The 70,342-nt window shown below is 37.5% G+C and overlaps 7 protein-coding genes across 9 annotated transcripts; 2 read left to right on the top strand and 5 right to left on the bottom strand.

Moving 5' to 3' along the window:
- Positions 1-17,130: 17,130 nt before the first annotated feature.
- LOC122016550 (cytochrome b561 and DOMON domain-containing protein At3g61750-like) lies at positions 17,131-24,556 on the bottom strand. Its single transcript, XM_042573891.1, has 4 exons — positions 24,317-24,556; positions 22,971-23,367; positions 18,437-18,720; positions 17,131-17,614 (listed from the first exon to the last, which is right to left on the bottom strand). The coding sequence occupies exons 1-4, from the start codon at positions 24,473-24,475 to the stop codon at positions 17,360-17,362; spliced, it is 1,095 nt and encodes a 364-aa protein (XP_042429825.1). The 5' UTR covers positions 24,476-24,556; the 3' UTR covers positions 17,131-17,359.
- A 2,331-nt stretch (positions 24,557-26,887) lies between these two features.
- LOC122016543 (UDP-glucose 4-epimerase GEPI48-like) lies at positions 26,888-34,939 on the top strand. Its single transcript, XM_042573880.1, has 9 exons — positions 26,888-27,278; positions 28,920-28,969; positions 29,890-30,025; positions 31,205-31,306; positions 31,389-31,616; positions 32,209-32,290; positions 33,483-33,565; positions 33,639-33,730; positions 33,838-34,939. The coding sequence occupies exons 1-9, from the start codon at positions 26,895-26,897 to the stop codon at positions 34,568-34,570; spliced, it is 1,890 nt and encodes a 629-aa protein (XP_042429814.1). The 5' UTR covers positions 26,888-26,894; the 3' UTR covers positions 34,571-34,939.
- An 878-nt stretch (positions 34,940-35,817) lies between these two features.
- LOC122016533 (E3 ubiquitin-protein ligase SINAT3-like) lies at positions 35,818-39,589 on the bottom strand. The gene is made up of 3 exons (XM_042573867.1): positions 39,214-39,589; positions 36,522-36,908; positions 35,818-36,308 (listed from the first exon to the last, which is right to left on the bottom strand). The coding sequence occupies exons 1-3, from the start codon at positions 39,397-39,399 to the stop codon at positions 35,946-35,948; spliced, it is 936 nt and encodes a 311-aa protein (XP_042429801.1). The 5' UTR covers positions 39,400-39,589; the 3' UTR covers positions 35,818-35,945.
- A 686-nt stretch (positions 39,590-40,275) lies between these two features.
- On the bottom strand, positions 40,276-42,053 carry LOC121999294. 2 transcript variants are annotated; one of them, XM_042553996.1, is made up of 3 exons: positions 41,910-42,053; positions 41,510-41,708; positions 40,276-40,552 (listed from the first exon to the last, which is right to left on the bottom strand). In XM_042553996.1, the coding sequence occupies exons 2-3, from the start codon at positions 41,689-41,691 to the stop codon at positions 40,366-40,368; spliced, it is 369 nt and encodes a 122-aa protein (XP_042409930.1). In that variant the 5' UTR covers positions 41,692-41,708; positions 41,910-42,053; the 3' UTR covers positions 40,276-40,365. The 2 variants fall into 2 exon arrangements, with proteins under 2 accessions (XP_042409930.1, XP_042409938.1); XM_042554004.1 differs by having other exon boundaries at positions 41,812-42,010.
- Positions 42,054-43,052: 999 nt separating this feature from the next.
- Positions 43,053-48,355, bottom strand: LOC122016525. The gene is made up of 7 exons (XM_042573855.1): positions 48,095-48,355; positions 47,884-47,994; positions 47,166-47,234; positions 44,977-45,108; positions 43,801-43,878; positions 43,599-43,718; positions 43,053-43,517 (listed from the first exon to the last, which is right to left on the bottom strand). The coding sequence occupies exons 1-7, from the start codon at positions 48,308-48,310 to the stop codon at positions 43,332-43,334; spliced, it is 912 nt and encodes a 303-aa protein (XP_042429789.1). The 5' UTR covers positions 48,311-48,355; the 3' UTR covers positions 43,053-43,331.
- A 188-nt stretch (positions 48,356-48,543) lies between these two features.
- Positions 48,544-51,732, top strand: LOC122016515. The gene is made up of 5 exons (XM_042573845.1): positions 48,544-49,490; positions 49,879-49,931; positions 50,633-50,799; positions 50,878-51,026; positions 51,105-51,732. The coding sequence occupies exons 1-5, from the start codon at positions 48,680-48,682 to the stop codon at positions 51,518-51,520; spliced, it is 1,596 nt and encodes a 531-aa protein (XP_042429779.1). The 5' UTR covers positions 48,544-48,679; the 3' UTR covers positions 51,521-51,732.
- Positions 51,733-51,919: 187 nt separating this feature from the next.
- LOC122016502 lies at positions 51,920-59,130 on the bottom strand. 2 transcript variants are annotated; one of them, XM_042573834.1, is made up of 9 exons: positions 59,028-59,130; positions 58,877-58,925; positions 58,103-58,794; positions 56,827-57,012; positions 56,633-56,712; positions 55,141-55,200; positions 54,976-55,045; positions 52,684-52,887; positions 51,920-52,561 (listed from the first exon to the last, which is right to left on the bottom strand). In XM_042573834.1, the coding sequence occupies exons 1-9, from the start codon at positions 59,097-59,099 to the stop codon at positions 52,178-52,180; spliced, it is 1,797 nt and encodes a 598-aa protein (XP_042429768.1). In that variant the 5' UTR covers positions 59,100-59,130; the 3' UTR covers positions 51,920-52,177. The 2 variants fall into 2 exon arrangements, with proteins under 2 accessions (XP_042429768.1, XP_042429759.1); XM_042573825.1 differs by having other exon boundaries at positions 56,621-56,712; positions 59,028-59,129.
- Positions 59,131-70,342: the final 11,212 nt, after the last annotated feature.

The following is a 70,342-nucleotide window of genomic DNA, read 5'->3' as shown; positions in this document are numbered from 1 at the left end:
GTTTTGTCCACTCATGAAAAATTGAATTGCGTGTAATTTGAATAGCACTCTGATTATCACAATATAACAGAGTAGGTTGATGAAGAGAGATACTCATATCCGTAAGAAACCAACGTAACCAAACTACCTCACAAGTAGTTGAGGTCATGACACGATACTCAGCTTATGTAGAAAATCTAGAAATAACATTTTATTTCTTACTCTTCCAAGAAATGAGGGAATCACCAAGGAAAACGCAGAAGCCAATGGTAGATTTATGATCTGTAGGATCACCAGCTCAATCCGTATCAGAGTATGCACGCAGTTCAAGAGATAAAGTAGAAGGAAATAAAAAGCTTTGAAATTAAATGCCCCGAAGATATCTGATAATATGAAAAACAGTGACCCAATGAACTGTAGTTGGTGCAAGGATAAATTGATCACATGAACAACATATACAATATCTGGACGAGTCACAGTGAGATAAACCAAGCTTCCAACAATAGTTCTGTACAAATTAGGATCTGACAAAGGTGAGTTATCAAATAGAGAATATCGAGCATTAGTCTCAATAGGAATATTAACGACTCTATTATCAATAAGACGAGCACGCTAGCTCAAACAGATCAGATATATACTTTGACTAGGATGAAAGATAACCTTTTAGGGAATAAGAAACCTCAATGTCCATAAAGTAGCGTAGTATACATAAGTCTTTCATAGCAAAACAACGAGCCAACTCAGATTTCAGGAAAATAATTCCATCAGAATCATTCCCAGTAATAATTATGTGATTAACATATAATGATAAAAGAATACGACCAACACTCGTACATCTAACAAACAATGCTGAATCATGATTACTAGGATGAAAACCAAGCGAAGTAATCACTATAGAGAATTTCTCAAACCAAGCACGAGGTGCTTGTTTGAGACCATAAAACGCTTTATGAAGCCAACAAACTTCACCAGGTTGGTGTGAAATACCAAGAGGAGATGTCATATAAACTTTTTCATGAAGATCACCATTTAGAAATGCATTCTTGACATTCATCTGAGATATTCTCCATCGACATACAGAAGCAATAGCAATCAGAATACAAACAGTCATCATTTTTGCAACAGGAGCAAATATTTTCTCATAATCCATGTCATACTCTTAAGAATAACCTTTAGTAACAAAACGAGTTTTGTATTATTCAATAGATCCATCCAATTTAATTTTGATCTTATATACCCAACGAGAGCCAATAATGTGTTTTCCTAGTGGTAACGGAACTAAATCCCATGTATGAGTTTGATGCAAAGCAGTTAGTTCCTCAGTTATAGCACTCTGCCAAAGTGGGTTACAAACAGCTTCTCTATAGGATATAGGCTCAGAAAGACAATGAATAGATGCAACAAATGAAGCAAAAGAATGAGACCAACAAGAGTAAGCAAAATCTGGTAGTTTAGTAGACTTACGAACACGAATGGATTGACGACGGTGGAGAGAAGGATCATCTGTAACCTCAGGAGATGATTGGGTAGTGGTAGAAGGAGGAGCATGTAAAACGGATATCTCAGGAACCAAAGTACCAGATTCAATTGAGCTACCAGTAGGAGCTGTGGGTGAAACTTCCTCAGTGTTGGTATTGAAAGGATCAATACAAAGCAGATCTAACTATATGAACTAGATAGAATAGAAAAGAATGGAATATGCTCAAGAAATACAACATGACGAGAGACATACAATTTTTTACTAACGGGATCAAAGCAACGATATCCTTTTTAGTAACACCATAGCCTAAAAAGACACAAAGAGCAAATCGAAAGGTTGACTTAGTACGCTTGACATGTGGACATAAGACAAAGCAAGTACAACCAAAAACATGTAAAGAGGAATAGAGAGGAGCATGCCCATGCAATTTTTCAAAAGGTGACAAGCCTAAATTGTGTGAGGTTAGAATTCTATTAATCACGTGGGCAGCGGTAAGGATTACTTTCCCCAAAAGGTAATAGGAACACTAGCAGACAATAAAAATGAATGGAATGTTTCAACAAGATGCCTATATTTTCATTCAACCACACCATTCTATTCAAGAGCATATGTACAAAAGGTTTGATGAATAGTACCATCAAAAACAAGTAATTGTGAAAAATGATTCAAAGTGTATTCACCTCCAAATCATAACAAAAACACTTTATGACACAAGAATGTTGAGTTTTCATAAGAGCTTTGAAGTTGTTGAAAATGGTAAGATAATCAGACATGTGTTTTATAAGATAGACCTAAGTATACCGAGTGCAATCATCAATAAACGAAATATAATACCTTAACCCCCCCTGTACGAATAGGAGAGGGTCTCCACATATCAAAATGGATAAGGTTAAATGGAGCAAAAGAAAAAGAAAGACTTTTAGAAAATGGTAAGGCAGAAAATTTAGCCAATTTACAATCACTTTAATAAGAAATATCGAAACTTTTTAAAGGTCATAATACTCCTGTAGAAGCTAAAAACTGCAAACTGTTGATACAGTCTGACCTGGCTGTTGTTTTGATGTTGACACTGATTTAAGTTTGTATCAGATGTTAATTGAACTGATTAAGGGTGATCAGGTGGAAGGAAAAAGTCCAAGTTGGAAACTTGGCACGCGGAGTCGGAGAGGGCTCGGTAGCTCGTTCTCCTGACTAGGTCAGAGAGGGCTAGGTAGCTCGCTCTCTGGACCTGACTAGGTCAGAGAGGGCTCGGTAGCTCGTTCTCTGGACCTGATAGAGTCGGAGAGGGCTCGGTAGCTCGTTCTCCTAACTAGGTCAGAGAGGGCTAGGTAGCTCGCTCTCTGGACCTGACTAGGTCAGAGAGGGCTCGTTAGCTCGTTCTCTAGACCTGATGGAGTCGGAGAGGGCTCGGTAGCTCGTTCTCCTGACTAGGTCAGAGAGGGCTAGGTAGCTCGCTCTCTGGACCTGACTAGGTCAGAGAGGGCTCGGTAGCTCGTTCTCTGGACCTGATAGAGTCGGAGAGGGCTCGGTAGCTCGTTCTCCTGACTAGGTCAGAGAGGGCTAGGTAGCTCGCTCTCTGGACCTGACTAGGTCAGAGAGGGCTCGTTAGCTCGTTCTCTAGACCTGATGGAGTCGGAGAGGGCTCGGTAGCTCGTTCTCCTGACTAGGTCAGAGAGGGCTAGGTAGCTCGCTCTCTGGACCTGACTAGGTCAGAGAGGGCTCGGTAGCTCGTTCTCTGGACCTGATGGAGTCAGAGAGGGCACGGTAGCTCGTTCTCCGGATTAGGTCAGAGAGGGACCTAAGTGAACATTCCATGGCACATTGGATCGGTCGGTAGACCGATCCAGTGACACATGAATTAGTGGATCGGTCGGCAGACCGATCCAGTGAAACTGAGTTCCATGGATCGGTCTGATGACCGATCAGATGACACTCAGTAGCACACTGAGTGAAATCTGATCGGTCTGCAGACCGATCAGAAAACACTCAGTAGCACACTGAGTGCAATCTGATCGGTCAGGGAGACCGATCAGGAGAAGAGCCTGCAGAAGAGAGAAAGGGGTGGATCGGTCAGGTGACCGATCCACACTCAATCTGATCGGTCTCTACGACCGATCAGAATGGCCTCAGACCGATCAGGATGTTACCTGATCGGTCCAAGGCACTATGATCGGTCTGGTGACCAATCCACACACTCTGATTTGTTCGCTGTATCAGCGATTCCTTCACTGCTTTTGATATACCTCATTCATTTATGTGATATAATCCTCTGTGTTGTTAGCTTTTGAGTTTGCAGGTTAATAGGTATCATTCCAAGCCTAATTTCAAATTAAGTTCATAAGAGGAATGCGACAAATGGTCTTTCTGCTGGTTTCAGCGGCGCATGGTGCATTCGGGCATCAACGGATCTTGTGATCCGCTGCGATCCGCTTGACTCACGGGATTGGTTCGAGCTCGAAGGACGCCGGATGATGACTGTGATATCATTGGTGTGAGTTCAGAGAATCAGGTAAGGAGGAAGAGGGATTGACTGCAGCGCTGATTCGCGCAGTTTTTGACCAGATCGGTGACAGTAGAGATCAGGTTTGAGAAGCAGTAAAAACAGCGAGAGGAGAGAATAGAACACAACAAGAGAAAGCTTGAAAGAAAAGTCTGTGCTGTGGTGCGAAGTTCTTGAGCTCTCGGGTCAACTGCGATCTCTGTTCTGCTACTGATCCTCGCGTGGTTGTAAGCATTTTTATTCTCCTTTGCCACCGAGCTTCTGTACGTCTCGTGCTTTAACTTAGATATTTCTTGAGACGTTGTGGGGAGGTTACTCCACCGAGAAGGAGGATTTGTAGCCGGAAGTTATCCGGGGTGCGATCTACCGAAGATCAAGGAGTCGTCCACCTTACGGACACGCCGAGGAGTAGGGGCAAGTTATCCCCGAACCTCGTAAATCCTAGTGTTAGTGTGTTTGTGTTTTTATTTTCCTTTAGTTGTCTAATTCCGCTGTGCTAACAATTATCTGTGTAGAAGTTTTGTTTAAGTTTTTAAAAGGGGCTATTCACCCCCCCTCTAGCCATCTAAGATCCCAACAAGTGGTATCAAAGCAAGGGGCTCTTTGATTCGGATTAACACCCAAAAGAGCAAACAAGGATGGCTATGAAGGAAGGCTTTAGCACAAATCGACCACCCTACTTTGAAGGAGCAGATTTTCAATATTGGAAGGGCCGCATGGAGTATTACCTCAAGACCGATATTGCCATGTGGTTCTCAGTCAAGAAGGTTTCACACCACCAAAGGATGAAGAAGGTAAGGAACTCGATTCGTTAAGGTGGTCTACCGAACAACTCCGCAAAGCACAAGTCGATGCCAAGGCTATGGTCACCTTGCAATGTGGAATCGCCAAGGACCAACTCGTCAAGGTAGGTCCGTTCTCGAGTGCCAAAGACCTATGGAACAAACTCATCGAGCTCCAAGAGGGAACTCGAGATTCTCGGATTGCCAAGAGGGACCTATTCTTGAATCAACTCCAAAATCTAACCATGAAGGACAATGAAACGGTAAGTGAGCTTCATGGGAGATTCAAGGAGATCATCAACGGTCTACACTCTGTGGACGAACGAGTGGAGAATCGCGATCTAGTAAGGTACGCTCTTAAATCTTTTCCTAGGAATGCCTTGTGGTCATTTATGGTAGATGCCTACAAGGTATCCAAGGATCTTTCCATTGTTAAACTAGATGAATTTTTCTGTGAGATGGAACTTCATGAGCTTGCTAACAAAGGTCAAAAAGAGAAGGGTATTGCTTTATTTGCAGGACCAAAGAGCAAGGAGGGAAGAAGGAAGAAGGAAAAGAAGAAGGAAAAGGATATTTCCTCATCCACCTCTTCCTCCGAATCCGATGATGAAAGTGGATCATCATCAAGTGAGATGGCGAACTTTGTAAGAAGGATTATGAGAAGAAGCCGAAGATACAAAGGAAAAGGTAAAACTAATGATCAAAATTTTGATAAATCTAATGTTATATGTTATGAGTGTAGCAAGAAAGGACACATTCAGAGCGAGTGTCCGAAGTTAAAGAGGAAGGAGGAACGAGCCAAAAAGAAGGAGGAAAGAGGCAAGAAGAAGAAGGCTCTCAAGGCCACTTGGGATGAGTCCTCATCAAGCTCATCGGAGGAAGAAGAGAAGATGGAAAAGAGCACACGACAATTAGCACTCATGGCAAGGGAGGTTTCGGACTCCGAAAGTGAGGGAGATTCGAGCGACGCTTCAACCGCAGCTTCATCATCGTCGGATGATGAAGAGGTAACCTCTTCTCATATAGAAAAGTGTTATAAGACTATCACTCACTTATCTACATTGCTTAAAAAGTCAAAAACAGAAAATAAAGTGTTAAAAGAAGAAGTAAAACCTTAAGGACCCTTAGGGAAGATGAGGTCGATGACCTACATCTAGAAGTCCTTGAGGATGAGAACAAGGCGTTAAAGGGTGAGGTTGAGAAACTCAAGAAAATGCTTGAGAAATTCTCAACTAGCTCTAAGACTCTAGACATGATTCTAAATGCCCAAAGGGCAGTCTACAACAAGGCCGGGCTAGGGTATCAACCCAAGGAGTCGAGTTTCATTTCTCTAATGTCTAGAACTCAAAATAGTAGATCACATGTTTCTAGGGCTCATGGAACTAGGAAAGGTATGATCAAGGCATGGGTTCCTAGGTCTTTTGTTGTAGAAGCATTAGGTCCCAAGATTTGGGTACCTAAAACCTCTATCTTCCGTGTCTTGTAGGCATTGGTCGAGGGGGAGCATCTATCAACTTGGTTTGTTGATAGTGGATGCTCCAAGCACATGACCGGGGACAGATCACTATTTACAACCATTCAAAACAAAAGTAGAGGTAATGTGTCTTTTGGTAATAATGGTAGCCTTAAGGTTGTAGGAGTTGGAGACATTCATATATCCGAATGTCTCCGTATCAAGAATGTCCTTCTAGTCAAGGGGATGACTTTTAATCTCCTAAGTGTCAGTCAATTGTGTGACACGGGTTACACAATTGAATTTCATTCAAGTCAATGTTTGGTTAAACACATTGACACACTTGACACGGTACTAGTAGGCACAAGGGTTGATAATATTTATCAAGTATCGTTTAAAAGTGCTACTAATGCTTTGATTAAGTGTTTCATGTCGAAAGAAGAAGAGTCTTGGCTATGGCATAGAAGGTTGGCACATGTAAACATGAAGAACATCCGGAAGTTGGCCAACCAAGGATTAGTACGAGACTTACCCAGCATCAAGTACCAAAAGAACAAACTATGTGATGCATGTCAAATGGGTAAGCAAACAAAAGCATCTCATAAAGGTAAAAGCACTGTGAGTACATCTACTGCCTTAGACTTATTACATATGGATTTGTTTGATTGTAACAATGTTATTTCATTGAATGGTAGTAGATATTGTTTAGTAATTATTGATGATTTTACTAGATATACATGGACTTTCTTTTTGAAAACTAAGGATCAAACCATAGATATTTTTATTTCCTTTTGTAGAAGAACTGAAAATGAAAAATCGACAACAATTAAAACCATTAGAAGTGATCATGGTGGTGAATTTCAAAATCATAGGTTGTTAGAATTTTGTCAAGCAAAAGCGTATAGACCTGAGTTCTTAACTCCAAGGACCCCACAGCAAAATGGGGTTGTGGAGAGAAAGAACCGAGTCTTACAAGAGGCTGCACGAAGCATGCTCAATGAGTACTCACTACCGAGTTACTTGTGGGCTGAAGCTGTGAATACAGCTTGCTATGTGCAAAACCGAATCCTGATACATAGGTTTTTAGGAAAGACTCCCCATGAACTTTGGTTTGGGAAACCACCTACAATTAAACATCTTAGGGTGTTTGGTTGTAAGGTGTTTATTTTGAACACCAAGGACCATCTTGGAAAATTTTCAGCCAAGGCTGATGAAGGGATACTGGTCGGGTACTCGCTCACCAACAAAGCCTATCGGGTCTACAACAATAGGACTAATTGATTGAGGAGTCCTCTGATGTAGCTTTTAAAGAAATCCCTAACTCAAATGATCAATCAAGGGACGTAGGAGAAATTCAATTTGAACTTAGAAGGCTAAGTTTGAATGATCAAAACATAGAAAGAGTCGAAATTGACTCTGATGGTGATGAGCAAAGGCAACAAAGAATTCAATCTGACTCTTTGCCTGATATCGAGTCCTTGCCTGTGCCTAGTGAGACCAGTCATGAGGCACCACCAACACCAAGACAATCTAGGATAGCCACTAGTCATCCCCAAGACCAAATTGTGGGAGACATCCACCAAGGGGTTAGGACTAGGTCATTCTTTAGAAATGAGTCTAATGAAGTCGCATTGATTTCAGAGATTGAACCAAAATTAATTGATGAGGCATTGCGCGATCCTGATTGGATCATAGCTATGCAAGATGAGTTAGGTCAATTTGAAAGGAGCCAAGTGTGGGACTTAGTTCCTAGACCTAAGAAGACCACCATTATTGGAACTAAATGGGTCTTCAAAAATAAGTTAAATCAAAAGGGAGAAGTTGTAAGAAACAAGGCAAGACTTGTAGCCAAGGGCTATAGTCAAGTCGAAGGTCTCGATTATGATGAGACTTATGCTCCCGTGGCCCGATTAGAGTCCATTCGTTTGATGCTAGCTTTTGCTGCACATAGAGGTTTCAAGCTCTATCAAATGGATGTTAAATCTGCCTTCTTAAATGGGTTCATTAAAGAAGAAGTCTATGTTGAACAACCACCGGGGTTTGTGAATACTGAAGCTCCAAACCACGTGTACAAGCTCAAGAAAGCACTTTATGGGCTTAAGCAAGCACCACGAGCTTGGTACGAAAGGTTGTCAACATATTTACTAGAAAAGGGTTTTGTAAGAGGCCAAATAGACCCAACACTATTTCTGCGTAGAGATGGTGAAAACATTTTTGTAGCCCAAGTGTATGTCGATGACATAATTTGTGGCTCAAATAACAAGGGCTATTTGAATGAATTTATTTCTCACATGGAAAGTGAGTTTGAGATGAGTCTAGTAGGAGAATTGACATTCTTCCTTGGACTTGAAATCAAACAAACTCGAGATGGAATTTATGTCCATCAGACGAAATACACTCAAGAGATGCTCAAAAAATTCAAAATGAGTGACTCTAAGGAAGTAACCACTCCAATGGCGACAAGCACTCGTCTTGACAATGATGAGAGTGGGAAACCAGTTGATCTAACGCAATATAGAAGCATGATCGGTAGTCTTCTATATCTCACAGCTAGTCGACCGGACATACTTTTTGCTGTGGGTATGTGCGCTAGATATCAAGTTTGTGCCAAGGAATCTCATTTAACTGCAGTTAAGAGAATTCTGAGATATCTCAAAGGCACAATGAGAGTAGGACTGTGGTACCCTCGTACGGAGTCTTTTGATTTGATAGGTTATACCGATTCCGATTATGCTGGATGCAAATTGGATCAGAAAAGTACTAGTGGGGGTTGTCAATTTTTAGGTTCATCATTGGTCAGTTGGTCAAGTCGGAAGCAACATTGTGTTGCTCTCTCCACGACCGAGGCTGAATACATTGCCATGGGAGAGAGTGTATCACAATTGTTGTGGATGATTCACACTCTAGAAGATTATGGACTCTCGTATAAAGAAGTGCAAGTGTTGTGTGACAACATTAGCACAATAAACCTAACGAAAAATCCAGTCCATCACTCAAGGACCAAACACATTGAAGTGCGTCATCACTTCATTAGAGATCACGTAGCTAGGGGAGACATTGCACTCACATATGTTGAGTCAAAGTCAAACCTAGCCAACATTTTCACCAAACCCCTCCCGGAAAATGAATTTAGTCACTTAAGGAGGGAGTTGGGGATGTGTTTGGCTCAATAAGTCCTTTTGACCACATCATGATCACTAAGGACCATTGAAATGACAAGAGAAATTGGGAAAATAATTTGGGTTACTTGGGAACATCTCACACAAACTATAAGGTTTAACAAAATATTTTTGTTTGCTAGAAATGGGGTGAGATGCTAGGATCAACTAAATTATTCAAAATGTATCATGCATCCCTTGAATAATTAGATTGAAGAGATATAGATTGAGTATGGGGAAGACCTTTACACAATTCATGTGTAATTGGTTCCTAGATCTTATTCATATATTCCAACCAAGGAATCTTGGTTGGACCTATGTCTAGAAATTCTCTAACCTTGTTGTGTTGATTGATACCATTGCTTGATACCTTCCTGTTTGAATTTAGGACAAGTTGGTGAAAAAAAAAAATATTTTGACAAACTTGGAACTATTCATTGCAAGGATATATTTAGGTCAAGTTGATTGAAAATTTCAATATATTTTGACAAACTTGGAACTACTCATAACAAGGGGATATTTTGAACCGATAGCCTGAGTATTTGTTTCACTATAAATCATGTTTTCAACAAACAAGCAAACAAAGTAAACTTATTCAGCACATCTGTTATGATGTGTCTGAAAAAGTTTCGCGCCCTAAATAATTCCAAACCATTAGAGCTCCTCATTAGAAAATATTCATTGGTATCACTGAATATATTCTGTGGGCTCTCCGGATCCTAGGTTCTGAACTTGGAAGCTGTTAAACCAAAATTTCAGAGCTTTTGATAAGAATTTCAGAGGCTGAAATCGCTGACTATCAGACACTGATCGGTCCAGGGACCGATCAGGATGATATCTGATCGGTCTCTACGACCGATCAGGGGCGTATGCTCAGTTACTGATCGACCTCTGATCGGTCCAGGGACCGATCAGGAGGTTCCCTGATCGATCTCCACGACCGATCAGGAGGATATGGCACGCGAGGCTCCCTGATCGGTCTCAACGACCGATCCGGGAATTCCCTGACCGATCAGGACGTTCCCTGATCGGTCAGGATTTCTCTTGATCGGACAGCCGTCCGATCTTCTGATCTTCTGACCCTCTTTTAACTTCTCCCCATCCCTCGCTCTCTCATTTCATGCCGAAACCCTAGCCGAACCCCTCCTCAGTCCCGACTCTCCTCTTCATCCTCTCCGAAAACCTCAGATGGTGCCCAGGTAACTCTCCTTCTTCCCGAGATTTGTTCATTCTTAGCATTTTGGCTTCTTTTCACAGTTTCTCTATGTGTGTTGTCTCGGTTCTCTCTGTGTGGCTCCCGTGGACTCCCATTTGCCCCGACCGTGTCCCAATCTTTATCTATTTAGGAAGAAAGCAGCCGGTGAAGGTTCTTCTAAGTCCCCAGCTGAGAAATCCAAGTCCCATGCACCCTCCCGACCTCAACCATCCTCCTCTTCAAGGTTTCCGAACCAACAATTTGAACAGGCCTTTCAACAGAGGACTTTCAAGCTGCTTCCATGTCGATCTGTAGATCGAAAATTCATGGATGAGTTTTGTCCCACTATAACCGAGACCCTAGCCTACTATAAACTTGATTCTTTAGTCTACTTAGAGAGGGATATCAACTATGACTTAGTTTCGGAATTTTACAACAATCTTCAGCAGATCGGTATTGGTGCTTATAGGACCAGAGTTGCCAAAAGGACTGTTGATTTCTCCATTGTAGAATTCTTTGAGTATCTGGGTTGTCGGAAATCTTCAGGAGATCCTTTTTCTCTGTATCCTGATTTACCGGACCCACTACCTCCTCCTTTTGATGTGTCACCTGATACCATTTATGAGTATTTCTTTGGACATCCTAGACAAGATGGACTGGATGAGTTGGATGTCGAGTTTCCCACTTTTGCGGCCCTGAGACTGTCTCCTCCTGACTATATCCTGTTTAAGATAGTCACCAATTGTCTTCTTCCGATCACATCCAAACCTCTGGCAGAGATCCGATCATACCACTGCCTGATGCTCTATGGCTTGCGTCGCCGTCTTGATTTTGATATCATGGCGAGCATCTATTGTTCGATCATCTCTTATTCTCAGCCTAGCAGCTCCACCATTTATATGCCTTATGGGCATATAATTACATATTGGCTCGAGACCCTTCAGATAGATGTGTCTAAGGGTAGGATAGTGAAGATGGTTAGACAGGACTGCATACTTGGGAAACGAGCATTTTCCAAGTCCGGTATCTTGGGGGAGAATGGGACGGTTCGGTGGAAGGATGGGAGAGTTCTGGGAGAGCTACCACGGGCACTTCCTCGACAAGCTGCTCCTCCTGTTGCTGGTGAGGCCGACCCTGACCTACGGTGGCAGATTGCGGAGCTGGAGAGCCGTTTCGATCAGCACGATGAGCTACTGGCAGCTGAGCTCCATGGACTGCGCGTACGCATCGACCAGCGCTATGATGATCTCCGCAGTCAGCAGCTGGTGATGCAGTAGCTGCTTCTGGGTTGGATGGCCAACTACCCACCTCCGCAGCGTTACTATGGTCATCCACCTTCGGGCTCCAGCATACCTCCTCAGGGTTACGAGCCTCCTGCAGATGATGATGATGCTCCTCATGTTGAGGACGTTGATTGATACAGTCTGTGTGTCACCTTGTCTGTCTATATTTTTGTATGCTATTTGATGGATATCTTTGTCTGACCTGATACTTATGCTACTCATATATTATGCTACTCTTATATTTTTGCTATTCATTTGTCCATTTCTTGCTTTTACTTATGCTTCAGTTCATATTAATATGCTGTTCCTATGCCATGATTTGATTGTATCTTATGTCTTTCTTATTGTCATATTGTGACCTTAGAGGGAACTCTAGGTACATTAAGAGAAGGCAGTATGGGTTAAGGGGAAGCCTTTTGAGTTTTTGTCACCTCATTTGCACCTTTTCGGTGTTTGACAAAGGGGGAGAGGATACCTAAGTTTAGAAATGTATGAAAGCTTGATTTTAGGGGAGAGGATAACGGGAAGGATCTTGATTCCCGTCATTGACTTGGTGGTGTATCCATCTTAAGGGGAGGATCTTAATTCCCCTAAAATTATGAAAATAAGAATATCTCTGATCTAAACTTAAATCGTGTTGTCAAACAACAAAAAGGGGGAGATTGTTGATACAGTCTGACCTGGCTGTTGTTTTGATGTTGACACTGATTTAAGTTTGTATCAGATGTTAATTGAACTGATCAAGGGTGATCAGGTGGAAGGAAAAAGTCCAAGTTGGAAACTTGGCACGCGGAGTCGGAGAGGGCTCGGTAGCTCGTTCTCCTGACTAGGTCAGAGAGGGCTAGGTAGCTCGCTCTCTGGACCTGACTAGGTCAGAGAGGGCTCGGTAGCTCGTTCTCTGGACCTGATAGAGTCGGAGAGGGCTCGGTAGCTCGTTCTCCTGACTAGGTCAGAGAGGGCTAGGTAGCTCGCTCTCTGGACCTGACTAGGTCAGAGAGGGCTCGTTAGCTCGTTCTCTAGACCTGATGGAGTCGGAGAGGGCTCGGTAGCTCGTTCTCCTGACTAGGTCAGAGAGGGCTAGGTAGCTCGCTCTCTGGACCTGACTAGGTCAGAGAGGGCTCGGTAGCTCGTTCTCTGGACCTGATGGAGTCGGAGAGGGCACGGTAGCTCGTTCTCCGGATTAGGTCAGAGAGGGACCTAAGTGAACATTCCATGGCACATTGGATCGGTCGGTAGACCGATCCAGTGACACATGAATTAGTGGATCGGTCGGCAGACCGATCCAGTGAAACTGAGTTCCATGGATCGGTCTGATGACCGATCAGATGACACTCAGTAGCACACTGAGTGAAATCTGATCGGTCTGCAGACCGATCAGAAAACACTCAGTAGCACACTGAGTGCAATCTGATCGGTCAGGGAGACCGATCAGGAGAAGAGCCTGCAGAAGAGAGAAAGGGGTGGATCGGTCTGGTGACCGATCCACACTCAATCTGATCGGTCCCTACGACCGATCAGAATGGCCTCAGACCGATCAGGATGTTGCCTGATCGGTCCAAGGCACTGTGATCGGTCTGGTGACCGATCCACACACTCTGATTTGTTCGCTGTATCAGCGATTCCTTCACTGCTTTTGATATACCTCATTCATTTATGTGATATAATCCTCTGTGCTGTTAGCTTTTGAGTTTGCAGGTTAACAGGTATCATTCCAAGCCTAATTTCAAATTAAGTTCATAAGAGGAATGCGACAAATGGTCTTTCTGCTGGTTTCAGCGGCGCATGGTGCATTTCAGGCATCAACGGATACTGCTGTGATCTGGCTGCGATCTGCTTGACTCCTGGGGATTGGTTCGAGCTCAGAAGACGCCAGTGATGACTGTGATATCATTGGTGTGAGTTCAGAGAACCAGGTAAGGAGGAAGAGGGATTGGCTGCAGCGCTGATTCGCGCAGTTTTTGACCAGATCGGTGACAGCAGAGATCAGGTTTGAGAAGCAGTAAAAACAGCGAGAGGGGAGAATAGAACACAACAAGAGAAAGCTTGAAAGAAAAGTCTATGCTGTGGTGCGAAGTTCTTGAGCTCTCGGGTCAACTGTGATCTCTGTTCTGCTACTGATCCTCGCGTGGTTGTAAGCATTTTTATTCTCCTTTGCCACCGAGCTTCTGTAAGTCTCGTGCTTTAACTTAGATATTTCTTGAGACGTTGTGGGGAGGTTACTCCACCGAGAAGGAGGATTTGTAGCCGAAAGTTATCCGGGGTGCGATCTACCGAAGATCAAGGAGTCGTCCACCTTACGGACACGCCGAGGAGTAGGGGCAAGTTATCCCCGAACCTCGTAAATCCTAGTGTTAGTGTGCTTGTGTTTTTGTTTTCCTTTAGTTGTCTAATTCCGTTGTGCTAACAATTATCTGTGTAGAAGTTTTGTTTAAGTTTTTAAAAGGGGCTATTCACCCCCCCTCTAGCCATCTAAGATCCCAACACAAACAAGATGCTAAAACATAATCTAAATGAGAGTGCCATAAATAAAAATCAGAAGATGAACAACTCAGATGAAAAAATGATAAATCTACACTCAAGTTACAACTTTTGGTACTTTAAGTTGATCTAAAACATAGAGTCCTCCTTGCCTGCGACTTATCCCAATTAGTCTCTGAGATTGCGGGTCCTGAATATAACAATTGGATTAAAAAAAGAGATTAAGTATCCATACTCACATAATTGACTAATAGAAATAAGATTTAAAGTAAGACTCGGAATATAATAAACATTAGTAAGAGAAACAAGATGTAATAATTGAACTGACACTTACTAATGACATAGGAGTACCATCAGCAATCATAATAGATATAGATGAACAGGGAGAAAAAGAAACAAAAGATGATAAATTAGATGACATGTGATGGGAGATACTAGAGTCCAAAATCCATAAGGATGAAGATATACCTAAAATATCAGACGATGACAAACTTATATGAGAGGAAGCTGACATGGTAGAGGGTTATGAAGTAAGAAACTGTTGAAACTACTCCAACATATACGGATCAGATTTCCATGAAGGATCTGCATCACCAAACATGATAACAAAACGAATAATGCTCAGAATAATCAAACTGTAAAGATACACATCTGTACAATCTATAAAAATTGGTGTCAGGATGATCCGTGGTCACACAAAGAATTCGAGATAGAAAAGGATGTCAAACGTAAAAACCGACAGTACAGAGCGTCGGTGTCGAAATCAATAGAAAAGGGCGTCAATGCCAAAATCGAAACCACAAGGCGTCGACACGGAAATCGACAGAAAAAAATGTTGGCGTCGAAATTGGCAACATAGGACGTCGACGCCAAAATTGGTAGAAAAGAGAGTCTGTGCCAAAATCTGCAGGACAGGGTGTCGGCATCGAAATCGACAGAAAAGGGCGTCGGCGTCGAAATCGACAAAAAAGAACGTCGACGTCGAAATTGGTAGCACAGGGTATTGGCGCCAAAATCAGCAGAAAAAGATGTCTGCGCCGAAATTGATAGCAACAGTAGGAGAAGACAGTGGCAACATGAAGCAATAACAAGGGACGACAGAAAAAATTAGATTAAAGAAGGAGAATCGTTCTAATACTATATAGAAATTAAGAAAAAGAATAAAACTAACCATATTATTGAATCCAAAAATGATACTTGGAAATATAAAGTATAAGATTTTATATAATTCAGTCAAGAAACCCTAAACTCTAAATATAAAAAAAAAATCAAATTACCCTAAAAGTTATAAATAAATAAATAAATATAAAGAGAGAGAGATTTGATATGCTGAGCGACACTTTGTGCGTAATCGTGAGCGAAATCCGACGTGAGCTATCTAACGCAGCCAAAATCTAATTTTGTTAATCTCTCTCTCATCTACGTGCAACTAGGGGTGAGTAAAAGTTCAGTTAAATCTAATAAACTGATCAAACCGACCGAATATAAATATTCGGTTCAATTTATTCAGAATTTCAATTTTTTTTTCCAAAAAATCGGTTAATTCAGTTCGGGTTTGGTTTTGAATTTTTTTATTCAGTTAAACCAAATTGACCGAATATACCAAATTTTTGAACTAAATCGATTTTTTACACCATAAATTTTAGATCGAACCAATTTTTTATTAAGCCAAACTAAATTTTTAGAAAAAAAATGGTTTATTCGATTTGTTCGGTTCGATTTGTTCGATTTTATTGAAAATTCAGTTTGGTTCGGTTCGGTTTTTATCAAAAATCAGTTCGGTTCGGTTTGTTTGAAAAAAAATCAGTTCGGTTCGGTTTGGTTAATTCTGTTCGATTCGGTTTTAATCGAATACTCAACCCTACGTGCAACAACTTTTCTCTCTCATCTGCATACAACAACTATAAAATTTTTTAATCTCTCTCATCTACATGCAACAACTTTTCTCTCTTTCTTTAATAACTGCTACAACTTATAGCAGTCACTATGCAGTAGCTGCTACAACAGTGATGATACAACATTGTAACAGCTACTATGCAGTAACTGCTACAACTTGTAGTAGTTACTATGCAGTAGCTGCTACAACTTGTAGCAGTTACTTTGCAATAGCTGCTACAACGGTGCAGAAGCTGTTACAAAGGTGCAGAAACTGTTACAATGGTGCAGAAGTTGCTATAATGGTGCAGAAGCTGCTACAACGGTGCAGTAGTTGCTACAATGGTGCAGTAGTTGCTACAATGATACAAAAACAGTAGCTGCTACAACGGTGCAGTAGTTGCTACAACATAATAGTTACACAATAACACTGCTACACGTTATAGCAGCTACTATACAGAAGCTGCTAGAACATGTAGTAGCTGCTATAACGTTATAGCAGCTACATCACCTTTAAAAATTAACAGCATAGTGATTGTTGCATGTAATCAGATGAGAGAGAGATTAAAAAATTTTTACATTTGCATGCAGATGAGAGAGATTAAAAAAATTTGATTTTGACCGCGTCAGATAGTCCACGTCGGATTTCACTCACGATCGCGCACAAAGTGTCGCTTAGCATATATATATATAATCTAACACCATGCTGTTCATGGCTGGAAATATGTATAAAAATAGTAAAACAATGAAGATGTTTACCACCGTCTATCTCGACACTTTTATCAGAAGATAGCATGCATCATGAAAGCAAGTTTCCACAACTTCCATGAAAAAATTAGATGTGCAAGGCTCAACTTGGTTTTTATAGATTTATCAATCCTCTGTGATTCGAATATTTACTTTAACTTAGTTCTTATTCAGTAAGATAAAAAGCGACTCCTATTTCTGCATACCGCATACCTACTTTAGACTTCCATTGACAGAAACAAAAAAAGTCGACATTGATAACAATTACCGGACATTGTTCTTCCACTGAACAAGGCACTTCAAGCCCTTTTCTGAAGTCACACGGGATGAGAATATAGAGGACAATATTATAGAGTTGGTCAGTGTATCTAACAGAAAAAATCAAATTAAAGGGAAGGAATGATTGACTACTGATACAAGGATCACACTTTAAAAGGCTGGAGCATTTTTGTTTGACCATCTTGTCCACAACAAGACCTCTAGGATGATGGATGCAGTAAGAAGTATAGCAAGGTTGAAACCATAGCCAATCTTCCACGAATTCCCTGCGTCTCCAATTCGAATGCCAATAACGATGTTCACTGCAGCGAAAAAAAGAGCGAATCTCCCAAACCAATGGTGATACCAGTTCCAGTATCTACGATAGTTGGAGTCTTTGTTGGGTCGTAGAAAGAAGGCTAGGATCTGTATGATCAGAAGGAATTAGCATGATGTTTCAGTTGTAAATGCAATAAAAAGAAAGGTGAACTCTCTAAAAAGGAAACTTTCAACATTCGATAAAGAAAGACAATATAAACTTTTCTGAGGGAAACCACAGTATGATACTTGATTTGCAAAGAACATAGCAACATAGTTATACTACTTACGCCAATGTAACACAATGAGAAGGGAAAAAATTACTGAAAAATTAAGGTGAATAAGGAAACTAATTGTTCTCTAGCTCTAATTAGTTGTTTTGTCTATCCCAGTGATCATTGGGATGCGATTGCTATTATTTTAGTTTTTGTAAGAAACAACAGCCATTTGAAACAAAAATTAGACAATATTTAGAAAGTCACATCCTTATTTCTTGAAGGTAATTTTGAATCTCAAAAATCTAAAGTAGACAATGTAACTTAAAATTGATAATTTCGGCAGCCTCTTCCTGATAGGAAACAGCAAAGAACTCCATATAACCCTATTGATAGTGCTACATATCAATCCGCCTCATTCCAAATCTCTATCCAAACGATCTACCACAATCTTGTTTCTTCCTTCTTGACCCAAGATTATGGACTGACTTTAGTCTTGAGAACTCAAAGGTTAATAGATACACTGACAGGCCAGTTGTCTTCGTATACTAATATGTTCTCTCCAATTTAACATCAGCCTTGAGGCACTATAGATCATATGTTAAGCAATGATCTTGGAGGCAATTACAACTGGAAATTCTAAATACTTCAAAATTTTAGAACCATTGTATACGGGAAGACAATTCATGTCAAATTAATATATTCAAAAAATTACCTGAAGGATACCAAGAACCAGAACAAAAATGCCAATTCCTCTGTGAGTATAGACAGTAGCATGCAGCTTGTCATATAATACTCTTCCAGCGATCACAGCCGCAAGACCGAACAAAAATCCCATAAATTGAATGACTGTATGCAAATAGTACCATAAAGGATCCCACTGCCTGCAATATCTTGCAACAATTGCTCCAATTGGCAAAAGAACACCCCAACCAAATATAGCTAGTGCTCCATGTGTCCTTTTCAGCTTGGATGGATAAGAAGAAGATGATGAAGTACCTGAAAGATTTGCAGAGTTCATAATATGGTCAAGTGGACCAGAGGAAGCCATAAAAATGACACGAATGTATTCGGGTTGCCGGTTGTGTTTATGAGTACTGTAACTAAATTGTGATTCATCCACTCAAAAGATTACCATCTGATTTATCATCGTGTACAGTTAATTGACGGAACGTAGCTGTTTTTCCACTGTCAGATGACAATTTACTTCTTAAAGTAACCACTAACCATGAAGGTCAATATAAGTTAGTTTGAGGAAAAATAGGTTGCATTAAGTTTTCTACTGATATGATACCTTTCTCAGATAAACCAACAAAAGAATTAATTTTCATCTGTGATGAATCACATCCTTGTCTTTTGGAGTGGGTAATAATGTGTCAGGAACTGGAGAAAATGTATGATCTTCTACAGTTAAAGAATGAGCAGGAGTGTTTATCAGCCCTTGGATATTAAACATCAATCTGATAATGTTAGGGTCCATTTGGAAACTGATTTTTTTTCTCCAATTTTCATTTTTAGAAAATAAAATTATTACAGAGAATATATTTGACATGAAATAGAATTTAATTTTTCTAAATGACTTTGATCACCAGCTAGAGGGGGTAAATAGGAGGTCACCCATTTCATTCGTTTTCCTACACTTATTAGCGCAGTGGAATACAAAACAAGATAGAAAACTAATCTAGAAGACAATACAGACAAGAAGAACAAAACCTAACACATTCATTTAACGTAGTTCGGAGATGGTGCTTTTACTCCACGGCGTGCCCGTAAGATGGACGATCCCTCAATCCGTCGGTGGATTAGTTCCCAGCAAACTCCGACTAATGAGCTACTCCTTCTCGGTGGAGAAACCTCACCACAAACTCGATCACGCTCACTTGGATCACGAGAGCTTGGAGACTCTAATTAAGGGTTAACCACCTCTAATTTCGTCACCCAAACCAGCCATCCCAAGCTCCATTATATAGAGCTTAGGGGAAAACATCCAAGCTATTTTCCCACTACCAATCAACTAGCTTCTATAAAAAATCGACTGTTACACCCCAAAGACTCGATACAGATGACTGATGAACATACCGATTGACTAGTCACCCTAGGCTGAACAAACAGAAGCTCACACTTGTTGTTTCTCAACCACCAGTCGATTAGGACATATACCAGTTGACTGGTAAACCCTAACACTAGGGTTTTTACCTCAAGTACAATCACTTAGCAATCGTCCTCGCCTGCACAACTTGACCTTGCCTTCTAGCCTTCTCTACCAGCTCTGCGTCCCTCAAATGCTTCCCCATCCTTCACGCTTTGCCTTCAAGAGCTTCCTTCGGCCTTATCCTTGTTGTCGGGTCTTCCATTGCCAAGAGGCTCCTTGCGTCTGGGACTTCAACCTTGCTAAGAGCTCCTCACTCCGAGACTTCATCTTTGCCAAGTCACACTTAGACTTATGTTGCCAAGATCATACTTAGACTAACCTTTGCCAAGATCACACTTGGACTTTTCCATTGCAAAGATCACACTTGGACTTTTCTTGTTGTATCTGCCACTGCACACTTAATAGTGCATATCAAATACAACAAATAACCTAACTTAAACCTTTGCTTAAATATAAAAACCTAGGGTCACACTGATTACTCCAACATCAACAACAACTTTACCATTGTGCCAAGACTCCTCATATGAAATTTATATGAACCCACCTCGTCTTCCACAATAGCGTCGTGTTTGTCAAAGAGCAAAGACGTCTTCAACAACTCTTCATCACGGAGCTTCTTCTTGTGGTCAAGAAGGTAGTGGAGGGAGTAATTGATTCTTTCTGTGGTATTTCCCATACCGAGCACTCAAAATAATAACTATTATGAAAATTAAATCTAATTTTCAAAGTTGCTTAATTATTATGGGTCTGGGCCATGTCCGAACTGACTCAGCCCGTGGTGGGGTCTCAACGTTGCTCCATCTAAAGACCAACCAACCCATCTGTTGGGTCTCAGCGTTACTCCATATAAAGATCGACCTACCTTATCTTCCACAATAGCGTCATGTATGTCAAAGAGCAGAATCGTCTTCAACAACTCTTTATCACGGAACTTCTTCTTGTGGTCGAGAAGGTAGTGAAGGGAGTGATTGATTCTTTCTGTGGTATTTCACTTCCCAACACTCAAAATAATAACTATTATGAAATCTATATGAAAATTAGATCTAATTTTCAAAGTTGCTTAATTATTTTTGTCCTTTTATATATATATATAAAGGGCAACCCGTGGATGAAACTCGAACCGATCACACAATAACAACTTTATCATTGTGCCAAAACTCCGCTTATGAAATCTATATGAATCCACCTCGTCTTCCACAATAGCGTTATGTTTAGGGATGACAATGGGTCAGGTTCGAGTTTAATTCCATATCCTCCGTCTCCATACCAATACCATTAAAGGATCGGATATCTTCTGTACCAATAATTTGTCTTCTTTCCATCCAACTATCATCGTTCAACAAAAGCATATTAGAATTAACATCATATTAAAAAAACATATATAATTAAAAAAAATAAATTAAACATCTATATAGTCTACTCCTAACATTAACAAAAATAGTTAAGTGGGTTTGAAAAAAGAAAATTTTCTTTAATATATATATATATATATATATATATATATATATATATATATATATATAGGGTATTCAGGTTAGATATCAGTAGTTCCTTCATACTTTCCTTCATTTGGGTCGGATATCGGATCCGACATCGAGTTCGGTGGAAATTGCCATCCCTAGTCGTGTTTGTCAGAAAGCAGAGTCAGAAGGTTCCAGCACTCAAAATAATAACTATTATGGAAATTAGATCTAATTTTCAAAGTTGCTTAATTATTTATATATATATATATATATAGATGAAACTCGCACACAACTACACTTTACCATTGCACCAAGACTCCTCTTATATATATATAGTTTTCATATTTGACTCTAAACAAATTACATCAAGATTCACTAATTTTTAACACTTACAATTTCCTCCCAAACATTTTACACAAACATCGTATGTGACCAGATTATTATATCCTGATCCTTATTCTTCTAAAACTTATAATTCGGTCTAGAAATTTTACACTGACATTTAAGTTTTCATGATTATTAATTTCTCTAAAATTTTTTATATTTAATTTCACTCCAAAATTTTTTAGCCAATTGCACTTCTTTTCCTTTCAGCCGACCCTACCTAGTGAGATAAAGTTTAGTGGTTGTTGTTGTATACTTCTTTTCTTTCAAAGTCAGCAATTTTTTATTTCACTAGCTAAATTTTATTTCACTCTCACAATTGTATGATTCCTCTATTTCCCTAATGTTAATATAAAATTATAATTTGCCCATTCAATTCTTTTTTGTGTTTTCAATTTCATTTTAAATATTTCATACCACCCACGGCAGTTTATAGTTTTTAATTGTCTCCTAAGATTTTTTTTTTTAATTTCACCCTTATATATTTCCAAATAAAACTACACTTTGCAACTCATTGATAATTGAAATAATTATGTCTTAAAACTAAATAATTTAATAAGGAGGATGATTATTTGATGATAAGGATAATTATTTTGTCTAATTAATATAATTTATTATGTTGATAGTTCATTAGCCGTTTGAGTATTATTCTAATTTTTATCTCCTCGATATATTTCCATAATTTACATAGTATCATAAATACTACTGTTACTACTAAAATATCACGATCAAGTATACCAAATAAAATTTCGTAATTTTCACTTTCAAAACTTCTTCTGTTGAATTATTTCAAACAAATGTTCATTTAAAAATAAAAAAAAACTTTCATGTCAGAATTTTCAATTTCATTGAAAAGGAAATTATAAAAAAAATGGATTGCTAAATAGGGCTTAATTAGATGTCACTTCTAGTTACTTGAAGGATTTTACAACTTCTATTCAATTGAAATAACTTAAAATCTTCTACATTAGTTGGTGACTTGATTTTATAACGTAGTGATGCAACTTGTAAATTGCAGTGGGAGAAAAAGAATACTTCAATGAAGAAATTTTGACCTAACCATGAAAAAGAAAAAGAAACTTAGGTGTGGTGAACATACATGGTTGGATTAAGACTCGGAGGCAGCTTTTTTATTTGTTCACCACTAACACAATGGACATGCACAATGACAGTGGAAACATGCATATCCAATCGATGGAAATTTGAATTCTTGTAAGATGACAAAGAATAAAAGAGCATAAATTATATACCTGTTGAAAAATCAAATGAGAGAGACGTCTTGTCATCATGCTCCTGTAGTACATTGTTGACTGGTGTTGCTGATCCAATAGCAAATAAAAGTTGCTGCTGAGAAAGCCGAGCTGAAAACTTCAGCTGGAACGCCAGATAAATTTTAGCTTGATCAACAACAACAGAAGGTGTGGCCGCAGCAAAGAGTAAGTTCCCCTGGTCAACCTGCACTTGTTGGCTAGTCTGACCACCAAGGTAATACCTTTGGATATGAGGTAGGCCAGTTCTCCCCACCCAGCCAACCACAGCACTAGAACCAACCATCATTCCATCCTTGGAGAATCCCATTCCCACCCAACCACTTGAGTACATGGTAGATAACACAATGCTCAGAACGTTGTCTTGGTCCTGGTAGTACTGCAAGAGCCAACCATGTTTAATTCTCACTATGATGTTCTTGCTGAATGAATGCTGCTTTTGGTTAGTTCAAGTGAAAATTTTGTCAATCCAACATTTTGAAGATGTTTTTACAATCTTTATCTCAACCTATCTACTACATAAGGACTAACTTCATCATCTTTCAAAAATTCATTTACATGGTAAAAAATCACTACATGACATTGTTGTTATATGTTAAAAAAAAAAGTAGTAGGACATGAGATGAGAGGATAATCTCTACCCTTTAAACTCACATCTCAAGAAGAGGTTCTCAAAATATATTTAAATAACATAGATTTTTCACCTATGTGCCTTAGCATTTTTGGTTGAATTTGTCTCTCTTGGACTTTCACATGGTTGGAAAAAGGAGTACAATGTGAGATGAGGAGAGGATAAAGTCTAGTCGTTAGTCTCACATCTCAAAAAGAGTTCTCAAGATATATTTAAATATCAAAATATCTTCACTTAAGTGTTTTGGTATCTTGGATCTGATTAGGCTCGTTCGGGCTTTCACAATATAATCCTAATAATGCAATTTCTGAGGAAAAGTTAGCATAAATCCAATCAAGCAATGGAGGAAGCAAATGATCTCAAGATGTTGTGCAGCACAATAGCCAAGGCCCTTACCAGCAAACTAGGCGGCATCTTGGTTTCCAATCTGATGCTTAGATTACGCGTTTAGAGTTTAATGGAAGGGGATGAGATAAAAGTCAACTTATATGAGCATGGAAGCATAACTATGACGAATATGATCTCCTCCAAAATACATGAGATTTTCTGGACACCACGAAAATCTTAAATCTAATTAAAGCAAAAAAAATCTTGCTCCGGATGAACAAAAGCTAAAAAGCATCAATCTTTCTATTCGAGATTAAAAATGCATTTTCGGCGTAAAAAAAAATTAAATTGGTAAAGCTAGGGTTCATACCCTGAGGACAAAGTTGTTCCAGACAGTCTTGCAGGCGAGGCCCGAGTAGTTGCCGCTGAGACTGGCAGGCAGCTCCGAACTACAACCATCCTGTTGCGCACCGACGGCCACGATCGCAAATCCCAGAACAACTATTAGGGCAACTACATTTCTCCCCATTGCAGGAGACGACGACGAATCGAGAAGCGATGGGAGTCGAGAAGAAGAGCAGCGCCAGTGGAGGAGGTCAAGGAAAAGAATATGATGCGAATAATCAAGTGGTTAGTTGATGAAGTGGGACCCCAAGCCATCTGCCCTCCAGATCTGGTTGAGCAGACGACCGAAAAAAAAAATGATAAGATATGATTAATTTTTTAATTTGTTAAATACTTTTTGTGTTTATAAATTTCAATTTAAATTCCAGATAATCTCGCAACCCAATTTCTCAAATAAAATAAAAAATACCTCAAATATGTTGGAAAATTTATTGAAGAACTTGGAAAGAGAGAAGAAAACAAACTCTATGGGAATCAGAATTTTGGATCTTATAAATTTGCTTTGAAAAATAATTATGAAAAATAAATTCAACTCCATGGTTGAACAAACCAACCTACTTAACTACTTTGTTGATCGGTGCAACAACACCATCACCCATTCCAAATTATTTTTATAATTTACAATTAGTTGGAATTTGAAAATTTTAAAAAATTTGACAATTATTTTTATTTTGTGTACCAGAAAAATTAATATAGCTTATTGATAAAGCTTTCTTTTAGGTGACATTCCAGCTGCCTTATTTCAACTTTTAGTTGACTTGGAATAGTTCACCTAGTCAGGTTCCCTCTCAAATAAACGTTTTAATATTTTGGATTAAATTGAAGTCCCGATAATTGGGCCAGATACAGGCCCAATGGGCCTATACAAGAAGACAGAACCATGGATAAATTAATTAAACCAGTCCTCTTTGCTTTGTCTTAATAACCTCAACTAATCATTTCTTAATGGAATCAAGACTACCTTGGGCAATATTTGAGCTCTCAAATCGATCGTAGAAACCAGAGGCTAGTGCCTTTTTAGTAAAGTTGTCAGACGGGTCAATTCATGGTGAGACGGATCGATCCGTGATGGATTAATCATTTGACGGGGTAGGACGGGTCAATCGGCCAATTTGGTGCGTTGGAAAATTTTCAACCCAACCCATTTTAAGGCGGGTTGCGGGTTTGACGGGCCAACCCGTGGACTCATCAAAAATTATAAAAAAAATTAAAAAATATTTCATATCTTCAACATTTACTTCGAAAAAGTTTTCTACAATTAAATATATACATAAACATGTATTTTAAATATAAATGAACACAAATGAGTACTTATGTTGGATAAAAAGTACTATTTTTATTTCAAAATTATAACAAAAAAAGATAATAAATTGGCCTAAAACTTAACGTACATATATTTTTCAACCCGCAGGTTAACCCAAGCCCGAGCGGGCCGACCCCTGCGGGTCGCGGACCTAGGTGGGTTGACCTACGACGGACTTGGGTGGATAAAATTTTAATCCAATCCGTTTAAATTGTCTGACGAGTGCAGATCAATCTGATGGACCCAATCCAAATTGACGGCTCTACTTTTTAGCTGAGAAAATTAATTAGACAAGATTCTCAACAGGAGTCGTCCAAAGAATCCAATCATTTCCGTCGAAATCCTTAATTACCGGATTCCCTTCCATTATTTTCTCTAATCCAGCGCTGATGAACTCCCCAAGTAATCATTGCACCAACCAATTTGAGGGCCCAAATCCATTCATCTTTATCGAAGTCGTTGAGCCACAGGAGCACATGATGAACAGAGAACCAAAAGCTTTCTGCCCGCAGCAGGACGGAGACAACCAGCTACAGCAAGGCATGCTAGAAATTGAGATGTGAAATCATGCAATCAGTGGGTGAGTGCTGTCTTGCATCGGCAGATCAATAAAGGACTAGATATATTGAAATAAATTCCGGTTTGTCGGAATCGAGACGGTAGCCTCTGGCTGAGGAGGCCGAATTTGCCACCCAATTTCTTGTGGGCATTTCGTCGAACACATTTTCCTGCATCCTCACAGAGAGGGAGAGGGAGAGAGCCCACCTGCTATCGCTTTCGTTTAAGATTGAATTTGTATCTACCAGACCAAACAATGCAAGTGTGATCAGACGATCCATGTGTGGCCATTGCCCCAGGGAAAGCAACCACCACCAACGCCCTCTGTGGCTCCCCGGTGACGTTCTTTTCGTTGCATCTTAATAAAAAAATATTAACCTCGGTCACTTCGCCATTCCGTCGAACACCTTACCTACATTGGCCTCCTTCCTCGCTACCCAGTCACTTTGACATCGTCCGCCGGCTTCGTAATCGACCCCACGCGGAGCGGAAGGGCATCCCGTGTCTGGGCCCGGACAGCGGAGCCGCGTTTCCGACCGTCAGCTATGACCAGCTGGAGAAAATTCCATAACCTACCAACCCAAATCCGCCACGTGCTCTCTACGATATTTTATTGTTAGTGCGAATAATTCCCGGAATATTTTTTATTTCCCCTCGGTTGTTGACGCTTCTCGGACAGCGCATGCCCGGGCCGGTGACCATGGCGGTTAGGAATCAGAGTGCCCCGCGGGTATATATACCTGCCTCCATCGGTCCTGGGTTCCAGTTCCACGCCCCCTTCTCTCCTGCCTTCCCCTCTCCGATTCCCTTCGCGCGGAGGGATCCCGAGGACTCCTGTGCTCGTCGTCCTCGCTCCGTCGGCCTGATGCCTTCTTCTCCGTTCGTGGGGCGCACCATTCTCGTGACCGGAGGGGCAGGGTACATCGGCAGCCACACGGTGCTGCAGCTCCTGAAAGGGTGTTTCCGCGTCGTCGTGGTGGATAACCTGGATAACTCATCGTTGGTCGCAGTGGAGCGGGTTAAAGAGCTCGCCGGAGAGTTTGGCAAGAACCTTGCGTTCCATCGGGTACGAAGTGTAGCGCTTCCGCTTCCTATTTGAGGGTTTAATTCGATGTCTGATTTTTTTTTTCCCCCGTCTTCTTTCTTATCTGTGCGTTCGGTCGTATTCTTGATCGACAATTTTTTTTTTCTTTTTTGCTTTTATTGGTGATTCTCGATTGAGATGATGCACTTCCAGCTCCCTCCGTTTCCAGCGAGAGATTACTCATCTCGTTGAGCAATGAATGGGATGTCGCAGTGCCCTTATATTTCCTGCAATTGGATTTGTTATAGTGCTCTATTCAATTTTGGTTCTAGTTATTACACGCCGTTGGTGTTTATGAGGGCCCTGCATCATCACATCTCTTTTGTCAAATTAGGTAAACAGTACGATATGATTGACGGCTAGACAATGAAAGGCCTATTCGAAGTTTAAAAAACTGCTCAATTCAATTAAATTTGGTAGACGGTCAAAATTGCGGTTTCAAATCAACATATTAGACATGGATTTGTAGTCCAAATTGGTTCGATTCGCTGTTTAAGACCTTGGATTTGCTAAATATCTGTTAATTAATATAATATCATGAACGTTTTGCCTGTATTACCTGCTGAAGCTCTCTTGAAGAATTCAACCATCAGCATGAACAACTTTTTTGGAGAAAAGACATGGATTTATCTTTTTGCTCATATGTGCTTTAATATCTTATTACTAGAAGATGCTGCCAAAATGTGAAGGGTTTCACCACTTTTCAATGTTCTTGGCATCATAATTTCAATTTCTAACTGCAGTGATTCATCAAATTTGGAATTCCATACAGCAGCGCAGACACATCTTAACCCTTGCATAATTGTTTGGATAATATTGGTCTCGCTTGTTATGAAGTGCCTCATTGAAGTTATGAAACACATGTTTACATAGAGTTAGCGACAAGGTATTATGCAATATGCCAAGTTGCCAACTAAAAAACATTGTATTCATTTTGACATTTCTTCAATCAACAAATAAGCCACACAAGTCTCTTTATAATCTCTTCATGACTAAATTTATGACTAAGATTTCTTGACTGAATACCAGTTGGCTATATGATCTCTGGGTTCCTGGGAATGTGAGTTAACTGGTTCTAATTTAGTATTAAGAACTTTCACCACGCATCTAAGTTTGAAATTGTTTCACTTGGAAATTGGAATATGCTCCGCATACATGCAGATTGCTTATTTTTATTTTTTAAAAGAGGGGGGAAACACCTGAAATTTAGACAACAATTTCATACTCATACTGCAAATTTTAAGATTTAATTATCCAACTTCTAGAAGCACAACAAACGCATACCACCTTTGAACTATATGTTGTAAAATGATGGTAAATGCAATGCATAGAAAGGTCCTTTGTTTCTGAATTTGGGTACCCAAAAAGTTTTCTTTCCAAATAAAAGACAGTCAAAATTGAATTTAGAAAGGAAAAACATGTTTGCTCAAATTTATAATGCATATCAAGTTAATATCTGAAATAAAATTTCTTAAAGTTTGATTACTCACTAGTCTTGACAGATGTATACCTTGTTAAAATACCCATCATTGGGTATTGCAAAATACCATTTCTTTATTCCTATAATAACCACAGGATTGAATCCATGAATTTGATTTTTAGCATGCTTTGGTGGTTGTGTAGGTTGATCTTCGAGACAGGAAAGCACTGGAGAAAATTTTTTCATCAAACAAGTATGGTTCTATTCTACTAGCATCAATATTACTTTTACTTTTTGACATTTTGTAATTTATGAAGCAACTTGATTACTCTTTTAGCTCCTCTTGCCATTTTATGAATGTTCCTCCTTATCTTCCAGTGGCCTTTCTTGATGTCTGTTTTAAAATATTTTGATAAAATGGTCGTGTTATCTGATTTCATGTTCTTGATTATTTGTATTTCATTTGGATCATAATTTTCCCTTCTAGAGGATTCCATTACAGTATATAATGGTGGCACAATGTGATCCCAAAAAGAAATGACACACTTGTTTCCACATTGAATGGCTTATTCTCAGTTTAATCTGGGATAAAGAGTCTTCTTGGTGAATCAATACATTTCTTATAATTCATTAACTGAATTATATAAACCGACAATAGGGGTTACATACCTCAGATTCATCTTCCAGCTCAAAATTGTTAAAGGTGTTAATTTAGTATATATCTTTATTTCTAGTATTAGTATAATGTTCAACTGCTTTTTAAAAGAGATGTGCTCCCATGAGATGTAATTGACAGTAAATAAAATATTAAATTATACTAGAACACTAGATATTGCTTCAAGAAACTGAATGGTTTAGTTAATGCGAGTGACTAAAGACTGCTAACTGTGTGGATGTTTGTTTGGCGTTGCATGCTGAAGGTTCCTTGTTATTTGCTTGAATAGTTATTTCTGGTTCTTTAATATATTGTTGTACAATGGATGATAACATATGCAAATATTTGACAGCTGAGGCTGCCAAGTCTAATACACTGTGATTTAGACCTTTGCTGCTTATTATTTCTCAGTCAATTACCTTTCCGCTTCCGATTTTGTTTGGATATCCTTTTTAACGTTGCATGACATCATTTTGCCCTTTTTTCCTTAAAGCTCATATGCCTGTTTGTTTCTGCAGGTTTGATGCTGTTATACACTTCGCTGGACTAAAAGCTGTTGGTGAAAGTGTTAAAGAACCTTTACTTTATTACAATAACAACCTCATCGGCACAATCAATTTACTTGAAGTAATGGCTGAAAATGGATGCAAAAAGGTAAGCATAGTCCTGTGTTTTTCTTTCAATAGTCCAATTTTAGTTACTATCAAATTAAATACTTTGATGAAAATACCTAAAGGTTCAGGCTTGTTAAAAGAGCACTAGAACATCTATTGAAATCAGACTCCTCTTACAATGTGCATGAGATAAATGCTCCATCTGTAGGAACAATTTCCCTATTTTATTGAGAATTTGTATGAGAACATTGTTCCATTTGTGGATGGGACATTGTCAAAGACTTTGGCACAAATAAAAGGATTCTTATCATAGATAATTGTTCAAAAGACAGCTCATCTGGTATCTCTCTCTTACATTTATTAAACAAATGACTCTAATAAACAATCATAGATTTCCATGTAGTCTTGGTGATTCCTCAACATTCTTGCCAAGATTCTAATATCATATCACCAAGCACAATGAAGCAAAAGTACAACCAATAGTGAATAAGTACTAACAGTTATTCACAATGTCTAAAAGCATTAAATATTTAACAGAATGGTACCGTTCTCACAATTAATTCTCATATGAGTTGAGAAAAACTCTCTTTTATGCAACTTACCAATTTACTGTTGCTTTCACTTTTTCATCCTGTAGTAACAACTGTATTATCTGAGCACCTGCCTCTGAGTCGATGCACTGCATACTAGGTGAACTGATTCTGGTGACATTCTTTACTAAATCCATATTTCCTTCATTGGTAGTAAAAAGGTGAAATCGTCACCTCGGTGGCCCCTCCAGGGTGGCCCTCCACTATCTGGAAGGGAGGTAAAATCCATATTTCCTTCATGGAATTGCAAATGGGGTATAGAAGTAGATATTTAGGGTGTAGGTTCCATCTAAATACTTTGGAATATCACCTGGAGTAACTTAGGCACCTAGGTTGCATTTGTAGCTCGAGTGTATTGTGTCAACTTCACCATCATTGTGTCAGTCTTTCTGGCAACTTCACCATTTTTAAGTGTTCTTTGTCTGAAATTTCTCTATCAGTATTAATTTAATACTTGAGGTTTCGCTTTAAGTTTTGACTTCCTATTGTCTTTAGCCCATGAATTTGAGTCTTATAGAAAATGATTTATTTAACTTGGATGAAATTTACATGTTACCTGTGCACAGTGATAGTGGTGGTTATTTTCAGTTAACAATCATTTGATACCTAATATATCTTTATCTTTTCAGCTGGTATTCTCCTCATCAGCAACTGTTTATGGGTGGCCCAAGGAGGTACCCTGTACAGAAGAATTTCCTCTAAGTGCAATGAACCCATATGGACGAACCAAGGTTTTTTCTTCAGCTTTGCCTTTGTGCAATGTTTTTTCATCTTCTATGAGAGCTAATAATCCTTGGATTATATTGTAAGCAGCTTATGACTGAAGATATCTGTCGTGATATCTGTCAAAGTGACGGTGAATGGGATGTAATACTGCTAAGATATTTTAATCCTGTTGGAGCACATCCCAGTGGATACATTGGTGAAGATCCTCAAGGAATTCCCAATAATCTCATGCCTTTTGTACAACAAGTAGCCGTTGGAAGAAGATCTGTCCTTACGGTATATGGAAATGATTATTCAACTAAGGATGGCACTGGGGTACTGGTCTTTGTTTTTCTTTGAGAATTTTACATATCATTTTTCCACGAACTCCAATCTAGTTCAGAAATGATTTTAATATATCTGACTTTTATTTAATCATTTGCCTGACTCCATCAGTGCTTTCAAGCAGATACCAATTGATTAGTTTTTCAAGTATGTTATGAAGAGGTTTTCTAAAACATGATAGCATTTTCTAAGTGGAAATTTCTAAAATAGGTTTATATACATTATCCAACCATTTTCTTGAAGATTAAACACCAGTTAAGTTAGGTAATGTCCTATGGCCTAATATTGAACTTTGATTCAGCTACTCAGCATTGTATGAGCACACTTTTTCAGACAAAAATATTTCATTTCATTTGACCTTGATCATAGGTTGTAAAAATATATAGGATACTAGATGTGTTTCTTTTCCATTTTGTACTAAAATTTATTTCCATATTCTGTTATGTAAGATTTTTTATGCTACCTATATAACCTTCAGCTTAATTGTTTTCAGCCTGACCAAAAAAGTCAGTTGAGTTCTATATCATTTTAGATAATTTTTCAGTATTAATATCTGGTCTTGAATACTATACTGCCATTTCAGGTAAGGGACTACATTCATGTGGTTGATTTAGCCGAGGGACATATTGCAGCCCTGCAGAAGATATTTGAGGGTTCTAAGATAGGTGCGTTTAAACATTTAATTTGCATTTCATCATCTTGTTTGTTGTCTTAAAATAGCTATGTTGGCGAAGTTTGGTGCAATCCAATACCTATGTATTTTCGCATGTGAAATTTATGTTATCTAGCCATCACTAAATGATGGCCTGAAGGCTGCAAAATTGTCATCATTCAAAGCATTTTTATCATAACTGAAACTGTTTGATGGATTATGAAAACTGTCATGATTCTTTTCAGACTTCAATTTTGAGATCAATGGTAGACTAGAACTACTATTTCATAGGGGAGTTTCATTTAACTACGAATCTTATAAAGGTGAAAGGCTGTGTGCATATGTAGATTTAAATTTTTTTTTTTTTTTTTGGAAAGAGACATACACATTATTTGTCACGTTAAAAACAATTTGAAACCTAAAAATGACAAATGAGAGAAAGAATTGTACATACCATTTGACATTTTTTTGATTAACTTGCGTTTAAGATGCTAGACCAGGTAGCAAGACTTGGTAACTACCTATGATAATTGATAAGGACGACTTTGGTCGATATCAGGGGAAAGGAATCTTTTCACCTTGATTAAATAAGTTCCACCTTTGTGAAACCTATTCAGAAGACAAAGCCAAATTGGCCTTACTTACAGGATGCACTATAGCTGCTCTCTGTTCATCGACATGGATTGTTGCTAGATTCCCTTATTAGTTTGTGGCTTATTTCAACATGACCACTGATGGATGGTCATGGTTGTCAAAAGGTTCAATTGTAGTCCATAGTCAACAAGATCTAAACAGATCCATGAACTTGCTTTTGTCAGTGCAACAATTATGCCTTGTTTAATTTAATAATATCGTGAATTAGAAGAACTGCTAAAAGGAAGCATATAACCATGGACTGATTGAAACAAACCACTAATATTATGACTATGGTGCAGCCAAAATATTGGTTTCTTTTCATGGCATGTTTTACTTGTCATGCTTTTGGAAAGCAAAGGCAATGTGTTTCAGCACAACTCTTACCTGCGACTCTGTAACATATTAAGTACAAACACTAACTAAATGTTTGTCTGTATCTTGTTACAAGTGGTTCCTTAAACTTTATACTCTGGGACCGTACTTGCCAACATAATAATATGTTATGCTTCCTAATACCTATTACAGAGCAACCTTTGTATTGTGATTTAACATTTTTCTGTAAAAAGCAGGATGTGAAGTCTATAATCTAGGAACTGGGAGAGGGACATCTGTTCTTGAGATGGTAGCAGCTTTTGAGAAGGCTTCTGGAAAGGTGCTATTGCTAATTCACTTCTGTTGTCTATGCCACTCTCCTTTGTCTAATAAATGATAGTTGGTATACCCAGAAAATTCCTTTGCTCATGGCTGCACGGCGACCAGGTGATGCTGCAATTGTTTACGCATCCACTGCCAAAGCAGAGAAGGAACTACGTTGGAAGTATGGCCTATCAAGCATTAATGATTAGATACATCTCTCCAGTGTAGACTAGAATGCAATTTTTTTAAAGAAACTTATTTGAATAAAATTTGATGGCTTCTGTGCAGGGCTAAGTATGGCATTGAAGAGATGTGTCAAGATCAATGGAATTGGGCTAGCAAAAACCCATGGGGGTTTGGATCACCCGAGACTGCTAATGAAAATCAACCTACTTGTAGATTACCTGAAACTACAAATGCAAAGCACCATACTGGTGGATTGCCTAAGATTCTTAATGGAAAGCATCATATTCATCATGAATCACTAGAGAGCTCTTACTGGAAACCCACCGCTGTTGGATTGACTGCAATAGCTAATAAGAAGCATGCCACTTGTGATTTGGCTGCCGTTGCTAATGGGAATTATGCTTCTTATGGACCAACTGAAACTACCAGTAAGAAGCATGTTAGTTGTGGTCCAACTGAAACTACCAGTAAGAAGCATGTTAGTTGTGGGCCAACTGAAACTACTAATGTGGAGCACGTTACTCTTGGATCATTTGAGACAACTAATGAGAATCGCCCAATTTATGTGTTACCTAAGAATGGGAAACACTTCACATTTGGATCGTTCAAGAATGGTCACCACCAGCAGCCTATTTATGGATTGTCTGAGATTGCTAATGGGAAGCACATTACTTTCGGATCATTTGAGGATGCAAGCGGAAAGCACCATGTTGATAGATCACCTGAGGTTGCCAGTGGAAAAGACCTTAACTATGGATTGTTTGGCACGAACAATGGGAAGCACCTTAGTTTCGAAGTGCCAAAGTTTCTCAACAGAGAACCTATTTTCCAGTAGTGTCAGTTCTTGAATGGATCCAGAAAATACATATTCTCAGTGAAAAACTTCCGGACAGTCAGTTATTCCCGACACCACAAGTAGCGATGACTAATTGACGATTTGATTTGATATAGAGGCAGCATAGATCCAGATGATATTGATTCTTAAGTTAGGTGTCTATTTGTGAATAGGCATGCTTCTATGATTGAAGTAGTAGTATAATTAAAGGTACCATTATTTTGTTCTTTCTTTGAGGTCCATTCTTTGTTGCCCTTGCTGGCTTGTGTCATCTTATTAGACTAGCATAAGACCTGATATTCGCAACCATTATTTGTAAATTTTCTATTTCATATTATCCACAGTTGAGCAGTTGCCACCTTAATACAATTTGATGGTGATGATAATGATTATATAGAATACTATATAAGATGAGCCTCCAAAGATTATCAGTGCTTAGATGCTGCATATCAAAACTGTTTATTAGCAATTTGGTAAATACAAATAATTACCACTTAAAATGGATCGTTTTTTTTCCTTCAACAAATCCATTACTTAATAAAGACTATCTGTTTGATATTTACCTCGATTTTACCTGATTCGAACCTCAGACCTAATTGATGGCAATATCAATTTGATATTCAATATTCACGTTAAATATGGAAGATTCATATTCCGTAAACAATGATGGATTTCATTTGACAGAATCGCTCCACTCATCAGTGTCTATCTTCCCAATCACCATTAAAATCTGCCAATGAGTAAGCACAATGTTGATATGTGAATGAACATGGATCAAGTTCTTAATCTTTCAATAATAATGAACTCATACAAATCGAACACTACCCTTGCCTAACATGGACCATCATGGGGCATGCTATGCATGGCCCATGACGGCTGGGTCAAACATCTAGTCATGGCCTAAGCCTGGTTGGCCATCCCTAAGTCCAACTCAATCTTCATGCTCGACTTGGACTATGAACCGAGCCACCTTTGTCCAAACCAACCCATGGACTAAGCCAAACCCACACCTTATACGATTTAGCTCAAAATAGACAGAATCACACATGACTGATTGCTACCTAGTCTACATGAAAGCTATACGAGTTATATTTTTTTAAAATATAATATTGGAGTGTATACAGACACTCTGTGCCCGTGCATCGTCAGTGATGTCGTTAATTTCTTGCTCTGTTGCTAGCTTCATAAAAGTTGGTCTTTATTATCATATATCTTTTGCATGTTTCCTTATTTATTAGCACTTGCTGTAAGCAAACAGACCCTTGAAATTATGGAACCAATGTCCTGATCGTGCACCGATACAAGTGTTAAAAATACAACAAGATCATAAAATTTCATACTACCTCACGACAATCAGATCGAATGGAGCAAATCATCAGGTAAAGAGATTCGGCATGCAAACACCAGCCTCATTGTTCTGCTGCTCTTTCCATATCCTGCCGGTCACTCTCAGCTTCAGCTCTTTCCTATCGCTTCCGGAGAAGAAGAGTGCCATGTTTCTCTGTATGATGAGCCCGTCGTGACTGTCACGGACCTTGCGGTGACTGTCGCGAATGCTTCGAGGTGTTCCTTCCCATATCAGTTTCCTTCCAATGCCCCCGACCTCAAGGCTGAAGCTGAAGTTTCTGGCTTCATTTTCGTCCCCCATGAAGCGCAGAAACGCCATATAAACAGGAGCCATCCCGAGCTGGAAGGCCTCAAAGTGCAAGCAGAAGTAATGCCCGAAACAGTGAAACACCTGCAAATCGTAACACAAGTGAACAAACTGAAAAATCTATTCAAGAGGGTAATTTTCCATGAGGCTAGAAAAATATGATTTCTAAAGATAGCTCGTTTGAACAGGCAACTAACTCAATTGCTCACCCTTCCTCAGACTCTTTTTAAGAATGTAAAATGATTAAAAACGTATTAACGAACTTACGAGATCAGAAAACGAAGAATGTGAACTTACAGTCAACATCCATGTGGCATTTTCAACTTCTCGTGGATTAGATTTAACATATCGATGATTGAACGTGCAACCCGTGTGCATGTCAACTTTGTGATCGTCTCTTAAATGTGCAATTAAAAAAGGGATATCCCCGATAACAGAGCATTCAGATCCCGCATATGGGCAATTGTATGGTCTATAGTTGCATTGAGCTTCGTGTTTCAGCTTGCTGTAGTATGGGAAGATTTCAGGGCATCCATGCGAGTAGTACTTGCATGGAAGCTCAAGTGATTCAGCCACCTTTTCTAGTGCCAAGCACCTGATATCTCCAAGCTCTTGGCGACAAGTAGGGCAACGGTTGTGCACCCTTGTTTTACATGTCGAACACAGTGTATGCCCATTTTGACACTGCAAAAGTAGGCAATTTTAGTATAAGAAATAGCCCTCATTCTATGCCAAAATGCTTTGCTAGTTAAACTATGGCACATAAACATGTATGAAAAAATATGTAAGAGATCAAGCTATCTATGAATAAAACAACTATAAAATCTATGTACAACTATTTTGCAAGAAGAAAGAGAGGTATTCACAATTGGAAATAAGAATATCAATACAATTTCTAAGAATAATGATTAAAGCAACCTAACCAAAATCAACATAAAGGCATAATTAATGATGTTAGCACCGCGGTTAGCTCTCAGGCAGAAGGTTCTTACCCTTGGGAAAGGATTATTTGCACTCCGGAAATCCTTAACTTTTGAAATTGCACAGAAACTTCTTGTGATACAAGTAAATTCAATTATGGAATAAATATTTATATTTTGTCCTATGCACCATAAATTGGCTGAGTAGAGTGCAGTGTAGTAGTATTTGATTTGGTAGACAATTTGTAATCCTACAAACATAACTAATCTGTTAACTAAGTAAAAAGAATGCTAATAATGTGTTACTAAATTGAAATCAGCAGCCAAACAGTTCATGCTACTGCAAAAATAAAGGCACTATGCTCAAGGTGCCACAATTACTATTTGACTGTACAGCTTTAGAGATTAGGAAGTACCAAAGTGAAATTAACCCTTTCTAAAAAGAGTTGCAGTACAATTAACCCTTGAGTCTATTCTTTCTTTAACCACTATCTGTGCTAGCAATTGAGATTTCATGTGCTTAGATGGGTTCTATAATCTAGTATTTCTGTAATGGCATCACTGTAATTATCTTTCTATCAAACCTTATCAAATAAGGAAACTAAAAGTCATGCATTTTCCTTTAATTATAACAATCTCGATTAACTAAATGTTAATATAGCTGATGATCATAGCAGGCAATAAAGAGCCATGTCGAGTGAAGCCCATATAATAACAATTCAAAAAGTTTACCATTTTCAGAGTTGGAATAAGAATTTGGTTTATCTTTTTTGGAACAATTCTCTAGCTCTAATAGTTAGTTTAACAAAAATTCTCCCCAAAGTCACGGGCCCTAAATGAAATTCATAGGAATTGAATGGGATCAAAAAAATCTTAAAATACTATGATTAACAGATTCAATCATCATCTTTCTTGTGGAAGAAATGACCTTCCCATAAATGTCTACTGCCAACTACTACGCAGGTACAATCACATTTTGTAAAGCTTGTACTAAGTGATCATTTTTAGCGAGATTGCAACACAATTCAAAAACAATAACAAGATAGTACTCATCATCTACATGGGAGGAAGTATATACGCTGAAAGCAGCACATACGTCTCTCTCTCTCTCTCTCTCTCTCTCTCTCTCTCTCTATTTATATGACCAACATGTCCAACAGCTAGAAATATGGCCATTGTAAAAGGATACTGCACAGTAAAAAGAATAGTATATTTATTGCGTCCATGACTCGTTGCCCTTCAAAGTTTTAAATGAATAGTAGTTTTTCCTGTTATTGGATCAAAATGCAGCATTTACACTTTATAGAATTATATTTTAGTAATGCATACTATTGTTGTTCACTGGCTAAGACAATATTTAATGATCATATGATTATGAAAAACTATCTCAAATGTACTAGTATGTAGCTCTAGCAATATGCCAATCATTAATCCAGTTAATCTTAATAGAGCATGGTACAGTAGGCACAGACAAGATTCAAAGTCTCATTGCATCTGATTATGCTATATACAGTGAGAATATAGCATGCAAAATTTATTAAAAAATATATAACAAGCAGAATGTGGAAAGAAAGTAAGTTTTCGAAAATATCAACTAGGTTCCTTTTGAAGACACTGACAAATAATGTATTTACTTTTCTAGAAAACAGTTTAAAAGGAAGGCGATAACAGTCTGGTACAGGATAAACTTGACATTTTAACCAACAGATGAAGCCAGTAAAAAGTGTGAAATTAGAAAATATCCAAATAATGCAAATATTGACTGACACAATAAGATCAAACAGATCGTCGAATAACAACTGAGAGGACCTGTGTGTTAATGGATTGATATACAAGAATCAAAATATTGTAAAAACATTTTGCAGCATAAATATTAAGCAACTAGGAAGGCCGATCGAAATTGAAGAAAAATGAAGAAGCACATTTTAGGATCAACCAATTTAACATCCTTCCAGTTGACCAAATTAAAATATTTCCACGATCACCTCAATTGATAGCCGCTGCTTTTTGATTAAACTGTTAACCTAAAAAGCGTAAAAGGACCAAAGATCACATAGCAACGAACCTACCTGATGGATTGGGGGGTACATAGAGTTTGTGCAGACAGGGCACTCGAGCAGCTCATGGACGCTGGTGTTAGGGGCGAGAGGAGCAGCGACGCCGTGGATCTTGGAGGAGTGGTGGTGTTGAACGGACGTCTCCTCTTGGTCCATCGCGTCGATCGACGACACGCATTCTATGATTTCCGAATCCATGCATTCTACGGCGAGGGGTTCAAGGTCCTCCCGCCCAACCCAAGTCCTCGTCTCTCCTCTCTACGATCTCGGCGAGAAAGAGGAAGCAAGCCGGGGATTAGGTTCCATAGCGAGGAGGAAGTGGTGCCTTTCTTTCTCGGTTACCTTGGAATTGACGGGTTCTTTTGTTCTGGGTTACAGGGAGGTGACGGGATCTATCCCCATTCCCTTTTTCTATTGTGTTATGGCTCACCTCACAGTGATTGGATGATATGTGGGACCCATTAAAGTCTAAACTTTATCTTGAAAGTCCAACACCAAAAGCCAAATGTAAAAGGAATTTACTCTAAAATATTAAAATTTTAAACCTCTTTTCTAATTTTGATAATCAAAATATAAATTCGACAGAAAATAAATTTATTATTCTTAAAAATATATTATTTTACTGCAGAGACTTGGAATAACTAGAAAATTAGTAATGAACTTATGAACTCATTAACAATGTTTTTCATCATTTTTATTGCATTTATTATGAAGCAGACCTCTGATTTAAGAGTTATTAAACTCCTTTCTTTAAGATGATACTTTACTTTTTTTTTTGTAATGCTATTGAAGAATAAGGGAAGACTCTTTCTTTACTCATTGGAACCCTTCGACCGCATGATACTTTTTGATTTAAGAAATTCAAAGAATTTTATATCTTAATAGAGTAATCATTCCTCTGAAAGAATTTTACACTTTAACAATGTTATTTACCAAAAAAAAAATTATCTCAAACGTAGATTATTGGATGCCACTGTAGAAACCGAACTCAATTTGTGGGTATCCAAACCCGACGTGAGAAACAAGCGTCCAAATTATTCGACGAATTGCAATCTGTCTATCTGACTATCCAGCTCAATGAATTTATCGGTAAATGAAAAATTGAGATAAAATACCCAACAGCAAAAATCAAAACAAGCAGATCTTGCCTTGTATCCAAGAGATTTAAACGTAGTACCCAGTGAAAGTGAATCCTCTTCCGATGATCTCACCTACACAGAACCACGCATACATCTCGAGCCCAAAGAGTGCCGCAATTCCGGCGTCCTCAACTGTGAGATCATTCCGATTTCGCCCGATGCGCTTCATTGCATCAAGCTCTTTCCAGAACGACTCACAACGGCCAGGGATGCTGTGATAAAAATGTTGATATTAGTACAATACAAACTTCATTGTGTACAAGGTTTTTTTCACAAGGCAAAATCTTAATTTTAAAATCATTTCAAATTTAAGTGTATCCGTGCCTTATCATGTAAACTCCAAAGCTTCATCATCCTTGAAGACGCTAAATTGATGAAAATATGTTAAGCACGGAGTAAATAAAGGCATCAAAAAGCCATGTATATATAGAGATGAGAAGGAAAGTACAAATGTTGGCTTATGCCTCGCTCTCACTGCTGTTCAGCACAGAAGAGCGGCAAAGCAAGCCAAAAATATTGATATATGCCCATCACACAGTCTGTGTGCCACGTTAATAACCTCTCCCGTGGAATACCACGCCACCCCATAGCTCAAGGGGAAAGCGCTCGGCCTAGGGCATAAATATTAGTTCTTAGTAGAGATCATGAAGGTCATTCTACTAATGACATGAATTATCAAATGCAGTGCAGCTCAAGATTCAGGCAACCCCTTTCAAGCATCTAACAATCCAGATAGATAATTCCATTCAATAATTATTGTCAGCCAGATCCAACAACAAAGTGTCTCCACAAGAAACTTAAATTCCTTTAAGTTGGTTGTTTGGGAGTTAGTTTGGGAGATAGTTTAACTATTTCGACGGTTTATATCTAGCAGAAATTAAATTATGTGGAACATCTAGCCTTTTAGGAAGCAATGAAAGTACAAATATATCTCATTAAGAAATTAAATTATCTACGATAGCATTTTACATGTTTCAAAACATGGATCCTAACATCAAGCAAAGATGCTGACTTTGATTGGAGAACCAAACCAAAGGAATCAGCTTCATGAAACTCTACTGTAGGTTAAGGGGAAAAAATCATTCATATTATGTTAAGAGAAACAAAATTTATAAAATTGAAAGAAAAGGGCCCTGAACTCGATAAATTAACCGCAACTAACTTTATACCTCGCAAGACGTGTGTAAAAGAGCTGCTTCGAAAGCTCCTGGCACTTCTCAATGGTCGGTGGCTGCACGATGTGCTGCTTGTTCTTCTCCAGAAGCTCCTTGTAGTAAGCGCAACCGTGCTTAGACACGAAGTTAGAAACTTGCACTGCCTTAGATCGAAACTGATGTAGTCTCGCCGCCATCTACAAACTCTAAGAGCCTGTGCCAAAATTTAAACAAACTTATTTTATCAGTCATCGATTTCAAGAACCGGCGATAAAAAAGGCAGAACGAAAGTGCAAACGGATTGACTGAATGCAAACCCTAGATCCGACGAGACGATCGGAACAAAACGAAATTTGGAAACCATAGAAGCAACTATTGGTCGAGAGCATGAAGAAAACAGAGATGTGGATGTCACCTTCCAAATGACACCACGGGGAAGAGATCGTAAAGCGAAGACGCAGCCGCTCGGGCGTCAGCGGCGAGGCGAGTGCATCGGCAATTTATTCATCGAGTCCAATCGGGGTAGTTTCGAGATTTTGACTCCGGAACATGACTAGGGTTTGCGGGGCACTTTTCTTCCCTTGTATAGGCAAATCCTTTAAAAAGGATTGAAAATTCAGTAAATTACAGGGTGTTATGTATAATCTGTTGAGTTGAATCAAATTAAAATATTTTATATGAAAAAATTAAATATAATTTATCCTCGTAATAATATTGTGTCCAAAACATTTCATTCTCGAAAACAACTATTTTCCTTAAGCAAGTTTTGTGAATTATATAGACCAATTGATTAGAAGTGTAAAAATAAATCGGATCGGTTAACATGATTCAAACCGATCTTAAAATTATTTAGTTTGGTTTGGGAGTTTTCGAGATCAGATTGGGTTCGGATAAATTCAGATTGAATAGAATTTAGAGTTTAGTAGATTTTTTTAAGGATTAAATTAAATTTTATTTTAAAAATCAAGATATTTTTATGTACATCAATATTAAGGTTAGTACAATAATGATGAATATTAAGATAAAAATGAAGAATGGTAAGAAAAATAATAATAAAAAAATTAATCGGGTTTAGGATTTGTGTTTGAATTCAGATTGAAATTTTTTTATAAAATTTTTACTTCAATCTGATCCGAACTCATCCAATTCATCGACATCCTTAATTGATGAGATAAAGAATAATTTTGAATTATGTGCAAATTAGAGGAAAGGAATGAAACATATAGTCATTATGAACTTGTAATATTCTTGAAATATGATGCATTTTTTATGGTTATGTATAAGGAGCAAAGTAATCTAGGGGGTGTGGGTTGTTTACTTCCTTAGAATAACAAAAGAGAAGAATGTAGCAAAGTGAAAAGAAAAAAGTCCAAATTAACTTTCTCCTTACCCTTAAGCATCTGTTCATCTGAATCTTCTTAAGAAACACTTTTATTTTTAACACAATGATAAGCAGAGACAACCTTTTTTCCAAAAAAAAATGAAAGCAGATTTAAATTGGTCAATTATTACAAATAAACATTTGATTCATTATAGATGGGGGAAACCTGAAGAGGGATTAGTTGAAAGATCATCAATTTCGACCTGTAGTTCAGCTCACTTTCACATTAGGGAGCAAGGTTTTTGAAAACATATCTAACATAAATGATGTCTACAGTTCTTAATCCTAATTATAAAACTAGGCCCATTAAATATACTTTTGGATAAAATAAAATAAAAAAAGAAGCAAACAATAATGCCTAACTGTTCTGGCACAGGTTCATCACATTTTGTGCAACTAAACTTGCTCTCAAACTAACTCTGATTTCACTCACTGAAAAAAATGGTTCTTGCAGGTTCAGAGATCAATCTTTTTTGCTTTTGCTGGGCTTGAACCTTTTGTAAACTTTCTCCACAAGCTCTTAGCATGTTTAGATACTTTGCTTATATGCCTCTTTATCGCTGTCCCAGTTTCTGCAAAACCTTGCAAAAGCTTCTGTTTATAGTCCCGCTTGGGAGAGTCTTTACTTTTTAAAATGTTTCCCTGAATAATGAAGCAAAAAAAAAAAAAGGCCTCAAGCTCGGTGTTTGATTACTTAAAACAAGAAGGAAAAAATTGGCAAACCAGTTTCTCAGAGAGGTCATCTTCTTCCTCCTCGTCATCATCTTCTTCACTGCCACCGAATTTACCACTCATCAAATCTTCACGTGAGTACATTTTCATTCCTGGCGCCCCTGGCATGCCCTGTTCTCGCAAAAATTGGAGACATCAAATCCATTGCACTACATGAAGCAAATTGGAAAGCCTAAACCCGATAGTAAAATACCTCCATAGATCTCAAAATCTTATCCATTTCAGCTTCTTTGGCGGGCTTGGCAACAAATGCTTCTCCAGTAATCCTATCCTGCAAATTTGAAGTTATGTATAATTCAGTTCTTGTACCTCCATGAAGTTTAATATTTAAATTGCAGTTTGTTTGCAGGGATACTTGGCATTTTAATTATCTCAAGAAACTTCCAAATCAGTTGATGTCAGGTAATTCGTTAATCAAAGAAACTGATTCACATATTTCAGTCCAAGATGACTTATTTTGTCAACAACAGGTACATGTGTCCACAATGACATCGGAGTTGGCCCAAGGCCATAAAGATATGGGGCGTTGGCACTCTGCATGATGCTAATATGATATACTAAATGTGGGTGTAAGTTATTTCTAAATGATTGGAAACTGAAGCTGCACAAGTGGGTCAGATCATGTGCAGCAGTTTTGGGGAAAGGGGTGGAGCGACAAGCAAAATTGTGTGTTTCAGAGAACTAATTAAATATAAGAAAAAGGTTAATCCAGTAGAAATATTAATAAGGGCGCAATAAAAATTGACAAATTGCAACTTAATGATAAATTAAATGTAGATCCAACTAAAAGATATGTTCGAAGGTGTACAATTGATTATATAGTTGGCCTGAGTTCATAAAATGATAAATCATGTAGCCTGTCACAGAATTGGGATTAATATGGCTCGATAAAGATAATGAAAAAGGAGTTCGGATCCTCTGTCCCAAACACCCCGTGTCCCCATGTCTCCTTGTCGATTAGGGCCAGATCATATCTCAAGAATGCAGTACACATCACGAGGATGTCATACACATCTCGAGGATGTCATGGCCATTTGATCGGCGAGGGGACATAGGGACACAGGATGTTTGAGATAGAGGATCCGAACTAATGGAAAAGACAGGAACCACAACTACAATATAACTATCATTTTGTTGGCTACAACTACAACCACAACTACAATATAATGATAAATCTATACTTGTTACAGATTCGTTTTATTTTTCAGTTTTTCCCCTTTTGATCTTGTCAAAATTGTCAGATACTATAATTGCATTAATTGGGTGATCACATGCTACAATTAAGACAAACATAGATGACAAAGTATAGTCTTGCAAGGAATCTTCATTTTCATTTGAACTGTGATAAATATCAAGTACAGAAAATCACCGCAGGAAGAGGGGGTGGCTTGACAGAGCATGCTTTAGAAAGGTCCTTGCAGAGAAAATTAATCAACTGATCAACTGAAGGTCTAGTGCTATACACAAATTCAGCAACATCAGTATCCGTATAACCCAAGATCTGCAAATGAATGTATCATGCATATTATAAAAATAGTCAAGTATCTTAAACTAAGTATGCACACTAAGTGTTAAATAACCAAAACGTGGTAGACAACATATTAAAAGCTTAAATCAGTATAATGCCAAACAAAACCAAAAAAGTGGGGTTTTGTGCAGCTGTAAGGTTGCAACATTGCAGTCTAAGAGTAAGAAGCGACAGTTTGAGTTGCTGGTTCAGTTTATGGAAACAAGCTTTTTGCCTTAGGAGGCAAGGAAACAACGGCTTGCACTGGCCCTTCTTATCTCCTAATTGGTGAGATCCTATAGGTGTGCTCATAATAGAAAAAACAATAAAAAGTTCCAATCATTTTGGTTATATTTTGGATTTATCATCCAGTGAATCATCCAGAAGTGAGACCTATTCATGACTTGCCAAATCATATTTTTATCACATAGAAAAAACATTCTCAGGATGGAAGGCCTCAAGTCCAAAATGCACGAGAAATAAGCATCCAATTCTTATCCATGGTAACCTGACCACTACTCAGCCAAATTCTCTTCTTCCTCTCACAGTTGTGTCCATTGAAGCACAAGGTCAATTGACCAATGTCAGGTGATGCTCAGTATAGAACATATGCTATCCGACAAGATGCTATACCTACCAAGAATGCATACATCCAGTACAATTTTTTACTAGTGAACTGAGCAAGAGTGGCGGTCCACCTACTAGCAATCTCCCAGACAAGTGAATTCCGAATATACCAAGCTGTAACGAATGAAATTCCAAACCTTGGATCAAGTACATGGTTTAGTAAACTGAATCTCTACAACTCAATTGCTATTTAACAAATCGACAAGGGATTAGTTCATATACCTCGAAATTTCTAGTAGGTGGGTTGTGCTGTATGGTATTCCATACAACACAATTGACATACTGCTTGGAATTTATTTTCTCCCAACTTCAATTTTTTTATACAATTAAACCATTTTTTTATTATATTTTAATCTTGTTGTGGTGTGGTACCATACAGCAATGGTCTGACAGAAATTTGAAATTGGCCTCGAAGAACAATAATAGTCCAATGCTCAAGATATTGCGTCGGGAACTATACAAATGACATAAATGGAAAAAGTGGGCCAATGAAATATAAATTTACCAGTAGGCATACTTATTCATTTTTCAGTGATAATCCATTAAGATGTTTAAGGATGCATTTGGTTCATGGAAACCATTTCAAGATTTCTATTTTCAGTTTACATTTTCCATAAAATGAATTTAAAATTTGGAAAGCAAATAAAAAAATCATGCAAGTTTCTTTGACACCATTGTATAATTAAATTTATTTGTTATACAGAATATTGTTTATCTTCCTGAAAAACAAAAAAAAAAAAGTTAATATAAATAATACTAGGAAATGGAAATTCAAGAAACAAAAGAACATTGGTTCAATTTTCTGTAAACAAATCTATCTAGCATCTGACTATTTATTTTGAATGACTTTTTCTAAAAGAAAACTGGAATTAAACAGGGATTCTTGATGCTATCAAAACTATTATGTGGGAGGTCAAATCTTGAACACCAATCTTCTATTCCCCTTTGATCCGAGAGATACATAACCATAAATTTTGGTAATGCAACAAACATATAAACCATGGTACAATGTGTTGTGTGGACATCAACTAGTGAATTAGTGTATAATTTTAGAACAGCATAAGGAATGCCGATTATTTCACAGCCTCTTCAGTTTAGGCAATGGAACAATATCAAACCTTTCCATGAGAGCACATCATCACTGCATTTATATGCCATACTTAATAGAGATTCTTCCCAAAGTAAATGTAGAGTGATAGGTCATAACTACTGCAGCCAACAACATAGGGCAAGAACCTGAGTTTCATTATATCAATGATGGACAAAAAGAAGGATTATTGATCATTAACTGTTTGTTGAAATGCTCAACTAAAGCAGTAAAAACAATACTCAGTTTGATGAAAGGAATCTATATAAAACAACTACATTTGATATTTTCCATTGCCCAAACAACGTTTACATCAGATGGAAGAAATGTATGATACCTCTTGACAAGCACGCTCAATGGTTTTACATTCTGAATTACATAATCCTTCAACACCTTGCTCAATCAGCTGGAAAATGCAAAATCTAGTTAACAATTACAAAAGAGGAGTATATTGGGTCAAAAATATATATCAGTAAGGAAACCAACTAATGGTGCCAAGAAGTGGCTTGGAATGAAAAGGAAAGGGGAAGAATTAAAACTAACAATTTGTGTATTTCTGAAAAACAGGAAGAAAAAACTTTTGCCAAGATAATAAGGGTAGTGCGCAACCAACAGGTTTTAGGGGTTATCATAATTTATAATTGAGCTCAATCACTTAACTAATACATATCTCCTTATTGAGTTCCACATAAACTAAATACATAGCAAGATTATTACACATTTACACCTGGAAGTCAAAATACATACACCGGGACAAGGGTTTGCAGAGAGATCTAACAGCATGTAAAACGAGGGATTGAACAAATGTGATAGAGAATTTAAACAGCCCCAGGTAACAAAGAAACCAATCCCAGAATACCATCCTTGCATCAATGAATTCGTTAGAGCGTTGAAATTGTAATTCCTCAATCTCTATATTGTACCGCTTCCAGAAAGAAGCCTTAAAATGTAGTAACTATCCAATCAATGGAACAAGACAGATTATATTTTTATATATGCTAGTATATAACAAGTTAAACAAGCTAACTGCGGCTTAGTGAATTTCCTGCACGTACCTCCAATTTATCGCCTTTCTCAACAAGGTCAATCTGGAGAATCCAATCCGACTCTTCTTTCTTCAGATTACAAATATTTTCAGCTATTTCAATGATCTGGAGCTCCGAAACCTAATCCAGCACCAAACCAATCAACCCAGATCTACTTAGATAGAGGAAAAGCGGGCGCAAATGAGAAAGAACTTGAACAAAGAGTCGAGAAAATAAGAACCTTCTTTGGCGAAATCTGAGACTCCTTTTGCTTCACCTGATGTATAATTTGATGGGAGATCTTCTCACAGACCTGGCACTTGATGAAGGGGATGTCGCCCTTTCGAGCAGCCGCGGGCGGCTTCTTCGAGGAAGCGAGGGAATGGGGAAGAGAAGAAGAGAGCAAGAGAAGAAGAAAAAGGAACGAAGAGGGGGAGGACTGGAAGCGCGACGCCATTGCTCGTCTTCTGCTCTCCGCCACCTCGCGACTTGATACGTGCCTATTTAGATTACCTGGTCTTTGGATCAAAGCTTCAAGAAGACTATGATCCGACCCGTTATGATAGTTTCACTTGGCCTATACTAGGATCCGAAAAAATCTTGATTGAAATTATATTTCTCATAATTCTGTCCTCAAAATGTAAAAGGGCGGAATTTGAGAAGTTTAAGGATAAATTGGAAAATTCCCCAGCCAGTGAAAAACGGCCCTTTTCCGAATCAAATTTTCCCCCGAAAACCGATCGGAGAAACTAGGGTTAGGGTTTATAGCCTCCAGCCCGCCCACGACTACTCGATCCCTAGTAACATCTGAAGCCCACCACTTCCAATGGACCCGATCATCCTCGAATCTCCTGCTCCGGTCGAATCGCTCGCCTGTGGCCCTCTCACCGTCACTAACTTCCAGACAATGCTCGAAGAATCCATCGAACGGTTCCTCATTGAAGTTACGAAGGAGTCCTATGACTTCTCCGCCTTCCGACCGATTTTCTTCCGCCTGATCCAGTCCAGCGTCGATCCGCCGCTCGAGGTAATCTGGTTTTACTCTGCTCTTGGCTACCACGAAGCAATCCGGTCGAAAAGGGACGTTTTTGATCGAATTTTTGCGGTGAGAGACCTTCTTCAGCTTCTTTCGGCGTGCTCCGCTTCGTGCAATGGCCCAAAGAGCGTGGCCTTGCTTGCTCCAGTTGTTTCGGAGCTATATTACTTTGTAAGAGAGGAAAAGAAGCTGTCTGGGAAAGTGGCGAAGAAGTTGAGAAAGGAGATAGATAGTTTGGCAGAGGCAGTTATCAGCTACGTTAGCATTTGTAGTGGTAGGAGTTCTAATGGTCAAGAGCTTTCTGATGGCTACTTGCTGCCTTGTTTTATGGATATAGTTAGGGTGTGGACACTGCAGCATTGTGAGAAAGGAGATGATTTGAATGTTCTGTTTCCTTGTCTCAGTGATGAAATTTGTGCATTCTTCAAGCAAGAAAAGTGTGGAATTGGATATTTGGCTGGTGCTGTTGCGGCAGAGACATTCTTTCTAAATTTGGCACTGAAGGTTCAGGTGGATGGTTTGCCAAGGCCAGACTTACAGAAGGAACTGACAATATGGAGTGTCAGTTCAATATCTGTGTTTCAAAACTGTGTTTTCTTTGGTAAGTTTCTTTCCCATACTTCAAATTCATGTGAAAGATTTAACTGCTCAGTCTTGAGCTAAATTTGTAGTATTTCAACATACAAGGAACTTCAGCTTAGATGGTCTGTTGATTTATAATAGTGTGAAGATTATCATGCTAAGCTACTACACTTGCTTATACGATCTAATTTCAGTATGTATCTGAACTTTGAATGTACCAATAGTTTTTGTTGTGTCTTACTATAGTTTATGATGCTGTCAGTTTCATGTTATTGTTGAAAGCTTTAGTTCTTCAGCACCTTATTCACTGCCTAAATTGGTTCTAAGTGTTATTTCATTCCCTAGATTTGATAGATGTTCCCTTGGCAGATTGTGATTCTTATCTGACTTCTGACCTTCATAAACAGATATACTACTGAGACTGCTACTGAAGCCGCCACTGCCAGTTATTACCATCTTGGTAAGTGTGCTAGTCAAAGACAATGAATGAGACATAACTAAGAATTTCAACGTGATGTAATATTTACCAACATTCTCCATAGTTGATCTTGCTTTGTGAATGAACTGAAAATTGATATACAGGATATCCTAGATAGCTTGCAGATGAATTATTTAGCTATGCTTGCCTCAAGAACCAGCTTTATAATCTTGATATAATTTGGTGATATTTGCTTGATCACAAGCAGGATCATGAACTAGTCATTGCTTGGATTTTGAATATTTTATGCCCGTCTATTAATGTCCACAACAAAAATGAACTAGTCATTGCTTGTAGGGAAAGTTGTTCTTTGAAAATTGGACTTTTGATTTCAAGTAGGTTAGAGCTACAAGTAGCATCAAGAAAATGTGAGGCCAAGTAAAACAGATCATATTATGCTTAAACTGTAACTTTGGTTTCATATGGTATGCGAGTCTGGATAAGCAGTTATCTTGTAAATTATCCGACCTTTTCACTAGTGAATAAACTTAAAGTCTCATAACTCTAGATCTATTACGATTTACGAGTATATCAGTCTATTTTCATGCTAAATATTTTTTGTTTAATCATAACATCAATCGACTACTAGATATTTTCAATTTCATTTCAAGGGTAATCTGATGTAACTTAATGGGCTACATTTCAATCGTATTCTTTTTCTAATGCAAGTTTTTTTTCCTCAGAGTTCGAAAGATGAAAGCCTGATACGAAATGTCCTCTATGATTCTGTGATTTTAGTGGATTATTCTTTCATAAATCCAGGATTTAAAGTAGAAAACTTCAATGACTCGTTGATGAATCTTATAATGAGAAGACTGATTGTTACTCATGAAGCCATTCGTTCAGTCAGGTGAATACAAGCCATTTTGAGACTGCAGATATTTGTAGACGAAGGTAGAATTAGTGCTGAAATTCATTGTCGTTGCAGGGGTAAAAGAGATTATAACAAAGCTATATCCTATACTAATGCATTCACAACATCCTGTGTTCCAAATGCCTTGGTCAAATGGGCCACTCATCAGATTCGCTTGGATGAACACAACCGACCCAGTGCTAACACACCTCAAGGGCTTCTCAGTTAGTATTTTGAATATTATCACATCGTGACTTTAAGTTGTGTTCTAGTTAATGTTAGAACTTTGTTTCAACTTGTAGAGTGGTTTGTGGTTCTTGAAGAACGAGGGCTTAAGCTTTTTGAAGATGACATTTTGGAACTGTGTAACAAAGTGATGTTTGAGGAATCTCATGACGATGATGCTACAAAGTTCAATTCAGGAACCAACACAGCAGATGATGATCTTTTCTTCTTCGATAATAAAGGAAGAGTTGAAAACGAAGCTATGAAAGATGATGACATGGGAACAGCAGAAGTTGCATTTCTCACGGCTGCTCATTCTATGAAAACTGACGTGAGCAAGAAGAGGAGAAAGCAAAGGGAACATGCAAACGAAGAATCCGGATCACAGTTGAAATTTCTGAAATACAATATTGACGATGATTCTGTCAAAGATTACTTTAACAGTGGTAGCGAGGTGGAGAATCCACCATCTGCTGATGAAATGGAAGAATGAGAGACAAGCTGAGAGCAGCATCATTACATTTTGATCATTGGAGACTAAACTTGTATTCTTAGGTCAAACTCAAAGACTCCAAGCAATGGTTGGAATGCTGCATTGCTAATGATGCTGGCCACATGCTTTTTCTTGTAAGGATGAGATTTTGTTCCTAACCACGGTTCACAACCTGAAGTTTTTACAATGATATCCAGATACTTTTATAGGAATGATTATGCTTTCGTTTCTCTAAAATGAAACTGTAATGCCCTCACTGAACTAGGAATGTGTATTTCGTTACAAGCTTTTTTCCATAAGTTATTATCTCAATTTTTGAAAAGCATCTAACAACACCTATGAACCTATCAAAATAAAACAGGATTTGCAAAAATAATTCACCATGCAGAAAACTGGAGATGATCAATCAATTAGCCTCACATTTGATGCTATCAAAGTATTCTCCAAGACTAAAAGACTTGTATTACTATCCTATACACAGATAACGTTTGTTCAAAATCAAAAATTCATTACATAGAGGAAAAGCCAAATAGCATGGAATCTGAACGTCCAGATTATTATCAAACCTCTTTATTTTCACTTTTCTGTTCATTAAATAAAGAGTTCGCAGCTGAGACATGCTGTTCAAAGTATAATATTAGTCAGTGGTTCCTCTTTTCATGGTATAATAACATATCCTGCTTCCTGGAGCACATCTGCCGCAGTTGGAGGTAGATTATGCCTTGAGATGGCATCTCTAACCTTGGCGTGGGTTTCCGCTTCATGCTGGAACATGGAGACCAGCTGCTGGAGCTCCAACGTCCTCACCTGAACTTTTTCTTCAGTAATCGGATTCTGCAACCCAAGATAAAGTAACCCTAGACCGATCAGAACAATCCCTATGAAGAAAAGAACTCCGGCAAAGAGACCAAACGCATATGGCGTGTTTGCACCCCCGGGTATTCCATCCACATTGATCCCAAAAAGCCCGGTGATTATCGAAAGAACTAGGCCGCAACCACCAAAGATGGTCAAATTATGCGTAACGCGGAGGCTTCTATCCTGGATCACATAGTCCATAAGATAAACAACATGGATGGCAGGTTTATGGGTAAGGTTGCATATAAAAAAGTAGAAAAATGTTTTGTCCATTCCAACATGGCGACAATCTTTCAAGGTCATACTTGTAGCCATGCACGCACTGTACTCTGCATAACGTCTTGAATTGTAAAAAGCCGCCCACGGACAGCCTCTTGCTCTTCCAACATCTCCCTGGTGCTCTTCTTAATTGTCTCTAGCATGATTCTTGAGGCATTTCCTCTCAAGTAATGCAGAAGCTCGAAAACAATTTCTTCCCTAGCATGCAAGGACCATTTAACTCTAATAACCTAGCAACCAGAAAAAATGTGTAAGGTTACACTCAAGTAGAGCTAGAAAATTTTCTAACTAGAATCTGCAACCACAATCGGCATAAGTACTTCTTTAGACCAATGTATATCGTATGATACTAAAAGGCCTTCTAGGACTGTAGTGATGATCCAAGAGTTTTGGGTTATCATATATAAACTACTATTTTTTTTTTTATAACTCGGACTCATCTATAAGTGGACTGTAGTGATGATCCAAAAGCAATTGCAGGGTATCTTATACAATCTACTCTTTGCAAGACTCATGAATAAGTAGAAATTTTTTGGTCCTCTTTATCCCATGAAAATAGTGGAATATAAAGCAACAAAAGCATGCTTAAGATGAAAGAAATGTTTTGGCATCAAGTTGCATTTATTCACTGGCAGTAGAAGATTTAATTTCCGGATTATTGTCTGGCATGCGTCAGCAGTTGTTGTATAAGCTAATCATTAATGCTTGTTTCTTTTTCAAAGAAAAAAACTAATCAAGAGATTGTAGTCGAACAAGACACCAAAAGAAAATGATGCCAACATACTCTAATTAGTATGCTTCTCCATAAACGAATTATGGGAAAACCAGGAACAATGGAAGTTAAGGATAAATGTATCTACCATAGCTATGTGCAATTTGAAAACTAAGTCATTTGGTAATATGGATAAAATGGCAAACAGCTACTTAGGAACAGACTAAAATTATTAGAAGCTTATGCAAATATCCGACACAATATTGGTGGCATCATCAACAAAGATGATATCCCTATCATGATGAAAACACAAGATTTGGTACCAAAATTTCTCACATTTAAACTTGAAAAATAAAGCAACAAGTTGGATTTAAGAAGTAAAAAACTTAAAAGGAGTTTTTATCAGTTGCTAGTAATATCAGCATAGTATATATATGTACTTAAAATGCTAAAGTCGAGACTAAATATCCTGCTTCATAGTTATATCTCCATGATAGGTTGCTTCATCGTTCTGATGGAAGATTTAAAACAATATGTAATTGTTATAGTAACATTTTCTTTATTAGTCCCTACTGAAAAAAAATTGTAGTTTGACTGCATGTAAAAGAATGATAGCGTCAAACAACACTGCTCAAGTAGTGTCATTTGACATTTGCTTGCACAGTGCTGAACAACACTGCAAGAACAGTTCTGAATGTTGTTCAACGCTGTCCAAATCAGCCCCGAACCGGAGTGTCTAAACTACCTTAAAGGATACGTCTAACCTAAGGGGTGTCTAGATTATTCTAAAGGGTGCCTTGTCTACTTGAAGAGATTCCTTGACTACCCGAACAGGGACATCAATCTAAAGGAACACCAACCAGAAGGGGTGAGCTGGGCCAAAGGGGTGCCTCAACAACCTGAGGTGTGACTACAAAATTGAAGATATGAAATATACGTCGCCATATCGTCCTATTGTATCAAATCACTGTCAAAACAAAGAACTCACCATCCAAAGGAGAAAAACTACGCCAATATAATAATAAAGGGCAACCTTGTGCATGAAGCTTCCGCTAAAGCTAGGTCTCAGAGAAGAGTCGGATCACATTGGGTCTATTGTACGCAATTGTATTGCAAGAGGCTATTTCCGCAACTCAAACTCATGCCCTCAAGATCACACTCAGCAATTTTACCGTTGCGTCAAGGTTCCCCTTCTACACCAACATAATGATACAACAACAAACAACCCTTATCCCACTAGGTAGGGTCGGCTATATGTATCATTTTATGCCATTAGGTTCTATCTCCTACTATATCATCACCTATAATTAAATAAATTTTATCTTATTTTATTGTTGTTAACCAAGTCTTTTTGGTTTTCCGTTTCCTCGTTTGATGTGTGTATTTGTCATAGTTTCACATCGCCTAACTGAGCATTTATTGGTCGTCTAAGTACATGTCCGTACCATCTTAAACGTGTCTCTCAGAGTTTTTCCTCAATAAATGTAACTCCGACTTTCTATCTAATACTCTCATTTCTTATTTTGTTCATCCTCGTATGTCCACACATCCACCTTAACATCCTACACCAACATAATGATAATGTGGTAAATAAAAAACTGAATACCTGAGTTGCCAATCTTCTGATTTCTTGGTTCAGTATGATACTTAGCAGATTCAAATCTTCATAATTTCTCCTGGTCAAAGTAGACACATAAAAAGCTCCTAAAAAGTTGCTAAGATAAGCCGGAAAAAAAAAAATCAAGGATGACATGTATAAACGATCGAGCACCTATTTACAAACTTTAGCTCAATCTCATCTGCTGCTCCAAAAACATACTTCCGGAACAATCTAAAGCACTCAAAAAGAGGAGACAAATTGTCATTCACTTATCAACCCATATTGTTACATGGATATATGTCTGACAGAGAATTTACCAACCCACAGATTTGTCAAGAAAAGTAAATCCGATGAGTGGAATTTTCTGATAGTAAGAACATCAAATAAAAAATTGGGAACGGAATGAAAAACTGAGCAAATTTGCAAAAGAACCTGCAAAGGGCAGGGTTTTCTTTTCCAAAACATTCTCTTCAGAACCAATTCTAGTACAAGGACAATCTAAAGGGTTTTTTGATTATCCACAATTCATAACTACAGGATCAATTTGGCAAATCTACATAGATCCTAATCAATGCAAAATGGAATAATTATATTAGTGGAAACTACAGTTAGATAAGATCATAGATCCTTGATCAGAGTCACTTCAATGATTTCAATCCTATACCAGATTGGACAATCTAAAATTAATTTTTTTTTATTGTCCACAATCCAGAACTAAGGATCAATTTGACTAACCCATATCGATCTTCATCCATGTGAAATAAATTATATTAGTGGAAACTAAAGTCTGATGCGATCATAGATCCTTGATCAGAATACCTTCAATGCTTTTTTATTCCTATTCCAACATATGTGAAACAACTGACTGATCTAGCTTCCTTAGCTAGAATCAGAACTATCAGACAATCAGGAAATCTGTCATTGTGATGCTTGAAAAGTAATGATTTTCATTACTGCAACAACAGCCTTCTAAACTTACACAAGTATATATAGTAAGTAGTTTTACCAGATGGAAATCGCAATTTCTTTTATTCTTCCTAATTAGAAACACAAAATGAGATTTCTGGATGTTTATCTTGGGTTTTGTTGTCTTGTGTTTGACAATTGGACAGGTAACAAATTAGCTAGACTTAGGGCTTCAATGCAATGTCACGGGTAAAATTTATGGGAGCAAGAGCCAAGAAAGGACTCATATTTCACATATTCAGCATCTTTAAAAAAGATATAAAGGCTGACAAAAATAGTATCAGATCTAGAAATCTTTAAGTTAGATGATTAATCCATGCTATTTTTGATGCAGAATAGAGAATCTAGGTGCTCATAATTCTCATACATCAACTATAAATCCCAAACCATTCACCAAGATCATGATCCAAAGTTTTCGAATTATTAAATAAAACCATACTCTTTTTTTTTCTCTTAGCACCATGGTAGCGAGCTCCACTATGAATAATTGTCAGGTATACAATTTTGGAGCACAAGCCGCCACAGATACAGATGTTAACACAACTAAGAATCATCAGGTTACTGCTGACGTGCTGAAACAATTTCATGGAGAAAGCATTCTAAACCATATAGAATGAATCCATCTATTTCTAGGGGTTAGAGAGGGAGGCAAGCACAGAGAGAATGATAACATATCATACTGCACCTATCATCCCACCGAGAAAGGCGGCTAGCTAAATGAGCAATGACTTCATGAACCGACTTTGGTGCTGCACTTCCACCAGCTAGAAGCAAATCCTGCAAAATATTGGAAAGATGCTCAACTATACATGAAATTCAGATACATAAGATAAATTCTATCCATGAGATAAAATGCTAGCCAAATTTTCTAACAGACCAAGGACTACTTACCTGAACTTCAGTTATGCCAAGTACATTGATACTTGATGCAGTGCCTTTAACATGTAGTGTAGTAACTAAAAAGTTTTGAGCTTGCCAAGAGCGGAGAACAATTGGTATGTCATCTTCTCCATGTGGGTCACCAATTGATTGACCCAAAAGCTCAAATAACAGCCCACCAGCAACCCTAACTGGGACCTAAACAGCTAGCACCACGATGAAATAAGTCTAAGAAAACAAAAAGTAGATCTAATAGAAAACATGTAGACACAACAGAAAATACTACTGCCAATAACATCAGAAATAGTGCATTTTACTTCCACAGAACCGTCACATAAGACTCATAATTTTCTGTTGATAACTTTTAATAACAATATGAAAAAACAGAACCCAGAATTTATATTCATGGTGATTGGCATCCCTAGGTGCTCATGCAAGAGAACTATGTTCTATAATATTTCCATGATCTTCAGTAATTTCTCTGAAGTTCACCAAGACAGATTTCTTTTAGTAATGCAGAAAATTTTCATACAGTAGTAGGCAGGCATTTTGAGGTTCATTTGATCATCAACTATTGTTGATGACATGTCAGTCGTCAAGTGGTACTAATAAAATATTATTTTCGGATGAAAGTTAATCACACAAGTTCCCTTGACTTCAAGAAGCACAATATCTAGAAAGTATATACTTTTTTTAATGTTATGTCATGTTTATGTATAACTTACTTGGATGTGCGGGAATTAATAGGTCGAGATAATTATGATTTCAGGCTCTACTATGTTAAGAGACTGACAACTATGTGAATGGTTGCAGAGGTACACAGCATAAAATATCATGTAAACAAAAAGTCAAACTAAAGACAAACTTACCCTTATATATTTTCAGAAAAATAAGAATAAATATCTCCTACACAAACTTACCTTGATGTTTTGATGCTGTTATTAAAATTAAAATAATTATTATTATTATAGCATGTGTTAAAAATTGATATCTATTCCCTCAAAAAACTCAAAATGTGCAAGGAATTACCACGAGAAAAATGTAGTTATCCCTTGAAAGATATACAACTTAGCGACTTTGCATCTAGAAGAAAGGAATGAAGAATATTCCATCCACTGATACAATTACATGAAATTGCTTATAGGATAGTGTGATGACGAATCAAGGAAGGTATTCAAAAGAAATGACAGGGTATTTTATTGTGCTCTAACCAGAAAAAAATTTGATAAGGTACTCTAGACACTCTATCTAGCAGATAATGAAAAGAACTTTAATCAGTTACCATTACCTCATACAAAAGATACTTCATTTTTTCACTAATGAGTCGGCTTTCATCTCTCAAAGCAATGTTGATGGCAGGATGCAACCATTGAGCATTGCTTAGCCATGCATCAATAGCATGATGGCCAGCAGTGACATGACACCACCATGTCGGCCCTACTGGTCGTTCCCAGTATGGAGCAGCAACATCAGCAACAGTAAAATCTTCCTCTTCATCAGCTATATATGTTTGCTGTGAAGACCAGCTAGCATCAACTTGGACCAACTGGACAAGCTCTGAAATTCTAGCCCATCCAATGGGAACCCAACGACCACATTGTAAACCCTTGATGTTCTTGGTTTTAATTTTTGAGTTATCAAACTGCGGAATTTCATCAGCATTAAAGGTTGCAGCACCATCATCAATTGCATTCATGTCAGAAATAGATTCAGGATCATCCAAGAGTTGGACAGAAGGACCATCTTGTGTGGACAAGTTTACTTGGTTTCTTGTATCCAGATTATTATTTCTCTGAAAAAGATGGGTTTTTGCAATGGATTTCTGCGCACTTGGTGATTTATGAAAACGAACAAATTCAAAAGCACAGATGAGCCCATTTGTCCATAGGTCACTTCTTGGATTGCTATCCTTAGTTGTCTGGAGCTTATTCACCTCCTGCTTCTTATTCTTGCTGTCTTTGTTAGCAGAGTCTTGTCCATCTGTGTTTATCATTTCGATAAAAGAAAAGAATCAAACGCAAGATCCATGAGGTGAGTACTTGGACTAATAAATAAAGCTTACCATTAAGCTTCATGGGCTGCTCTTGATAATCGGTAAATCTTCTGCTTGTCTGGACAAAGAAGGAATCGTCATATCACCGATTATTACAATCAATTGTATAAAGCACAAACGCTCATCTCGACAAAGGATAAAAAAAAATCCACTAGTGGACCTCAAAAAGGTCCTGCGATATCTTGGCAGGAAGAATCCCGTGATCCCCAATGGCACACGCCCCAATTTCCATGGGATCTCAAATTAATACAGAGAAATCGATTGAATGCATCATAAAAGAACTGAGAAGTTGAAGGACTTACACAGGAAGGGAGAAGGGGGGCAGCACGTAGAACCTTCGAGCTGGAGGTACGCGCTGGAACTCCTTTGGAGACTCGGTGAGTGGCAGTGAGCTGTCGAGGAACTAAATCGAGACCGATATGGCCCAATTATGCCAAGTTGTGGGCTAAAATTGGAACCTGCAACCGCCGGTGACAATTGTGTTTGTTGAGAAAACAAATTGTTTTTTCATTTTCAACTTTTTATTTACATTTCTTTAAAAATGTACGAATAATATATTTTAGTAGATGCCTATATTATTAGCATGTTGACATTAAAATTAAAACTAGGGGTGAGTATTCAGTTAATTCGGTTCATAAATTAATCGAATTAATCGAAAATCGATTTAATGTTAGCCAATCGAATCAAATTAAAATTTTACTAAAACTGAATTAACTGAATTAGTTATTTCAGTTAATACTGAATTAACTAAATTTGTTTAAAATAATAATAAACAGAATTTATACAAAATTAATATCAAATTAACTGAATTAACCGAATGCTCACCCCTAATTAGAACATTTATTATCTCATTATCCTATGTTATTCTTCATAACCTTATTTAATTTAAATAATGAGTGATTCCTAATGAGTAATTTTTACCATGTAAATAATTTGAGAATATAATTTAGAATTAGAAAATCTTGGCAGCCTAATATTTTTCATGATTATAGGGTTATTAATTTTTTTTTTCTAAAATTATCTTCCACAAACTTAACATCTCCCCCTTACCCTCGTGCCCTCTCCAAGCTTTGTCGATTTTTTAACGACACCATCGTCTAGATTCCCCTCGCTTTGACTTTGAGTCGTACACTTCTTCCTAGCTTGGGCGTTCTTGTTCCATGATCTCATTTGTCCGCCACTTCCTCCACACTGACTTTCCCCAACACCTCAGACTAGATCCATCACCGTCGACTACTTCTATACCCTTTACAATCTCGTTCAATCAAAGATTCAGGAAGCGACCACCACTGCATTTACAGATCTATGATGTTGCAAGGAGTCCTTTAGGATATTTTCCTTTTGTTGGAACCACTTAGTCCACCAAATTAGAAATCAATTATATTTATTTACTATATATATTATCAACTTATTATTATAATTATTATTATTAATATTAATCATTTATTTTATTTTATTTTAAAAAATAATCAAATATTAAATTGATTTAGTTGCAAAAGTGTCTAGGATTGAAAATGCGTAATATAGTAAATATTAAATTGGGTCATAGTATTACCTATGATTGAATCAAATAATATTAGATTATGTTTTATTTTTCATAAACTTGGTTATGTAATTATCTGGTAATCAGATAACTAAGGTTATACATGACAACTTAAACAAATGCACCCTCATATTTATGGAGTCCTATAATCTATAATGTGGAAGATGGAAGGTGTATACATGAAACCTATAAATAGTAGCTTATGTGAAAGAAATATTGGATGACAAAGGAATAGAAGTGAATTCTTTTTCTCTAAATTACTCTCTACTATACCCTTATTTGTAGTATGGTTATGTAGTGTTTTATTACACGCAAGTCTCTAGCTTACTCTCAATACTCCTTTTGGGTTATTGTCGTAAGTTTGTTTTGTTTCTTGTTTTTGATTTCTTTTATCATGGCTAATCTCGCAAAGCTTGAGTTTGTCGCTCTTGATATCATTGGAAAGAACTACATATCATGAGTACTAGATGCCGAAATCCATCTAGATGTGAATGGTCTTTGAGAAACTATCATAGAAGGAAATAAAGTCACCCGTCAAAAAAATGTCAAAGCTATGATTTTTATCCACCATCACTTTTATGAAGGTCAAACAATTGAGAACTTGATAGTGAATGACCCATTTGTCTTGTGGATAAATTGAAAGGAGAGTAATGATCACCAAAAGACTATCATTCTTCCAAAAGCTCGTTACGATGGGATGCACTTATGTTTGTAAGATTTCAAAAGTGTAAGTGAGTATAATTCATCAATCTTCCATATCAATTTACAATTGAAATTATGTAGTAAAAAAAAGTAACCAATGAAGATTTATTAGAAAAAACATTCTCTACTTTCCATACATCTAATATGCTCATGTATCAACAATATCGTGAAAAAGGTTTCAAGGGACAACTGGTTGCCTTCTCATACATGGCAAAGGAAAAGTGGAAGACCAAGAGGCATTCTGGTCAAAAGGCACCTAGGGAGGTGGCAAACCAAGATGAGATGACAGATGAAGTGGTTTATGTGGTAGAGATAATGGAATAAATGGATCAATTGGACAATGATGACTTGGAACAATATGATGATGTGGTTAATGAAGCCAATGAGGTAAGCACATCACTAAGGATAGATGTTCCTCCTCAGCAAGCTAATGCTCATGGAAACAACCCACCACCACCAGTGGTGGAAGAGGAGATCTTGCCGGAGGAAGTAAAACACCAACCTCCAATGGCTGAAGCACAACCAAACCATGTTGATGAAGCTATAAACAATGGAAGGAATGTGCCGCAACCAAAGAAGAAGAATTGGGCTAGCCTCTTCAAGGACAATCATAAAACAAAACTTTCTATAAAACTAGATCAGTATAAAGCAAAGGAAGAAAGGTTAGCTTTTGACTATAATGACATAGATAGTGTGGAGGATTCAATCGATTTTTGTCTTGTTAGTTGTTTCATGGGTTGGCATCAAGGTAGAGATGGTCTCCGAATCATATATTTTCAATGGAAGATTCCCCACAAGTTTTTCATGCATAAGAGTGGGTGGATAGTCTTTCACTTTGATAAGGAAGAAGATCGGGAAAAAGTACTACAAGGAGGCCCTTACTTTGTATTTGGTATTCTAATGTTTTTGAAGATAATGCCTAAATATTTTCTGTTTGATGAGGATGAACATTTTGTGTCTGATTGGATATAAATTCATTGCCTCCGACCAGATTGTTGGACTCAAAAAGTGTTAAGCATGATTGAATCAGAAATTAGAAAACCATTGTACACCGACAATTTGACATGTGCAAGAGAACATTCAGAGTATGCGAGTCTCATGGTGGAGGTTTTGGCTTTTGGAGAGCGGATTCATGAGCTCTATCACCCTACCTACTGGTGTACAAGTTGACTTAAGAATTATCTATGAAATGGTACCAGATTTTTGCAAAACATATAAGAAGATAGGCCATCAATCGGAAATTTGTCATAGAAGAACTGCAATTGTTGGGCAGCAACCTACATGGCCTGAATAGGATGCTCACGTTGATCCAAATATGCAAGGATATGGGAGATCAAGATCTCAATCAATTAGGGGTCATAGGAGGATAAGAACAAGATATAGAAATTGAACAAGGCAACAATGACTGCTAACACAATAAAGACCAAATGTTGAAGTACATGTTGAGCAAAATGATCTTGTCATCATTCTGGTAAACAACCCCATTCTAGTGATTATCTAGTCCCCTATTGTTGAGAACAATGATCCCCAAGGAGCGAATCAAATGCCACAACAATAGATTCCACAAATAGTAGAAATAAATGCAGAAATACCTCAAAGAAGTGTCGAAATACAGCTACCACAAGTAATACACCAGTCAATAGATTTTAGCTTGGGGAGCTCTTCATCCTCTACGGGCGCACAGGAAAATGAGACAGCAAGTGAGATAATCCATACAACATCTGAGACATCAACATCCTCTTTGCCCTCAACTACAATAGTAAATGTAAGTGTGGATATGGGAAATAGTACACGAGCCCCAACAAGTGGCAGACGACTATGAGTGTGAGCAGCCCGAAGAGGTGATAAATGAAGATAGCTTCTTGGAACGTTAGGGGCTTCCACAAATCCCTAAAGCATGGAGAAGTGTTGCACCTTGTCCAACAAAAAGATATCCAAGTTATGTCATTAATGGAGACAAAGTTCAATGAGATCTCCTTAGGTCCAATATTACAAAGAAGGTTTTCAAATATGAGTCATGCACATAATTTTGATTTCTCTAACTATGGTCGCATACTACTTCTTTGGGACTTGCAGAAAATTGATATGGATAGTATTATGACCACCAATCAGTACATACATTGTCATGTTCGATGCTGCATTTCTAGCATGGGCTTCTTGGTAACTTTTGTATATGGGTTACATTCAATTTCTACAAGGAGGTCATTATGGGAGGCACTCACAGATCTAGGAGGCACCTTTTCTGATGCATGGATGATTATGGAAGACTTCAACTCTTATTTATCTATTCATGAAAAGCAAGGGGAATCTCCAATTACAAATCATGAAATGAGGGACTTGCAGATTTTTACACAAGCTTGTGGTTTAGTAGATCTTCGATCCATTGGATGCCGCTTTACATGGTCTAATGGTAATGTTTATTGTAAATTAGAGAGAGCTCTAGTAAACACCTTTTGGTTGATAGCAGATTTTGATACATATACGGAGTTTACGATGCTTGAATGTCTCTCGGATCATTCATGTACCATTGTACACATTAGCCAAGGACTGACCACCAAATAGGGCTTTTAAATTTTTTTTAACATGTGATCATTACATGAAGATTTCAAAAAGGTTATAGAAGACTCATGGGTAGCCTCAACAATAGGAAATGCCCAATTTATTTTTGAAACAAAGTTATTCCAATTGAAAGGACATTTAAGAGAGCTAAACAAGAAGCATTTTAGATACATTTCAGAAAAAGTAATAAGAGCAAAGATAGAGCTAGAAGAGTTGTAAAGAGGCATTCTAGATGGTGGTCCAACTCCTATGGAGTATTGTCACATAAGAAAGAAAGTCAACCTACTAACGGAAGCGGAAAGATAATTTTATCAACAAAAAGTAAAGAATGTCTATTTGAAAAGTGTCGACAAATATACAAAAACTTTTCATAATGTGGTGAAAAAGAACAATAAAAGAAATGCAATCATCACACTCAAGAAAATGAATGGAGATCAAACCACAAGCATAAGAGAAGTAACGGAAGAGTTTGTTGATTATTTTCATGGTTTGCTTGGCCAAAAGGATATGTGCAACATTTGGGGTAGCAATGAGCTCATGGAAAGGAAGTTAACCATGGGACAATCTGAAAACTTATGTAAGTTGGTTGAGCTAGAAGAAATAATGGTCGCTCTACACAATATTGGATGTGGGAAAACTCCAGGACCAGATGGTTATGGTTTAAAATTCTTTACCTCCTCTTGAGATATTATTGGTAATAATTTTGTTGCAGCTGTACAGGATTTTTTTTTTCAAAATGACAAGATACTCAAGCAATAGAATCACTCCTTGATCTCACCATGTTGTGGGTGTTTCAGACTATAGGCCAATTTATTGTTGCAATGTGTTCTACGAAGTTATTGCAAAGATCCTTACTTGCCGATTATCTGAAGTCCTGAGTTACTTATTAGATCCAGCCCAAGTAGCATTCATCAAGGGGTGTTCTATAGTAGATAACATATATTTAACATAAAAATTACTTTGGAAGTATGCACGTGAGAGGATCTCTCCTAGAGCATTATCAAAGTGGATTTAAAGAAAGCTTTTGATATGGTTGATTGGAACTTCCTTTCCTTTTATTTTCATCCAATGTTAAGGAGGTGTGCATCACACATCTTATTTATGCGGATGATCTAATGTTGTTTTATCTAGTGGATATATCATCTACACAACATATAGTGGAATGTTTGGACTATTTTGGAGGGTTTTCGAGGTTGTGGGCAAATCCTCAAAAGACACAAGTTTACATGGTTGGTGTGAATGCAAGTTTAAAGAGTAAACTTCTTGGTCACATGGGGTTCCAAGAAGGTTCATTTCCTTTCTGGTAATTAGGTATCCTATTGGCGACGAAAAAGCTAAGGATTATTAACTATAGGCCTCTCCTAGATACTATTACAAGAAGGATAAATACTTGGCCTAAGCATACCTTATCATATGTCGAGCATTTAGAATTGGTGGATATGGTTCTCCAAAGCATAGAGTGTTTTTGGCTCTCAATGCTTCCAACTCCTAGTCGAATAATTGACAAGATCAAAGTTATTTGTTATATGTTTGTTTGGTCTTCAAAACACTCATTTATATTTTGGTCAAAGATTTATTTATCAAAGAAAGATGGGGATATGGACTTAGGGATCTTTTTGCATGGAATGGGCTTTGTTAAGCAAAATATTATAGAATATCAATGCCAAAACAAATTCTTTATGGGTCAAGTGGGTGCATCAACACTATATCAAAGGGACTGATTTTTAGACATGGGAAACCAAGACTTTGGACTCCCTTGATCAAGAGACTTATAGAAATCCGAAACAAGATCTTAAGATCCTCAAATGGAGTTGGTAGACCAAACATGACAATGATGGATTGGTTTCTCAAGAAAGCAAAAGAAGTTATAAAAGATTATCAATTCTTCATACCAAGGGGTTTAGAGGTGACTTGGAATTCGATAATGTGGAGGCAGGAAATCATGCCAAAGCATCGGTTCATCTTATGGATGCTAGAAAATGGTAATCTAAGAACTAATGATAGAATGAAATATGAACCAAACAAAGAATGTGTATTGTGTCGGCATCAAGAAGAATCAAATCATATCTTATTCTTTGAATACTCTATAGCTTGCGGATTATGGAGCAAAGTGAAGCAATGGTTGGATATTAATTTGATTTTCCACTCTTTTGATGAATTACAGCAGGTCCTTGGGCGGAATTATAAAGATGGTAGCTGGAAAACAAACACTCAATACCTAGTCATCTCAAGCATGATCTACTTCATATGGGAAGCTCACAATAGAAGTCAGTATCAAGGGATTGCTCCAGATGTTGATTGAATTTTCCACAAAGTTCAGATCCATGTGCACCGATTTGTGAATCTCAAGCCAACATAATACTTCTTATTTGGCTTAGCATGGTTCAGGTGATAGTTACATCATGAGGTGTAATGTGGGTTTCGATTTTGTGATTGATTGTATGCAACTTTGTTATGTCCTAGTTTGTCATGATATATTTTATGTATGTTGTATTGTGATGCATCAAAATGGATAGAATGTTCTCACTTGATGCATGATGGAGTATAGTGATTGAGTGCAGATTGTGGAGTTTACCTCAACTGTAGAGGTTTAAGCTCCTAGACATTTTGTATGTTTTGATATGTTGCTTTGGGAGTTTTTATCTCTCAAAGCAGATTTATATATATTTACCTATTTTCGTGAAAAATGTTTCAAAAAATATTATGAATTAATTTCTTACATCTTGGTTATTAATCCAAATAATGAGTTTTATTGAAAAACCAAGAGACTAGTCGAACTGGTGTTACTCCATTTCCTGAAGCAAATGTGACAGCCGTGCATTTCAATAATGCATATAAAGGTTGAGATCATGATTGGAGTCGTGGACGTGGCAGTGCATGTGAATGTGGATGTGGACGTGACCAGTATAGTTATACAAATTATGGTGGGCACATGAAAGACAACTCATCCCCATAAGTGGAAGACTAGTAATGAAAATGATGAAAGCCACAACAAAAAAAAGATGGGAACAAATGTTATCATTGTGGCATGAAAAGTCATTGGTCGAATACCTATCGTACCCAAAATATCTTTGTGATCTCTATCAAGAATTAACAAAAAACAAAGATAAAAGGATTGAGATAAATGTTATCTGCAATGATGTAAACTAGGTCTTGTCAATAATGACTTTTTCAATTTCACTTCTTTAGAAGTTGTCATTTCTTTGCCAATCATTCCGAAGGTGAAACTAGTAATTTTATTAGTGACAAAAACATCCAAGACTTGTAATGATGCAAGGAACACTACAAGAAAAAAGATCTATTAAGACATTTTCTTTACGACACTTATCTATAAGTGTCATAATAGACACCTTATAATGACACTTATCAAAAAACAAAAATAATTAAAAAATAAATATCAAATTAGACCCTATTTACTAACATTTTTAATAAATATCATTATTAATCGATTACTAATTCTTCTCACTTAATTAAAACCCTTGATTCATCGCAATCCCTTGCACCTGCCGAACTTCTTTCTCGCGCGCACTGCTTCGATCGTTCTCCCCTTCTCCTTCATCGCGCGAACTTCTTTCTCACACCGCACACGGCCTGTTCGATCTCCTCTTCTCCTTCATCGAACTTCTTTCTCACTCCACACACAGCCTCTGGTCCTCTTCTCCTTCGATCTCCTCTTCTCTTGTTTGTTGTCTAACACCACAAACCACTTCAAGTTTCGCACACCACCTCATCTCCTTCGATCTTCTCTTCTCCCAACATCGCGCCTCTTTCTCACGACACACACAGTTATATTTTTCGCTCGCCGCTACATTTATTTCTCACGCCGCAAGTTCACTGCCTTTTCCTGCAACGCGCTGAAGCCATCTTTCATATTCTCTCAGGTTTGTACATCTTAATTCTTTCTTGTTTCTCCCTCTTTTCTAGCAATTAGGGTAAGAGTTTTATGTTTTTTATATCTTATTTCTTTTTTTGTTTTGTTTTTCTTAATATTACATTCATGTGGATAAATTTGTCGTTCACATGTGTTATGATTCCATACCCCAAAATCGTTTAGAGGGAATTAATCATAGGTCTACCAAATTTGAGGTCTAAACTCAATGAAACATATGTATTAATGTGGGTCAATGCAGTCCTATTGGATGATTCGGTGGATCAATGGATATCTCAATTCACAACAAGGAAAGGCAAGCTAGACAACTAGTACTACTTCATTACTTTAGCATGTCCATCTCTACCACATTGACCTTTCTACTCTTAATGTTTTCCACACCTTGAACAATTTTTATTTTGTTGCATCCTAGGTGTGTCTACTTATATCAATACTGTCAAGAATCGTTAAAAGTTATATTATCTTTCTTAATTACATGTTGAAAACTCCAATACCTTGTATAAGTTAACTAATAAGATGAACATAGTTTCATTTGAGAAATTTTAAATGATTCTAATCAAGTTTATGCTTATACCATTAACTAGCAAAATATCACTTTAATAATGTCCTTGAGTAATACCAGTGATAAAGTTTGCTTAATTACAATGTTTTAATTATGATTCTTTTGGTTGAGATAATTATATTAGGAAATGTAATATATTGGTTCTTCAATTTTACTTCAACTTGAATTTTGTCTATTGATCATCACGGGATATAATATTCCCTAACAATATACCTTGCTTTATAAAATATTTCCAGAGCACATTTAAAATAAAGATTATACTATCTAGACATTAATTTCACTTGCTTTACCACTGCCATGATAATTTGTTTTTCAATTTATCATAATGTTAAACTTATGTGAATAAGTACTTTTGTAGAATCATTATGGATAAGAGTTGGATGATTTTACCGAGACAAACTGAAGAGTATAGAAATAGAGTTGAGAGTTTCTTGCATTTTGCATTTTCTACTACTAACATAAATGGAGTGATTTTATGCCCTTGTGTACGGTGTAAGATTGGTATATTTGTTTCAAGAGATGTTGCTTACGATCATTTGATGGTTGATGAATATATCAAAGGTTATACTCACTGGGTAGCTCATGGAGAGATAACATATAGTGCATCTACAAGCTCTGCTTTTGTTCCATCTCGAAAGGATGTAGATGATATGCAAGGATTAGTTTATGAGACATTTGGAATCCCAGAGCATAATGATAGTATTATTAGCACATCAGAATTTGAAAATGATAAAGAGATTCCAACTAGAGAAGCATAGAAATTCTATAAATTAATTGATGATTCACAAAAAGAATTATATCTAGGTTGTAAGAAATTCTCAAAACTTGCATTTATTATTCGTTTGCTTCACTTGAAGTGTCTAGGGAAAATGACTAACAAGATTTTTGATATACTTTTAAGTTTGTTGAACGAAGCATTTCCAAATTCAATGGATGATTTGCCTAAGTCATACTATGAAGTAGAAAAATTGATGAAGCAATTAGGACTTGGTTACGAAAAGTTTGATGTTTATCCTAATGATTGCACTTTGTTTTGGAGGTTGGATAAAGACAGAATTCAATGCAAAATATGTAGTGAACTTAGATAGGAAACATCTGAAAATGATCCTACTGGTGAGAAGAGAAAAATTGCACGTAAGATTTTATGGTATTTCCCAATGAAGCCTAGATTACAACGTTTGTTCATGTCATCCAAAACAGCATCCCATATGAGATGACATTCTGAATCCCGTACAAAAGATGGTTACATGCGGCATCCGGCTGACTCTCCAGCTTGGCAAACATTTGACCATAAGCACCCAGAATTTGCAAAGGATCCTAGGAACATAAGGCTTGGTTTAGCATCAAATGGATTTAATCCATTCAAAAATATAAGTGTGACACATAGTACGTGGCCAGCTACTTTAATGTCATATAATCTTTCACCATGGATGTGTATGAAGCAACCATACTTTATGTTGTCATTATTGATACCTGACCCATCCTCTCCAGGAAATAACATCGACATCTACTTGCAACCCCTTATTACATATTTGAAGGATTTATGGGAGATAGGAGTTCAAACATATGATGCATCAACTAAACAGAATTTTCAATTGCATGTTGCATTACTATGGACAATAAGTGATTTCCCCGGATATGCAAACTTATCTGGATGGAGTACTAAAGGAAAACTTGCATGCCCAGTGTGGCATCAATTTAAACATTCCCAATGGTTAAAACATGGTGGAAAATATTGTTATATGGGTCATCGGAGGTTTTTAAATAGTGTCATGTATTTCAAAAAAATGCTCAATTTTTTGATGGCACAGAAGAGCATGGTAGACCACCACTTATACTATCAGGAGACATGGTGATAAATGAGTTGAAAATTTTGAAATTTACTTTTGGAAAAATAGTTCATGTTAATTCAGCTCTGTCATTCAATTGGGAAAAAAATGAGTATCTTTTGTGATGTACTATATTGGAAAGATAATATAATACGTCATAATCTTGACCTTATGCATATTGAAAAGAATGTATGTGAATCTATTTGTGGGACATTGCGGAATATAGAAGAAAAATCGAAAGATAATCTCAAATCATGACTTGATTTGCAAGAAATGGGGATAAGATCATCACTTCATCCTATTGAGAAAGGATCAAATAAAGTTTATTTACCTCCTGCATCTTTTTCAATGGAAAAAAAAGAGAAGGATATATTTTGCAAGGTCTTAAAAA

The sequence above is a fragment of the Zingiber officinale genome, chromosome 1A (genome assembly GCF_018446385.1).
Source record: "Zingiber officinale cultivar Zhangliang chromosome 1A, Zo_v1.1, whole genome shotgun sequence".
NCBI lineage: Eukaryota > Viridiplantae > Streptophyta > Magnoliopsida > Zingiberales > Zingiberaceae > Zingiber > Zingiber officinale.
Note: the sequence above shows the minus strand (reverse complement) of the source record. Positions and strands in the feature narration are given on the sequence as shown.

What these genes read in the sequence shown, in the direction of transcription:
- LOC122016543 (XM_042573880.1), top strand. Translation starts at nt 26,895, where the DNA reads ATGCCCGGGCCGGTGACCATGGCGGTTAGGAATCAGAGTGCCCCGCGG. An exon ending in TTGAGAAGGCTTCTGGAAAG is followed by an intron (nt 33,566 to 33,638) that starts GTGCTATTGCTA and finishes TGGTATACCCAG; the next exon opens with AAAATTCCTTTGCTCATGGC. An exon ending in GAGAAGGAACTACGTTGGAA is followed by an intron (nt 33,731 to 33,837) that starts GTATGGCCTATC and finishes GCTTCTGTGCAG; the next exon opens with GGCTAAGTATGGCATTGAAG.
- LOC122016550 (XM_042573891.1), bottom strand. Translation starts at nt 24,475, where the DNA reads ATGGGGAGAAATGTAGTTGCCCTAATAGTTGTTCTGGGATTTGCGATC. An exon ending in GGAACAACTTTGTCCTCAGG is followed by an intron (nt 23,368 to 24,316) that starts GTATGAACCCTA and finishes TGGCTCTTGCAG; the next exon opens with TACTACCAGGACCAAGACAA. An exon ending in CTCATTTGATTTTTCAACAG is followed by an intron (nt 18,721 to 22,970) that starts GTATATAATTTA and finishes CAAATCTTTCAG; the next exon opens with GTACTTCATCATCTTCTTCT.
- LOC122016533 (XM_042573867.1), bottom strand. Translation starts at nt 39,399, where the DNA reads ATGGATTCGGAAATCATAGAATGCGTGTCGTCGATCGACGCGATGGAC. An exon ending in TGTACCCCCCAATCCATCAG is followed by an intron (nt 36,909 to 39,213) that starts GTAGGTTCGTTG and finishes CTACTTTTGCAG; the next exon opens with TGTCAAAATGGGCATACACT. An exon ending in ATGCCACATGGATGTTGACT is followed by an intron (nt 36,309 to 36,521) that starts GTAAGTTCACAT and finishes TACGATTTGCAG; the next exon opens with GTGTTTCACTGTTTCGGGCA.
- LOC122016515 (XM_042573845.1), top strand. Translation starts at nt 48,680, where the DNA reads ATGGACCCGATCATCCTCGAATCTCCTGCTCCGGTCGAATCGCTCGCC. An exon ending in TGCCAGTTATTACCATCTTG is followed by an intron (nt 49,932 to 50,632) that starts GTAAGTGTGCTA and finishes TTTTTTCCTCAG; the next exon opens with AGTTCGAAAGATGAAAGCCT. An exon ending in GAAGCCATTCGTTCAGTCAG is followed by an intron (nt 50,800 to 50,877) that starts GTGAATACAAGC and finishes TTGTCGTTGCAG; the next exon opens with GGGTAAAAGAGATTATAACA.
- LOC122016525 (XM_042573855.1), bottom strand. Translation starts at nt 48,310, where the DNA reads ATGGCGTCGCGCTTCCAGTCCTCCCCCTCTTCGTTCCTTTTTCTTCTT. An exon ending in TTGAGCGTGCTTGTCAAGAG is followed by an intron (nt 45,109 to 47,165) that starts GTATCATACATT and finishes ATTCATTTGCAG; the next exon opens with ATCTTGGGTTATACGGATAC. An exon ending in ATGACCTCTCTGAGAAACTG is followed by an intron (nt 43,518 to 43,598) that starts GTTTGCCAATTT and finishes TTCATTATTCAG; the next exon opens with GGAAACATTTTAAAAAGTAA.
- LOC122016502 (XM_042573825.1), bottom strand. Translation starts at nt 59,099, where the DNA reads ATGGAAATTGGGGCGTGTGCCATTGGGGATCACGGGATTCTTCCTGCC. An exon ending in TATCGCAGGACCTTTTTGAG is followed by an intron (nt 58,926 to 59,027) that starts GTCCACTAGTGG and finishes TTCTTTGTCCAG; the next exon opens with ACAAGCAGAAGATTTACCGA. An exon ending in TGAAGTATCTTTTGTATGAG is followed by an intron (nt 57,013 to 58,102) that starts GTAATGGTAACT and finishes CTAGCTGTTTAG; the next exon opens with GTCCCAGTTAGGGTTGCTGG.
- LOC121999294 (XM_042553996.1), bottom strand. Translation starts at nt 41,691, where the DNA reads ATGGCGGCGAGACTACATCAGTTTCGATCTAAGGCAGTGCAAGTTTCT. An exon ending in TTTTACACACGTCTTGCGAG is followed by an intron (nt 40,553 to 41,509) that starts GTATAAAGTTAG and finishes TTTTTATCACAG; the next exon opens with CATCCCTGGCCGTTGTGAGT.